The 72,089-nt window shown below is 39.9% G+C and overlaps 2 protein-coding genes across 2 annotated transcripts; one reads left to right on the forward strand and one right to left on the reverse strand.

Moving 5' to 3' along the window:
• Positions 1 to 2,069: 2,069 nt before the first annotated feature.
• myef2 (myelin expression factor 2) lies at positions 2,070 to 30,746 on the forward strand. The gene is made up of 18 exons (XM_060853053.1): positions 2,070 to 2,241; positions 9,843 to 10,048; positions 14,066 to 14,118; positions 14,564 to 14,571; positions 15,511 to 15,604; positions 16,735 to 16,929; positions 17,023 to 17,176; positions 18,431 to 18,480; positions 18,575 to 18,638; positions 18,760 to 18,861; positions 19,294 to 19,344; positions 19,446 to 19,550; positions 19,630 to 19,782; positions 20,433 to 20,546; positions 23,219 to 23,302; positions 29,860 to 30,077; positions 30,164 to 30,215; positions 30,299 to 30,746. The coding sequence occupies exons 1-18, from the start codon at positions 2,159 to 2,161 to the stop codon at positions 30,475 to 30,477; spliced, it is 1,965 nt and encodes a 654-aa protein (XP_060709036.1). The 5' UTR covers positions 2,070 to 2,158; the 3' UTR covers positions 30,478 to 30,746.
• Positions 30,747 to 32,797: 2,051 nt separating this feature from the next.
• slc24a5 (solute carrier family 24 member 5) lies at positions 32,798 to 59,803 on the reverse strand. Its single transcript, XM_060852909.1, has 9 exons — positions 59,644 to 59,803; positions 59,262 to 59,444; positions 56,588 to 56,671; positions 55,888 to 55,991; positions 55,166 to 55,266; positions 49,947 to 50,230; positions 37,104 to 37,310; positions 35,631 to 35,732; positions 32,798 to 33,114 (listed from the first exon to the last, which is right to left on the reverse strand). Exons 1-9 carry the CDS (start codon positions 59,801 to 59,803, stop codon positions 32,798 to 32,800), a joined length of 1,542 nt encoding a protein of 513 aa, XP_060708892.1.
• Between the last annotated feature and the right edge of the window lie 12,286 nt (positions 59,804 to 72,089).

The raw sequence follows: 72,089 nt of genomic DNA on the forward strand, positions 1-72,089 counted from the left end.
ACTCAACATTGAGTTCTCCAATTTCAAATATCCTCCCTTCCAGGCCCCTACCCCTCCCTTCCACTGCTCCCTGCCACCAACTGGATTCATTCTTTCCACTGACAAACCAAGTCATACTCTCTACCTGTCTTCATCTATCTCTACTTCACTGTGTCTCCACCACCCCCTTTATCTGCAGCTCCCCCACACCCACCCAGTCCTGAAGAAGGGTTACACCGAAAACTTCGACTTCTCCACCACCTGTTGCTGCCTGGCCTGCTGTGTTCTTCCAGCCTCCTGCCTGTCTATTTTGGATTCCAGTATCTGCAGTTTTCTTTTTGACCCTAACCAAGCTTAGGTTTATCCAGCAGGTAAATCAGGACTTTGTGTAATCTGAAGAAAATTTTAATTTTTGTGACAATTTGGGAAGTAGTGAGACTTTATTTCTAGTGCATGAACTTAGTGAGGCATGACAATGTCTGAAGGGCTTATGCCCGAAACATCGATTCTCCTGCTCCTCAGATGCTTGCTGACCTGCTGTGCTTTTCCAGCACCACAGTCTCAACTCTGATCTCCAGCATCTGCAGTCCTCACTTTCTACTAGGCATGAAAATGGGTTTGCTTTTGGCCGAATTGACCAATTTTCTGCACCTGTTTGACATCTATGATGGTCCTGTAATACCATTAGTACCACCTTTTAAGGCCCTTGTGGTGCAGTGATAGTGTCCCTACCTCTGAGCCAGGAAGCCTGGGTTCAAGTCTCAGATGCTGTTAGGGTGTATTGTAGCATCTTTGAATACGGTGACTTGAAAATATCTAGGACTATCCTTTGTGTTTTGCTATGAGCCTCGCCACTCTGTTATGTTTACTCCTCCTCCCCAACCTTATTTTGCCCCCTTCATTTCCAGTGAAGAGTCACACCAGACTTGAAACATTAACTCTTTTTTTCTCGCTGTAGATGCTGCTGGTTGAGTTTCTCAAGCAGTCTTTATTTTAGCTATTCTGCATCTGCAGTTCTTTATTTTTAATAACTTGCATTGCCTGATTTAGACTCTACATGACTTATTACCCATGCTGATTGTTCTGTTCCCGCGTCTCAGATCCCCTGTGGAGGGAGTTACCCTGAAATGGATGTTAATTGTAACCTCAAGTGCAAACACCCGCACAAAGTTTATTGACAAATATTCATGTACTCTGATCCCAAGGAGTGTTGAATAAAATTGTAGTTGTAACTCTCCATTTGTCAGTCTCTTTATTTGACATAATTTCCATATAATTCTTAAAATATATGCAGTTGAACAATGGGAGAAATCAGTTATTTTTCTATTTGTGTGGTATTCCTGGATGTCAAACCGTTTATTTGATGGCAAAATTGAAAAGTAATCCTGGAAATGCACAGCATCTGAGAAGCAGTTTTGAATTCAAAAATATAGTGTATTATATAAAAATTATATAAATAAATGATTTGCAACAGCCAGAGTTCTTCCGGTTTTTACATAAATAAATGACGTGACCAAAGTTGACATGTATAAGATGCATAACCAAATCAGTTTATTCCAGTAACGCACAAAAACAGGTGTCTGAAGAAATTCAGCAATCTGATACAACCTGTGGAGAGAAATATGTTTCAAGTCCAGTAACACTTATAGAGTCAGAGAAATGTACAGCATGGAAACAGACCCTTCTCTTAAGAACATACATGTGATCAGGAAAATTCTTCCAGTGGTTAAATTTCACAAATAAAGTGAACATATGGAATTTTCATCCCCTGTCAAGCACACGGAGAGGTTTTACCTTGTTGACAGCCCTAGGGTGTGATACACTGTACTGTGGCTGAGAGCACTTGGATTGTTCAGGTTTGGAGGTGGCGGTGTTAGACCGGGTTGGACAAAGTTTTAAAAAACTCACACACACACACACACACACACACACACCCACCCCACCCCACCCCACCCCACCAGTCTGTGGTCTAACGGGCTGGTTTGCAAGGACGCGCCTGGAAGAGCCCAGTGCTGCTGTGTGAAGCTGAGGCTGGGTGTTTGTGAGGGAGTGTCGGGAGTTATCGCGAGATCACAGAGTGACGTGGGGAGGGGAGGGGCGCGCGCGGCGGCTCCTGCCTCAAAGGCTGTCCACTCGGACGCTCGCTCGCCTTCGCAGCCCCTTTTCAACGAGAACCGCGATGGAGGAGCTCAAAGAGGAGGCGCAGGCAGAGCCGAGCCTGGACAATGCTCCGCACGAAGACAACGAGGCGCCCATTAAAATGTAAATGCGTATTGTCGCATCCAGCCGCGGAGTCCGTTCGCGAGTGTCCCTGGGCCCCCGGTTCTGGGCCTCGGGCCAGGCTGTCTGCTCAGACCGCCACCCTCTCTCTCTCTCTCTCTCTCTCGTTTTAAAAGTATTATTAAGTCGTCTGTCTGTCCGGCTCCTCTCGGAGGCCCGAAGCTTCCTGTCGGTGTAGAAGCCGGTCTCTTTAACACCTCTGTTAGAGCTAGCGCGGTGTAGTATTGGCTTTGTCGTGCAGTTTGATCTGGATCTCTACTGCAACTATCTTTTTCGCCTGAAAATTTGATGTTTTCACCCTGCGGATTTTTTTTCTCTACACTTTATACGCAACGCAAATTCGTGGTTTTTTTTTCTTGTCTTTTCCTGTTTGATGAGAAAGTAGTTACGGTGTGGAAACGTGAATCATATTTGTGGCTGTTACAGTGTGGCGGAAGACAGTTTTACTTGTAGCCTTGGGCAAAGGAATTTGTTCGTCTTTTTGAGAACTATACGCTTGACAAATTCTCCCAGTGTACGTGGGGGAGTTAATGTATGTAGTAGTTTCTAAACTGCACATCACACGACCTGGCTCCAACTCTTTTCCGTTTATTCTCGAAAGATTTTTCTCTTTATTCTTGTACCTTTTTTCCCCGAAATCTGTGGGAATTTCTGCAACTGTTTCATTGTACGTCTAACAAAGAAATACGCACGTGGTTCTCGGTAAACGTTTTATATATTTAAATATAAGCATAGAACAAAATTACCTTTTGGAAATAAAATATTTCTCAGCCTGCAAGAAGACACTTTTAACAGTAACATTGAAGATGAGAGCATTTTCTACGATTGATTGTGAAAAACTATCCTAATGAAAATTGCGATTGCTATGTGTTTTGTACAGTCCTTGCAACGGTACAAGTAGCTTTTATCCAATAGCCAACTTATGAATTTAGCCGATTTATCGTCTCCCTGTTGTTAGTTCCATTGGAACGCTATTTCTGTTTCCAGCTAATAGTACAACCCCGATTTATCAAGCTGCCAGATAATTATCTAATATATTCCATGGCTTACAGATTTTTCCCAGTTAAAAACCACACAACACCAGGTTATAGTCCAACAGGTTTAATTGGAAGCACACTAGCTTTCGGAGCGTCGCTCCTTCAGATGAAAGTGGAGGACTCAATCCTAAAAAACAGAATTTATAGCAAAAATTTGCAGTGTGATGTAACTGAAATTATACATTGGAAAATACCTTGATTGTCTGTTGAGTCTTTCATCTGTTTGAATACCATGATAGTTTCACTTCTTTCATCTGTCAATCACAAAACCCTTTTTAAAAAGCTGCATTCTCACGTTAGCTGTAACGATGGGTGATAGCTACACAAGATGTTGAAGGTGTTAGTCTCCTGTTTTCTGTCTATGTCATGATGTTTAGATTGATTCTGATCTAGAAAGTTTCACATGAATTCATGCAGTTTTGACCAAAGTACAATGTAACTCTGCAAGTACAAATTCACCCCACAAAATGTGTGTGTGGGGGTTTGTCTGTCTGGGTTGGGGATTGTGAGTGTAGAGTGTCAAGTCTGTGAGGGAGAGTGTGGGAATGTGTGTGTGTGTGTGTGTCTGGGGTGGGGGGTTGTGAGTGTCTGAGAGAGAGTATGTGCATGAATGTTGAGTGGTCTAAGTCTCTGAGAGGATGCCTGCGTGTGTGTGTGTGTGTAGTGCAATGATGGTCACCTGTAATGTGACATGAACCCAAGGTCCTGGTTGAGGCCCTCCCTATGGGTACTGAACTTAGCTATCAGCCTCTGCTTGGCCACTTTTTGCTGCTGCCTGTCCCGAAGTCCGCCTTGGAGGATGGTCACCTGAAGGTCCGAGGTCGAATGTCTTGGACCACTGAAGTGTTCCCCCAACTGGGAGGGAACAGTCCTGTCTGTTTCAGCACCATGCCAAAACAACCAATTTAGCATTGTCGACCTGAGCAATATAAGCAGCAGCAACTTGTTTTTGTGAGTCAAATTGCTTTTAATAGTTGAGATGTTAATGATTGGTTACCCCTCCCCTCCCCACAGTCTAAATTACAAGATTCGGTTAATAGCATTATTCCAGGTTAGGTTGTTGGTTCCAGTCCCGTTGCAGGTCAGCACAGTTGAGCTGCAGATGTGCTATATTAGAAGTGCCATATTTGAATGTGAAGTGAAAAAAGGGATCTGTCATGTGTATTTAAGATCCTATCATATAATGTGGAGAGTAGAGTTTGTCGTTTTCCTCACATGAATAACCTCCAGGTAAATTTAATGTCACGAAGATGAGCTGTGAAAATGTAAATTTCATATGAGTAGGGTATTATTGTGTTGCCTTTCTATTTTTCAATATGAAGTGGTGTCCCTGGCAAGGCCAGCATTTGATCCCTCCCTAATTGTTCTATAACAAAGTAATTTTCTGGGACTACTTAGGTAGTTGAGAATTAACCCCAATGCTGATTTGAAGTTGAACGTAGGCCAGACTAGATAAGGATGATGGATTTCTCTCTGACGTTAATGATTCAGATGTAACTTTACAACAATCGACAAGAGTTGTCATTATCACGTTACGTTTATGCCACCATCCTATTATCTGTATCCTCTGTGCAGACAAGATGATGTTTCAGCGGTAATGTCACTGGGCTAGCTATTCAGAGACCCAGGTCAATCCTGTCAGGCCATGATTTCTTCTAAAATGGCTAAGCAAGCCATCCTGTTCAATTATGAATGGCCAATAAATGCTGGCTTTGTCTCTTCATCCCTTGAAAATATAAAGAAGACATGTAAAGGTTGCTGGTCCTGATTGTCTGAACTTCAACTTTCGACTATGTCCTTTCATTTCATTAAACATCTGCTAATTTTTTAAAAAATCAGCCATATAAGGAATTTGGCCTATTGGATTTTAAGTTCCTTAAATTTCCTTTCTAAAACACAATATTCCTATCCTTGCCCATGATTTTGTAAAATCATGACTTCCTTTGATTTTGTTTTGCCTATAGTAGACACCTGCAGCCTACAATTATAGTGTGCTGTCAGTTGCTGGTACAACGTGCAGTTTTCAACTTGCATTTATATAGTGCCTTTAATCCCAAACCACTTCAAACAAAACTTATAAAAAGGTAATGATACTGTAGCATGTAAGGCAATGCCAAAATTTGATCAGAGGTAGTTCTAAAGGAGTGATAAAGGAATAAGGCTGGATAGAAAGTCTACGGTTGAAGACTTTCTACTTCACGCAGAGGGTAGTGGGCATTTAGAACGCATTGCCAGCAGAGGTGGTAGAGGCAGGCACGGTAGATTCATTTAAGATGTGTCTGGATAAATGCATGAGTAGGTGGGGAGTAGAGGGATACAGATGCTTAGGAATTGAGCAACAGGTTTAGTCAGTACATATGGATCGGCTCAGGCTTGGACGGCCCAAGGGCCTATTCCTGGGCTGTAAACTTTCTTTGTTCTGAAGGTATGGCAAAGGTAAGCCATTGCAATGACACAGTTATGACTTGGGAATTAATGAGGCTCTAATTTAAGGAAGGGTTGTGGAATTGGAAGAAGTCTGAGGTTGGTAAGGGCAATGCTATGAAGGAATTGTAAAACAATAAGCATTTTTAAATCCAGGCATTGCTTTGCCCTCACCCAGTGTAAGTCTGCTGTCACAAGGGTGATAGCGAATAGAACTTTATGCAAATTAACACAGACACAGCCGAGTTTTTGATGACCACAAATTGAGAGAGTAGAATATGGGATACCAGCTGAGGGTGTGTGGAGACAGGTGGCTCAGTGGTTAGCACTGACGCCTCTGCGTCAGGGCCACTAGTTTGATTCCAGCCTTGGCCGACTTTGAGTCGCGTTTGCAGTTCTCCCTGTGTCTGCATGGGTTTTCTCCCAGTGCTCCGGTTTTCTTCCGCAATCCAAAGATGTGCAAGTTCGGTGAATTGGCCATGCTAAGTTGTCCAGAGTGTTCAGGGATGTGTAGGTTAGGTGCATTAGTCAGAGATAAATGTAGGGGAGTAGGTCTGAGTGAGTTGCTCTCTGGAGGATTGGTGTGGACTTGTTGCGCCTAATGGCCTGTTTCTACATGAGAAATTCTATGATAATAAGTGCATCAATGAGGGTTTCAGTAGTAGATAAACTAAGATCACAACAAAGTTGGGCAAGATTGCAGAGGTAGACAAAGGCAATCTTGGTCGTAGGAAAATGAAGTCAGAAGTTCATTTCAGAATTAAATGTGACTCAAGTTGTGAGCAAACTAGTTTAATTTCTGATTGTCAGAGAACAAAGTTTTGAGTGAGATCTGTAAACACGTGGTCCACTAGCCAACATTTAATTGGAAGAAATTAGGTGGTATTTTAGATTTTGTTACCATGTGGCTATAGTGTAACAGTGAAGACATACTGCTGTAATTATGTAAGGGACTGGAAGGGCCCAAATTGGAAAAACAATGTATACAGTTTACACTCCCACAAAAGGCAAGGTAAGGAGTGCTATGTGTGTTGACTAGACTGGTACTTGTGATGGCAGAGACTGTTCTTTGACAATGGTAGAATAGACTAGGGTTATGTTTTGTCATTCTGAATAATGGGAAATCTGATTGAAATATGAAATTCTTAAGGGGCTTGACAGGGTGCATACTAGAAAGATGTTTCCTTGGATTGGGGATCTCTAATTTGGTGTCCCCACTTCAAAATAAGGTATTTAACCATTTGCAACTGAAATGACTTTTTTTTAAAGGGTTGTAATTATTGTTTTGGAATTTTCTTGTACAGTGGAGTCATATATGCTCTGTATGCATAAGGCAGATACTTGGATACAATAAGAATCAAAGGATATGGTGTTGGCTGGTGGAGTTGAGCTAATCAATGAACCATAATCGTACAGACCCAAAGTGCAGTATCCTGTTTCTATTTCTTAGTATCCTTCAGGCAGTTCTTTAAAGCTTATTATCATCAACAAGGGAGGATGAAGAGTTGAGAGTTGGGACAAGGACAAACTATTAGCTCATGAATCATAAAACTAGTTCCTGGTCCAGACTTATTCTATTTGTTGTGGAAGGAATTCAGTTCTATCTGGAACATCTTGAAGTGTTTAATATTAAACTTTTTGATGTTGTGTAAAGTGATTTTTTTTTCATATTTAAGAATAATATTATTAGTGATAGGTATAATAAATGCTTGGTAGTACAAAATGTAAACATTGCTAAAAGAAGAGAGTCTAAGCTTTAAGTTGTGCACTTAGTAGAGCGAGTATGTGTGCAATATATTTAGGGAAGACCAAAAGGACACCAATTTATACAGCTTGAGTAGAAAATGATATTGATTCTGCTATCATTGGCATGAAAATGCAGCAAGGGCAGTTAATCTTAATTCTTAGACCAGACTGTGGTCAGGGTGTTGTCATGAGAAAGCAACAGAGATATGTGGTTTCCATGATCCATTTTAATTCCACACCTCAGGAAGGACATACTGGCACTGGAGCGTGTCCAGCGGAGATTCACACGGATGATCCCTGGAATGGTAGGTCTAACATACGAGGAACAGCTGAGGATCCTGGGATTGTATTCATTGGAGTTTAGAAGATTGAGGGGAGATCTAATAGAAACTTACAAGATAATACATGGCTTGGAAAGGGTGGACGCTAGGAAATTGTTTCCGTTAGGCGAGGAGACTAGGACCCGTGGTCACAGCCTTAGAATTAGAGGGGGTAAATTCAGAACAGAAATGCAGAGACATTTCTTCAGTCAGAGAGTGATGGGCCTATGGAATTCATTGCCGCAGAGTGCAGTGGAGGCCGGGATGCTAAATGTCTTCAAGGCAGAGATTGATAAATTCTTGATGTCACAAGGAATTGAGGCTACGGGGAGAATGCTGGGAAGTGGAGTTGAAATGCCCATCAGTCATGATTGAATGGCGGAGTGGACTCGATGGGCCAAATGGCCTTCCTTCCACTCCTATGTCTTATGGTCTTATAATTTGCAGTGTTCTGATTGTGCTCAGCCAGTCTGTGGTTGCTAACCTGATAAAAGTATATCCACCATATGAGATTCTGCGACTGGAAATCCTTCATTAAATAATTAAGGCTGTGCAAAGAATCACACTAGAAACCAATTTAAGATTCAGTGTAGCCGCCTTCTGTACCATATGATTCCAGTAAATCTAAACATTCATTCAGCCTGCCTGATAATTCTGCGAGAAAACACGTCACCAAGCAGGGAAAAAAAAATCCACTCTGTGTAATTCGTTTGCGCATTTGTGATGCTGCACATTTTTAATTCTTCGATGGAATCTCGGTGTTGATGGCTGGTCAGCATTTATTGCCCATTCGTAGCTGCCCTCGAAGGTAGTGATGAGCTACTGCTGCAATCCATATGCTACAAGTAGACTCGCAAAGCTCTTGGGGAGGGCTTTTGACCCAGTGACACTGAAGAAACAGAGTTGTATTTCACGTTAGTATGGTGAATGATGTGGGGGAGCTTGGTGGTGTTCCCATGTGTCTGCTGCCCTCGTCCTTCTAGATGAAAACGATTGTGGCTTGAAATGTGCTTTCTAAGGATCTTGGGTGAATTTCTGTTGGGTATCGTGTAGATCGTAGACACTCCTACTGAGCATCTGGTGGAGGTAATGGATGCTTGTGGATATGATGCCAGTCAACCTGGCTAAGTGGTCCTGGATAATGTTGAGCTTCTTGAATGTTGGAGCTGTATCCATCCAGGCAAATGGTGAGTATTTTCATCACAATGCTGACTTTTATAGCTGATAGCTTTGGGAATTAAGAAGGTGAGTTACTCACTACAGTATTCCTACCCTCTGACCTGCTCTTAGAGTCATACAGCAATACGTCACAGAAACAGACTCTTCCGACTAACTCTTCTACGCTGATCAGATATCCCCATCTGCTCTACTTTCCACTATACTTGTATAGTGAGTCCAGTTGAGTTTCTGGTTAATGCTACCCCCCAGATGTTAGTGGGGGAATTCAGTGATGGTAACACCGTTGACTGTCAAGGGTGGTGGTTAGTTTGTCTGTTGTTGGCAGTGGTTGTTACCTGACATTTTTGTTTGATTTTTTTAAAAAATATTTTTCAAATTCTGCTATCTGCTGTGGCAGGGTTTTAACTTGGATTCCCACAGCATTAGCTGGATTATTCTGGATTAATAGAGATAATACCACTAGGCGGTGGCACACAGGACGCTCTATATGTTGACAAAAAGAATTTGTGTTTGCATCGAGTCTCTTTTTAAGTGAACATAGTGCTACTGCATTCCCATGGAAATACCCGAACCAATCAGAATATACCTGTTTGGTTTGAATTCAGATTGATGGTTGATCTTTCTGCATCTCCATGCAAGGCTGGCCTCATCAATCACCACCTTCCCCTCATGCTGTCTTAACTCTGTTGTATTTTTCAACTCCGCTTGTGAGAACATGATGAAAAGATTTGAATTTTTGTCTAATTTTTGCACCGTTTAATATCTGGTTCTTATTATGTTGAAAGATGTAATATTTTAACATTTGAAACAAATGGCTCCTTTGAGAACACCTGAATAGTTTTTTGTGAAGTTAATGTATTTTTCTTTTAATACCTAGTGAAGAGGATGAGCCACCAAAGGAAGAGACTTTAAGTTTGAAAGAAAAATCCACAGGAAACAAAAAGTCTGATCGATTTCATCCATATTTAAAAGAGAAGGCGATAAATGGAGACAAGAAGGGTCATAACCAGAACAGAGTGTTTATCAGCAACATTCCATATGATACAAAATGGCAAGTGATTAAAGACCTTATGCGCGAAAAAGGTAATTTATGGAAAGTTTTTTTTCCTACATGAATAACAACAATACTTTCCAAAATTAATTTATATTTTTTCATCTACTAAAGTTTGAGATTTCTTTTAATTTTAGTGATGGCATAGCAAGCTGCAAGTATAAATAAAATTGGAGAACTTGGTCAACACTAATGAGACCATACGTTTTTGTGCTTTGAATTTAGCATTAAAACGTTTAGCTTATGTGAAACATCAGGGCAGATGTTAAAGTTGATCTTTGCTTTCAAACAAATATGTAATATTTATCATCTTTTCATCTGTAATTTTAAGATCAATTATGCATAAAAATGAAAATTATCTTGTGGAGTGGAACAAGAAGTACTTTAAGGGCTTGACATCATGCTAATTCATGTGCTTTAATTGCCTGACTTTACAAGTGGGAATGTAGTGAAGCTTTTATGATAATGTTGTCCAGAGAACTCATTCAAAAGTGTCATCAGTTCCATGATGTGCAATCAGGACTTTGCTTAGTGTATTCTGCTTTACAAAAACACATGGCAGAGGAAAATAATCAGACCCTCAATACTGGAAAGCTGCAGTTCTAAGATATTTGTAGGGCAAATATATTCCTTGCGGGATTGAAAAGATACCAACTGAAATGTTTCTCTTTTGGGGATATCGTACAATTGCAAATTTATTTATTGAAATGTCTGTTGAGATGGTGATTCTAAAATCCTTTAATAGCCATCAAAATTCTGCTGGAAACTTTCAAAATTTAGCTCCAAAGCAAACTTGCATTGTGTTCTTTCTTTTCCAAAAGACAAGAGAAATTTTCTTTGGTAAGGAGGATTCTCACTGAGATGCATTAGCAATAAAGAGTGACATCTCTGTTTGCTTGGCATTAATTTGGAATCATCATTTCATTACAGTTGTAAATTCCAGTGGATTACATGTTGAGTCATTTGAAACAAATTCATTTTTGGGTGAGAAAAATTTCTCATGGAATCTGTGCTGCTCCTCAGATTGGTCAAAATCTTTCTTGACCCTGCTTTCCCTATCCCAGATAGGTAAGTCAGTCTCTTGGGATAGTAGGAATCGCTGATTTCCCAAAACAATTTAGACCCTGGAAGTCCATCAACATTTTGCATTTTCAAGCCACACATTTGTACAACTTGGTCACCACTGGATACTTCAAGTCTCGATTATTGTTTAAATGGAATCTATATTTGGTCTAGCAGTCTGGTGATTTGGATATAAATGTATATCTAAAATAATTTAATTGTGCAATTGGATCTAAAGATTCTGGGTTCTTTGAAAATGAGGTTTAAGATGTTAACATGTTGTAGACCATTCTGATGGCATACCCAAGGGGTTAGCTAACTTTAGTTTTGAGCCCTGGCTGTCAGTGAAATTCTAAATTTGACCTTCATGATCTGGTACTTGTGGAAGTAGTGAAGTATGTGAACTTGGATGTACCTCTTTTACTACGATGAGAAGAAATCTTTCTATATACTGAGCTGCATGCTCCTTCTCAATGCCTTGCAGCTGAATATTTTAAGTAAAATCAGTATTCTTTGTGAACAAGCATCTTAAAAAAGGATTTAAGCAATAAAATAGCTAAAAGAAGTAATAACTACTGTTTAGCTATAGGCTATATTCAGTCTAGATGTATGGAGCTTTGATATAATTTGGTGATGCCCCTCACCCCTCAAATAGATTGAAAATTCTAGCGGAAACTTCCTGAAATCTTGACCTGGCATCATCAACACCTATGATACAAAAATTAAATTGTTTTTGTCTGCTGTTAGTGTGGATTACAATCCATATTTTGTACTACTGGGATTGAGAAACAAAGAAAAATAGGACATAATTAGGCTTCTATGGTTCGTAATTTTTTAAATGGATGAAAGAAACCATGTATTATAAGACCATGCATTGACTTATTGTATAATAAGAGTTTATCAAATTGCTTGCTTGGCAGTTAGTTAATTATTTCATCGATTGCCTGTCTTTGCTGGAAGACATGGTTGTAGTTTTTATGCTCCTTGTCAGCTTTCTTGGAATGTAGTTTGACACTTAGTGGTGTCATCATATTAATATTTCAGATCCAGAGTGTTGAGCTTCATTAACAGCCATATCTATTTTATTTTAAAAGATTCCATCAGTTGGCAGTTTGGAAATCTCTGTTTGAGAAATCCTGTTTCAAAAGTCCACATTTGCATTGAAGGGAAGTTGATGTTTGGGCAGTGAGAGAAGTAGGTAGATAGTTAGTTGTGGTTTTTTTTTTTTGCTAATGCTTTCCTTTTTAATGACAATGACAAATTGTCTGGTGTGTATTGCCACCTGGCTGTTAGGGATCTATTAAGAAAGTTTGTGGCAAATCCATCTCAGCTGTTCAGTGCAACAACACATTCTTCTGATGTTGAGTCCTTTCTGAATAACCTTCACGCATTGGGTAATTTTGCAGTTGAGCTGGTTGGCCATCTGCAAATGACTTTCAACAAGTTTCAGTTTTATATTTAAAGGATGAATATTAAATGCCTGATTATAGATGTGGTATTTCTCATTGTTTTGTATTGTTCAGTTCCACGTGCAAAGGTCCTCTCTTTATTTCCCCTCTTCAATTATAACTCGCCAAATCCTTATTTATTCTTAGAATTTTTCACGACTCCAGAATGCACCGAATGTTGAATAAATGGATACAGGTAGAGCACTTGATGACCGCATGATACAAAGCTCTTAAGGGACAGCATTCCTATTTTCTCTTAAAATTTTAACTGTCTTGTTTGTCTGAACTATATTAGAGAGGAATTTCTTTTTTAAAAATTGCAGCTATGGTAGGTTACTAAAATAATGCACTGACATGTTTCACACTTGGCGACAGTGTTGTTGGTAAATGATAGAAGTTTATCATGGATGAGTACAACTTAAAACTGCATAATTTTTAAAATGTGTTATCCAAAACTGCATATTTTGTGCAAACTGATTTTACAAGTGATGAATGACTGAGTAATTTTGAGACTGTCTAGCAGAGCCGTGTGGACATGGGAGACCAGGCATCTAACATTGTAAAGGCCGCCTAAATCAGGATTTGATTTGTTTGCAGCCAATTGTATAATTCTGGGCTTTGTTTAGGCCTCAGGATGGATTATTGAAGTCCTGTAATAGATAGTTGAGCATTGTAACTTCTAAATACATAGACGGTGAAATTTCCATATTGTGCACATGGCAATGTAGGGTTTTTCTGGTGAAAGGAAATTGCATCTGGACGAGAAAAAGTAGAAAATTACTGATGCTTGCCTTTTAAGTTATTGGAGAAAACCTGGAAGTTGATTTACTTCCTTTATCGTCCTTTTTATTAAGTAAGATGGAATTTGGTTCCAAGTATTGTTATTATTAATACCTTTACTATTGAGCCAACTGTTGGAGCTTATATTGATCTTGTGCTAAGTACAATATAATTTTTGATGTTTGCATCTGTTGTAAGGTGACACAAAGTTTTAATTGTGAAGCTCAATGTCTTGGATTTGGATTTAGACTTTTATGCCATGATATGGCTGAATTATTGCTTTTGTGTGTTGTGCAATAAGCATTTTCATTGCAGTATTGTGTTTATGTATTTGTGACTTTACACATCCAGGGTTGTAAGTTTTGTCACCTTAAAACAGTGTATTTTGACTGCCACAAAGTTGGCTTTGATAGGACAATGTAACTTGTTTTAGCAATGTTGGATTGTTTATAAAATGGTAGTAACAATTTGTTATTTGTTCACCAACTATATCATACAGGCCAAATCTGTTTAAATAGCTGTTATATGATAGTAAACGTTGTTTGAATCTGATTTGGATGATGCAGGTGACAAATCTTTGATTTTCATTTCAAAAATTGTATGTATTGTAATTACTAGGAGGTGTGCTGGTCTGGTGTTGATTGTTGGTGAATAATGGGTTGTTCCTCTGTAGTGTTGTGTAAGCGGCAACAGTGAAGTAAGTGTGTGGTCTTTTAAATGCATTGTTTTTGGTATTTCCCCTCTGTATATCTCATGTAGTTGGTGATGTTATATACGTGGAACTCTTTAAGGATGCTGAAGGAAAGTCAAGGGTAAGTGGGAAAATCTGCTTGGGGGTTCATAAGGTCCTCAGCAGTTTTATTTTTTTTAATTTATTGTTTAGTACAGGTAGCTCAATTTTAAGGTGTCTTGTTAGCTAGGATATCCTTGTATTTATTGCCAACTCTGCTTATGCTGGAGTTTGGTTGTGTTGTCTGGCACTAAGAAAGGGATAATCTGCAGGCCTGTAGTGGATATTTTCATGTTTAATTGATTGGACTGGTGTTACTTTAAACAAGTTGTAATGCATTGCTTTTACAGAAAAGTAATCCTAAAATATAGGAGGTAGTTGCAGCAAGGGCCTGTTATACGTAATTACAACAGTTTTGTGAATCCTTTCCTACATATTGTAACATTTTAAAATAAAACATTAAATTATTCATGTGCTAAACTATTTTTTCTTCTTCCTCCTTTGCATTGCCTGTCATCTGAATTTAGGGGTGTGGGTAAGTTACTATATATCTTTGCTAATCAGTTATGGTGTTTCTTTACATTTCATGTGATTGTATATTAAAAATTACACTTATTTCCCCTTTTTAATGTTCCCTGGAGTAATACACTTCAGTGTATCATGTATAAAAATTCTGCATAAAGCTCTAGACTCCATAATTACGTAGATGTTTTAGTATCAGCATTTATTTTGGCATCAGAGGGGTGCATGTGGTGCTGCTTCTTCCCAGGGTACGGACTGCATGAACTTGTGAATTATCTCATTTAAAACTTCTTGGATTCACTACTGAAATTGGTGACCATGAATACCTGTTGGTGATGAATGATCTTATTGGATCAGGCAGATTTACTTGGGGGTTGCTGCTGAATGACCAGTTCCTCACACTTGGCCTGTGTGTGTTTATAGAATAGGTTTCAAACCCAACAGCAAAATTTATCCTTTGCAATTGATGCTGCAATGCTATATTATTTAAGAACTTCATTTTTGCATTACTCAAAAAGCTTGGCCTCCTGTAAAGAACTGTCTCGTATTTTGCTAGCAATTTGGTCTTGTGCATCCTATTGTTAAAAACATTTTGAAAGTCTGTTTGAAACCTATGGAAAAGATAACAGTTGCCACCTATTTGATCACTGTTTTCCGGTGTCCAGAGTATTTGTTTAATAATTTCAAGAAAATGTGGCTTATTTAACATGTGTAAGACAAACCTATTTTTTATATATAAACTTCTTCAGTATTTTTGAAGCACCTAGCTAATTGCTGATTGCTATCAGTGTTGAACTGTATATGTTATCTGATTCTTAGGTTATTGAGATAGTAATCTGTGCAAAATGCATGAAATGATGCCACATTCACTGACCCACTGTTGTACTGTCTAAAAATGGATAAGTTACTCCACTTTTTTAAAAACAATAACTTTTTTTTCATTCACCTACAGAGTTGTTGAGTTCAAAACTGAAGATTTAGTTTCAAAAGCTCTAGATGTTATGAGCAAATACGATCTTGGTGGAAGACCACTTAATATAAAAGAGGTGAGTATTGAGTAATTTCTGTAGTCCTATGTGTTTAAAAAAACTTAATTCACAAGGCATAGTGATCTAATATTGATAAATATAATTGTCTAATGATGTGGACCTGGGATGTTTTAATAGGTTTTAAGTGGACTTAAAAAGATTGGCTCAGTGGTTTTAATGTTATTGATAAATATTGCCTGATGCTGTAATAATAAATGGTAAAAGTAATATGTTATAGATACTCGGGTTTTATTTAAATTCTTGAGTCTTGTGGAGTTTACAAGTTTTTTTAAATAATTTTAAATTATGCGGGCACTATTAATTAAACACCTGGTTATGGTTTGAATCAGTGTATGTTCGATCCCATTTGATGAAATCCAAATTACCCTGTGATCGTGTAATGCATTCCAGTAAGCTCCAAAGTTTTCTGCTCAATCTTTCTTTGATCTTGTTTTCAATTTATTCAGCTGTTGGTTCAGCAGGGGGAAGAAGCTTGCCTGGAATTTTGTGTTACTAAGTCTAAGAAAAATATGTAACCTAAAACCCAAATGTCTTTTAAGCATAAGATTCTGAGCAGGCTGATGGTAGATGTTGCGCATATGTTTCATTAGTGGGAAAACTTCAAAAAAGAGGTTATAGTTGTAGAATATGAGGAAACTCCTTTAAAACTGCAATGCAAAGGAACTTTCTCCTACCCACAGGTAGTAGCGAATATCTGGAATTCTCTACCCCAAAGATTTGTGGAAACTTAATTATTGAAAGCATTTAAATAGCTTTTTGAAATATCGGAGTTGATTGATTAGGTGAGTTGGCACAAAGTGAATTAATACCTGGGGCAGATCAACTGTAATTTTGTTGGATGGCAGGGAAAGGCCGACTTTTGCTCCTCTTTCTTACATTCTTAAGTGCATCGCGTGTAAGAGGAAAGAACATTGCTAACTGTCACCTTGCTATCCCTTGATTCCTTCTATGTTCAGTAGTGTATCACAGTCAAATCACTTTTCAATTTTCCTCTTTTAGAACATATGTACAAAGTTAAGTGTCACAAAAATAGGCATAAATGAGTAGCTTCAATGTTCATCTGAAGCAGTGATAATAATTCTGTCTCTTGGAAAATGCAATTTGTATTGTTTTGTTGCCTTATGTAGGATGCTGATGGACAGCATGCCCGCAGGGCGATGCAGCGTGGAGGTGGTGGATCGTACCTTGGTGGACCTGGGCCAGATATAGGTTCACCAATTGTTACCTTGCCTCCAAATCTTGTCAATAATCCAAATATTCCCCCTGAGGTTCTGACTGCTCTGCAGGCTGGAAGACTTCTACCGACTGTATTTGTTGCTAATGTGAGTACAATATATTTTTTATTTCTTTTACAGAAATTGAAAGACAGTTTTGCTATTTTTTAAATATTTGTTCAATGACCTGTTTGTGTTCAGCTTGACTTTAAAGTAGGTTGGAAGAAGCTGAAAGAAGTATTTTCCATGGCTGGTACAGTAAAACGAACAGATATTAAAGAAAACAAGGATGGCAAGAGTCGTGGAATAGGCACTGTGATTTTTGAACAGCCTCTGGAAGCTGTTCAAGCTATCTGTATCTTTTTCCTCCAAGCTTATTTAAGATCAACACTTCTGCAAATACTGTCCTAAGTAATGTTCAGTACCTGCAGTTTAAAGGAGGAGCCACAATTGTCTTTAAATGTTGACATGAAATCCAAACAGTCAAGAGTGTGGTGCTGGAAAAGCACAGCAGGTCAGGCAGCATCCGAGGAGCAGGAAAATCGACATTTTGGGCAAAAGCCCTTCATCAGGGCTGATGAAGGACTTTTGCCTGAAATGTCAATTTTTTTTCTTCCTGCTCCTTGGATGCTGCCTGACCTGCTGTGCATTTTTCTAGCACCACACTCTTGACTCTAATTTCCAGCATCTGCAGTACTCCCTTTCGCCTATGAAATCCAAACAGGTTAGCAAGGTGTTAGGCTGAGAATTTTCTCAGGTGGGGCATCATAGAGTGCACTGTTTGACCAGAATTATCTGTCTATTATTTTTGTTCACTAAGTTAATGCAATTGTGTATCTGGTTGTCATCGTTGCTATTCGTCATGACATTTGAAAAAGTGATCTCTACAATTGTCTGCTCATAACCTCAGTCTGGTTAATACTGAAAATTGCTTCAGTGAGTTCATTAATTCTGAAAACAAGCCCTTTTTTTCTTATTTTGAAGAGACAAATACCCACGTTTCTGAGAAATGTCAGAGTTTGCATGGCAGTGAGTTGTGTTATCCTCTAGTAGTTTGCTATTTGAACCTTTTCTCAATGTTTGATACTTCATTGCACTGTTTTGTGAAGCCTGCAATATACCAATGAGCAAGATCAGTAGAATGTTTATCGCCCATGTCACCATTACTCATGACTTGATTGGAAAAAGAGACATAATAACAGGCAAAGGGAAAACTTACCTAATGGCAAGAATAAAATCATCAGTTCTGCTGTTTATCTTTGCAATTTTTTAATTTGGTGTGACATTGACAAGGTTTTTTTTTATTAACCATCCTTTAGTGTGCTTCTGTACAATTGGGTAGAAGTCTAGCTAGTATTACATGTTTGAAGTTACTAAGTAAAATTAGCAAAGGGATCAACTTTGGGCAAAGTAACTAATACAGTTCCAGCTCTAAATCAACCAATTACTCTCAATGTTAAAATAAAATTGTACAAATGATGCATCTTTATTGGAATATGTGATGGGCACATCTCTTTGCAATTTTATGTATTTCCTAAACAGCTGAGCTCCCTTTATTCTTTGGCACTGCCAACTTGTTGCTGTTGTAGTTTCCTTGACCCATTTACAGCTATGTTCAATGGACAACTTTTGTTTGACAGACCAATGCATGTGAAAATGGTAAGATTTGATTATGATACATTGCAACAGTGATGTGGAAGAGCTTGGAAGTAGATTGGTTCTCCAGTTACAAACCAAATTCTTTGTTATGCAGGATGATCGATCCGTTCCACATGATGACTTTCGTTCCGTTGAAGACAAAACATCACAGTTACCTCGTATGTCTATTACAAGATACTGCCCTATGAGCCATTTAAGAAATCAGTTTCAGATATGCTTGACATTAAGAAATTTGCTGATTTGCATGATGTCTCAAGTGCTGATTTTCATATGTTTCAGGTGGGCTTGGAGGTATTGGATTGGGTCTTGGACCTGGTGGCCAGCCAATAGCTGCAAATCAAATGAATATGAACAGTGCAATGGGAAATATGGGATCTGGAGGTATGGCATTCAGAAATATTTTCTGAATGAAGATTGCAGACCGTATTTGTAGGTATATTTTAAATTTTTTTGTACAGTACAGGGTGTCTCAGTGGTTAGCACTGCAACCTCACAGCGCCAGGGACCCGGGTTCGATTCCAGCCTCGGGTGACTGTCTTTGTGGAGATTGTATAATCTCCCATTGTCTGCTTGGGTTTCCTCCGGGTGCTTCAGTTTCCTCCCGCAGTCCAAAGATGTGCAGGTCAGGTAGGTTGGCAATGCTAAATTGCCCATAGTGTTAGGTGCAATAGTCAGAGGGAAATGGATCTGGGTGGATTGCTCTTCGGAGGGTCTGTGTGGACTTGTTGGGCCAAAGGGCCTGTTTCCACACTGCAGGTAATCTAATCTACTGGTACTTAACTACTATTGGTATACCTCTTCTTTTTGTCTTAGGCTGGTCCATCCATTCCAATTCCTCTGGAGGAATGAACAGAATGGGAGGAGGTGAGTTGTCTTTAGTGCTGATCCAATTTTTGAAGTGTAAATTTGTTTATTTATCTTTTATTTCAAGTCTCTCTCCCTTTTTCTGTTTTCCCTCCCTGAAGGAATGACTGGTCACAGTAGTTTCAACAGTGGAATAGATCCAATGAACAATATTGGATATGGTAGCGGAAACTTGGGGGGCTTGGGAAATATGGGTCGAATGGCAGGTAATTTTTCTATTTCTTCTGTTTGTCTCGATGCTTTATGTTTTGAGATGTTGGGTGACCTTTTCGTTTCGTCTTGTAGGTATGGGTACTGTGGATGAGTTCAGAGGAAATATGGCTGCAGGAATGGCAAACATGCCAGGAATAGGTGGAAATATGAGAGCAATGGGCAACAACATGAGTGCCATTGGAGGGTTGGGAAGCAGTGTAGCTGGAATGGGAAGCAATGTAGGAGGTAAGATTTCTTTTTTAACGTTTTGTAGTGCAGTGAATGTTTCTGTACTTTTTATATCTCATCAGTTTGTTGATGTATTCATTAAATGAACATCAAGCTAAATCGCATTGTAACTCCCCAAATGCTCAGTGAATTTATACACAGACTCTGAGCTTTAACTAAACCTTTGACGTTCTTAGTTTATGTTTTGTATAGTTAGTATGAGGAGTGTACCAATTGATTTTTGGTGTCCTTCAGTCTCTTGGGCTTTTTTTTTGTTACTTTTGGGAAGAAATGGGTCAGAAGGCCTGTTCCTCATCACTGTCCAGCAACCCCTTTCTGGATAGTACTTCATAGGAATGTTAGAGGAGCTCTGAATCAGATGGTCTAACATTAAAAATTATTAACTTCTGGCCATGTGCATTAAAGATCTATTGTTATGCTGTATAATTCTATGGGACTAGGTACAAAGAGCTGAATTAAACTCCAATTCTCAGAAACTTGAATGAGATATATAACTCTCCATTTCTTGGGGTTTGTTTTAGTAAACAGCAAAGTTTGAATATGTGGGAATACCCTTTTGAAACTTTGGTTCCTGCTGTCACCTCATCAAAATTAACAACTGTTTTGCTTTTCACATCAAGAATACTAATTTTCTGTAATTGTTTCAGATCTGTATCGTGCAGGAATGGGGCCAACAGGCATGGGAGGCAATTTTGATCGAGAATTTGCAAGAAGTGAAATGGGAATGAACCGAGGCTTTGGGGACTCATCTGGAGGAATGGGTAAGAAGCTAAGACCTTTCTGTTCAGTGCAAGCTTTTCCAAAATTAACCCAAGAAAGCATATCAAAGCCAATGTAAGAAGAGAGACACTGGTGCAGCAGAGATGCTTTTTGTTTGTTCATGACATGTCAGCATCTTCGGCTAGGCAATCATATATTGCACAAGCCTGATTGTCCTGGAATGACTGGTACATTAGGAGTACGGCTGTGGATCTGGAGTCCGATGTAGGCCATTCCAGCTAAGTACATCATATTTTTTCCTTTAAACTGCATTAGTGAAAGAGTTGGACATTAGTGTATCCAGATGTTGCCATTAGAGTGTCCAGATTTTTGAGTTCAACCTATCCCTCTGTTAGATTAGAACATTAGTGTGAGGCTCTGGATTACTAGTCCAGTGGCATTACTATGAGGCCACTGCCTTCGCCTTTAACAGCAGGGCTGATGGGAATTGCTAGTCAAAGCATGCTAAATACTTACTTCATTCTGGATGCACAAATGATTTGATCAATTTCCTGAAGATAGAAGTTATCTCTAGTCAGTGGAGAATTTATAGAAATTGATGGAAATAATTTTACTTTCAATATTACCAGTAAGAATTAAGTGCTTAAATTGATCCCTTTATTTAATTTAATTGAAGAAACTATGCTTGTAATTCTTTTTGGAGCTGAAAATTTAGTCTTCTAAGTGACACTTTTTTCTTTGTTTATCTTCCGCTTGAATATTCAACATTTGCTGTTCATGCTACATGTTCACTTCTCAAATGAAATGGTTGCTGCTGAAATCTATTGAGAGGAGACGTCGAATCTATTTTGTTTGAATATTTTGTTCATCTATTTGCAGTGAATTTAGAGGGAAATGCATGACCTTTTTCTCAAAAACTAATAACATGAACTCAACCATGTCGCCTTGAATGCTATCTACCTTTTTAAGATCGGAAATATTAGTGTAGATTGATTGATTGGGGATAGTCAGCATAGCTTTGTGCATGGGAAATCGTGTCTCTCAAACACATGATTGAGTTTTTTTGAACAAGTAACAAAGAGGATTGATGAGGGCAGAGCAGTGGACATGATCCAGAGGGACTTCAGTAAGTCATTCAACAAGGTTCCCCATGGGAGACTTTGTTTGTTTGTTTGTTTAGCAAGGTTAGATCTCATGGAAACAGGGAGAGCTAGCCATATGGATGCAGAACTTTGGACGCAAAACTGGCTCGAAGATAGAGGGTGGTGGTGGAGGGTTGTTTTTCAGACAGGAGGCCTGTGACCAGTGGAGTGCCACGAGGATCACTGCAGGGTCCACCACTTTTTGTCATTTATATAAACAATTTGGATGTGAGCATAAGAAGTATAACTAGTAAGTTTGCAGATGACACCAAAATTGGAGGTGCAGTGGACAGCAAAGTTACTTGAGAGTACAACAGGATCTTGATCAGATGGGCCAATGGGATGAAGAGTGACAGATGGAGTTTAATATAGATAAATGCAAGGTGCTGCATTTTGGAAAGGCAAATCTTAGCAGGGCTTACACACTTAATGGTAAGGTCCTACGGAGTGTTGCTGAAGAAAGAAACCTTGAAGTGCAAGTTCATAGCTCCTTGAAAGTGGAGTCCCAGGTAGTAGGATGATGAAGAAGGCGTTTGGTATGCAGAACAGGACTTCTACACTTAATGGTAAGGTTCTAGTGTGGCTAAACAAAGAGACCTTGGAGGGCACATTCATACTTTCCTTGAAAGTAGAGTCACGGGTAGATAGGATAATGAAGAAAGCATTTGGTATGATCATCTTTATTGGTCAGAGCATTGAACAGAGGCATTGGGAGGTCATGTTGTGGCTGTACAGGACATTGGATGGGCCACTTTTGGGATATTGTTTGCAGTTCTGGTCTTCTTCGTGTCTGAAGGACATGAAACTTGAAAGGGTTCAGAAAAGATTTGCAAGGATATTGCCAGGGTTGGAGGATTTTGAGCTATAGGGAGAGGCTAAATAGGCTGGGGCTGTTTTCCCTGGAGCGTCAGAGGCTGAAGGGTGACCTTTCATCGAGGTTTATAAAATCATGAGCGTCATGGATAGGATATATAGACAAAATCTTTTCCCTGGGTTGGGGGAGTCCAGAACTAGAGGGCGTACGTTGAGAGGGGAAAGAATTAAAAAGAACCTAAAGGGGCAACATTTCCACGCAGAGAGTGGTGGTCTGTATGGAATGAAGTGGTGGAGACTGGAACAATTACAACGCTTAAAAAGCATCTGGATGGTTAGGTGAATAGGAAGGATTTAGAGGGCTATGGGCCACATTCTGGCCAATGAGACTAGATTAGGTTAGGATATCTGGTTGGCATGGGCAAGTTGGACCAAAGGGTCTGTTTCCGTGCTGTACTTCTGAGACTCTGATTCTCTTTTACAAAACTTTGCTATGAGAAAATGAGTTACAAATGTATTTTTTATCTCCTTTGGTGGCTAGGCCATAAACTGCGTTCCCACTAACTTTATTTTGGGCTGTCTAATGTCTGTGCATTGCAGCGTCTTCCAGATCTGGTAAATGGAGCAGCTGCATGTGTGCAGCTTAGACTAACTTGCAGCCAACATTATTTCTAACTGTGTTTTTCACAATCTAGAAATTGTACTTTTGTTTTAAGTGAGCTATTTATAAACATTTTCCATTTGATTTATTCCTTTAGGAGGTGGAATGGTTGCAGGTCTTGGGGGAAACATGGGAGGTGGAATGGGTACTACTGGTATGGGCCCAATGGCATCTGGATTGGGTAAGTTTCAATTCTTAATCTGGAATGGCTTTCCAACCAGGAATTGCCACAAATTACATTAATAACTATGCATCACATCTAATTTTCAAATTTTGTTTGTCCTGGGAGATGACCACCTGTTCATAAAACTACCTTTTGAAGCAGATCCTTGACCTGTAAATACAATAACAATATTACAAGAAGTTTAAAAATTGTGAATTGTTTGGGTGGACAATAAAAACTTTTACATTGGGGTATTTCTGTGATAATTGATGGCTTGGCTGCCAGTATTTATTAACAGCTTATTACGACTCAAAGTACTCTGCAGTTAAATTGTTTGAGATATGAAACCTGGATGAAAATTTAGTCCATGCCAGCTTTCTCTGGCTTTGTAAAAGTTTCAATGCCTTCACAAAACCATCAGTTCTTGTCACACAGTCCATAGGTTTATAGAAAGCTGACTTTTATCACTGATTCAAATCTTATTTCCAGATAAAAATGAGTGTTGAACATTGAAATTCCTGTCCACTACAATAGAAATCTGAAGTTGGAATTAAGGTGGATTTTTCAGCATGTCATAGAACTGTACAACATGGAAACCTGTAACTCTGCTTTCAAGGAACTATGAACGTGCACTCCAAGGTGTCTTTTTTCAGCAACACTCCCCAGGACCTCACTGTTAAGTGTTTAAGTCCTGCTCTGTTTAACCTTACCACAATGCAATGTCTCACATTTTACCAAGTTAAGCTTCATCTGATCAAGTTCCCATTGTACTCTGATGTAGCCTTTTTTGCTGTCCACTACACTGCCAATTTTGGTGTTATCTGCAGGCTTACTAACCATACCTCCCTATGTTCACATGCAAATCATTTATATAAATAACAAAAAGCAGCAGATCTAGCAAGAACCTTTTCTGGTAAACCGCTTGTCACGGGCCTCCAGTCTGAAAAGCAAGCATCCATCACCACCCCCTCGTTTTTTTTTTGTAAATATATTAATTAGCAAATTTTTTTTAACTCTGTATTTTTCAATAATTTTATGTTTATAATCAGTAACAAATACACTCCACTATTAAATAAAAAAAAACACCCATTACAATACAATACAAAATACTAACCTACCCTATGATACAAAACAAACCATAACACTGTGCAAAGCAACACCGAATGTGGGCGGCACGATGGTATGGTGGTTAGCACTGCTGCCTCAGTGCCAGAGACCTGAGTTCAATTCCCGTCGGTGTGGAGTTTGCATGTTCTCCCCGTGTCTGCGTGGGTTTCCTCCAGGTGTTCTGGTTTCCTCCCACGGTCCAAAAATGTGCAGGTTAGGTGAATTGGCCATGCTAAATTGCCTGTAGTGTTAGGTGAAGGGGTAAATGCAGGGGAATGGGTCTGGGTGGGTTGCTGTTCAGAGGATCGATGTGGATTTGTTGGGCCGAAGGGCCTGTTTCGACACTAAGGAATCTAATCTAAAGGAATAAATAAGTAAATAACTAATAGATCAAAATCAAAAAGCAAACAGAAGAGCTATGCTCGGCACAAAACTCCCAAACAGAGGAATGGGAGCATTGTATATATACCGGTATTAACTCAGACCCTCCTTCAGGGCCCAGGGCTTGACCAATATAACTATCCTGGTTAAACAAATGCCCTAGTTAAGAGAGCTCACAAATCAATACCTAAATAACTCAAGTAGGGCTGCTGTGTCTCATAAAAATTGGTCTGTTGTGTGGTGCACTATGTTTTTAAAAAAAAAAGTCCAAGGGAATGTGTTCCATAATTAATTTCTGGCATCCCAGCAGCCCGGCAGGTTCTCAGACGCCCAGTTCATTCAGAATATTTTTCCGTGTACAGTATGCAAGAATATTAATTAGTTTCTTCCCATGCCCATCTAAAGATGGTAAATTCAGTTTTCCTAAAAGGGGAGCTATTGGGTCTAATTTGACTTCAGTCCTCAATACCCTCTCGATCTCTCCTGCCACGCGCTCCTATAAGCACTGAGCCTGTGGCCTGTCCAAAAGCAATGGATAAGAGTACCTACACTTATTTTACATTTGGGGCACACTGAAGATGCCCCTTTTTTTAACTTCGCCAGATGGTCTGGTGCCAGATGAACCCTGTGCAGAACTTTTAACTGCGTAGCGCATGTCCTATTACAGATTGAGATCTTTCAAGCATTCTCCCATGTTTCAGAAGAGATCTCCGCTCCCAGACCTCTCATAACCGATTAATATCCTGCCAGGCCTTGCCACCCAGCAGGTGATAAAAGGCACTAACCAAAAGGGTGCTTGTGGAACGTAGCAACAGCCTCTCTGTTTCGGGCTTAATCTTCTTCTGGATGAAATCCATAACCTGAAAAAAAACTAAAAAGATCTCTGGGTAACCCATATTTGCAGCTCAGTTGCTCAAAAGACATCATAACCTCCTCTTCAAACAAACTCCTCTCGCTGCCCATTGTTTGAACCCTGAGTCCATCATCCCTGGTCGGAACCCTGGCATGCCAACTTTAGGTGTAGGTGGCAAAGTCTTGAATAAGCAACCCTCACTCTGACGCATCACCCTCCGTGCCTTGATAGTACTAATGACGACAAAGGGGTTCCGGCAGTGGTCCGTAACTGTCCTTATCTTATCCATGAACAACAGGTTAATAAGAGGGCACTTTACTTGGGAGGCCTCAATATCCAGCCATATGGAGTTTGGATCGTTACCTACCCAATCGCAGACAAAGGACAGCGGGGAACTCAATTATTACCTCCTGATGGCTGGGAAATCAACTCCTCCACCTCTTTGAGGCAACTGCAATTTAGTAAGTTTGATGAGGGGCCGCACACTATGCCAGACAAAGGAACCAAACTATCCCATAATCTTCCACAGCGTTGAAACATTATAGGGAGTATAAGCATGGGTTAAAGCAAATGAGGAAGAACATTCCTCTTAATGAGAGATATTTGGCCCAGCCATGAAATTAGTAGAGCCTCCCATTTCTGGATATCTCACCTAATATTGTCAAGCAAGTGAGCAAAGTTAGTCCGAAATAACAGATCAAACTTGGGAGTAATGAAAATGCCTAGGTCACCCAGCCCTTGACCACTTAAGAGGGAACTTAGGGCCACCTTCAATTTCTGGCACATCCTTGAGGTTCCCTAAAGGAATAGCCTCCGATTTTGCAGAGTTGATCTTATATCCTGAAATAGCCTCAAATGAATTGATGCATTGTATCAAATGAGGTACAGAGGTCATTGCGTCCGATTAAAAACGGAAGGACGTCATCCGCAGACAATGTAATCTTTTGTGCCTTTGATCCCACTCCCAGAGCAGTTATGTGGACGTTCTGACGAATGGCTTCTGTCACCAACGTAAACAGTGGTGAGAGGGGGCAGCCTTGCTGACTACCCCTACCCATCCTAAAATTCCTAGATTTCACTCTGGTGATGACTGCGGCCAGAGGGTAGCAATATAAAACCTCCATCCACCTAGCAAAAACCCCACCCAACCCAAACTGCTCTAAAACCTAAAAAAGATATGGCCATTCCACCCTGTCAAATGCTTTCTGGGCATCTAAGGAAATTACCAACCCCTGAATCGATTGTTGCTGACAAACTTGGACCATATTCAGCAACCGTCTAATATTATTAGAGGACCTATGGCCCATTATAAAGCCTGTTTAGTCCCTTTTAACAATATATGGGGCAACGCCTTTTCCAATCTCAGCACCACGATCTTGGACAGAATCTTGAAATCTGAATTTAATAGAGAGATAGGCCTGTATGAGGCACAATCCTCAGGAACCTTCCCCTTAAGAATGAAGGAAATATTAGCTTCTCTCAAAGATGGTGGTAGGCATTCATGCATAAAGGAGTGATTGTACATCTCCAACAGTGGCCCTGACAGAATCCTTATAAAACTCACCCGGGAGACCATCAGGGCCCGGTGCTTTCCCACTCTGAAGATGCTTAGTTGCCCCCTTGACAGTACGGGAAATTCAGGAGGCATGAAGGAGAGGTGCCCATTCCAAGGTTACCCCTGGGAGGTCCAGGTTCTTAAGGCCTCCATTTTAGCTCTCCTATCCTTGCAACCTTTAGATCGATACAATTCAGAGTAAAAGCTCCGAAAAGCTTCATTAATCTTTTTTTAATATCGTTTGTAAGGACCCTGGCGCTGTCTCTGATTGAAGTCATGGATTGGGGAGCATGCTTGTTCCTAGGCCAGGGAAATATTTAGCGTACTTGACTATCTCCATATTTGAACTGCCTTTGCCTAGCAAAAGCAAGCCTTTTTTTTTGCGCTTTGTATTAGTATTGAGTTCTAGGCAGCCTGGAGGGTCGTGATCCGCTGTAGTTTAGTCACCAAAGGCCGCGCAAAATGTGCCGCCTCGGCGGCTTTCAATCGTGTCTCATGTAGACGCTGCTGTTCCTCCTTCTGTGTCATTTCTGGCTCACCGAATAGGAATTAGCTAATCCCCTAGTAAAGGCCTTAGTGGTCTCCCATAGCAAAGATTGGACTACTAGCTGTGCCTGAGTTGATAGTCAAGGAGTTTCAAGAATTCTTGACTAAGTATTCCACAAATTTGGATTCCTTAAGGAGAAAAGGGTCCAAACGCCAGTGCTGCAAACCTAGCCCCTCGCTCTTGGCCTTAACCTCCAAATATGCTGCCGTGTGATCAGAGACACCTATATTCATGATTTTACAACCCATAATCGAATCCAGAACGGCCAAGGGAGCCAGAAAGAGGTCAATTCTTGGGTGACATTAATGTGGATTTGAAAGAAAGATGAAGTCTCTGTCGATAGGGTGAAGACATCTCCAAATATCCATCAGCTCTAACTTCTCACATAAGTCAACCACCTGTTTGGCCTACGAAGAAATAGTCGGAGGCCCACAAGGCATCCTGTCCACTGTCTGATCCAAAAGACCCCCCCCCCATAATAATGTGCCGTGTTCCAAAAGCACTCAGCTTAGATACCCTCTGTCTTTACCTTTTGAGCCAGTTCTGTATCTAAATGGCTAGTTGTCCCTGTATTCCATATGGTGACCATAACCTCAGTAGTCATACTAACCCCATTATTGATGGGGTTCAATAAAAGATCTTTATATGGCTCTAATACTATTTACTTCCCTTTTGCATTACAATTCCATTAAGCTGAAGACCGTAGAGTCTCAGATGTACAGCACAGAAGTAGAAGCTTTGGTTTAACTCATCCATGTTCAGTTCAGCTGTTTTAATTTTTAAGTCAGGGTTTTCATGATATGTGCATTGTTTCCCACTTGTTCCTACATGGGTTCTGCTATGTCATGTAGAAAAGGTATAGATATGTCTTGTTGCAGTTCAAACTGAGTCACCTCCTCCTGTTGAACACCATTTGCCATAAGTCTGACAAACTTAATCTGCCTGCCCCATTGCAGATGGAAGCAGAAAGTTGCAGTGCTTAGTATCATCACATTCAGTTATGCACCTTTCTGCCTTCATCCAAGTTCATAATAAATATGAAAAGTTGAGCTCCAAACAGACTTCTGGGGATACCAATTTCAGGCCAGTCATTGTTATTTCAATGTTGTGTCTTGTTTGTAGCATCCAGAAACAAGTAGAGCATTTATCTAATTGTTCCTGACTTGATGAGGTTGAGGCACCAAAAATCTTCTCGTTAAGACAAAATGATTTCTGGAAAGTGTAATGTTGAGAAGTCACATTTGAGAGAGACTCTGTTAATATTCAAAGACTCTGTTCTTTCTTTGAATTGGTAATGCTGGTAATTTTAGGTGCTTAATGTAAAAAGAATTGTTTTTAGAATTTGGCTAAATATCTCAATGTAAACTTAGATGTATGGCAGCATAGTGGCTCAGTGGTTAGCATAGCAGCCTCAATGTGCCCAGCTTTGATTCCACCCTCTGGTGTCAGTCTGTCTGTCTGTGAGGGGTTTGCACATTTTCACCGTCTCTGCTTGGGTTTCCTCTGGATATTCTGGTTTCCTTCCACGGTCCAAAGATGTATAATTTGGATGGTTTGACCGTGCTAAATTGTCCTTCGTGTCTAGGGATGTGCATCCCTAGCCATGGATTAGCCATGGAAAATGTGGGGTTACAGGGATAGAGTCGGGGGCTGTGTCTAGGTGGGATGCTCTTCAGTGGGTAAATAGCTTCTTTCCACGCTGTAGGGATTCTGTGATTCAATTTTAATGTGTGTTTGCACAACGTCTTTTGCAAATGCAAGACATGTCAGCTTTGCAAACATTGAAGCACTTTAAATGTAGTCACTGTCCTACTTTGGAAATGTGGCAACCAAATTGCAAGTGGTAAGTATGACAAACAAAATACTTATGATGTGATAACTTTGTTTTGTGATGTGGTTGAAGGAGGTAGATACTTATCTCTCAAACATCTCTCTTGCCCATCTGATCACATACTGCTGCACTGATTTAACAGCTTATGCACCCCAGATTCTGGAGGGCTTGAATGCACAGCCTTTCAACACAAGCATGAATGCTTTCCTGAACTGAGGCAGAATGTAAGATAATTTGGTATTTTTATTTGAAGTATATCCATGCCTCTTCAATACTTTTTTGGTCTGTTTTGTATGCTTAGGTGGTGGAATGCCTGCTATGAACAATATACCAGGAGGCATGGCGATAGGTATGGAACGTATGGGTTCCAACCTTGACCGAATGGCAACTGGAATGGGTGTAGGAATTGACAGGACTGCGGAAATGGAACGTGGATTTGGAGGCTTGAACAGTGGATCAATGGGAAGTGGAAGAGACCATGGAAGTAGTTTTAGAGGCTGCCAGATTTTTGCAAGAAATGTAAGAGCACATAACCTTGTTCCCCAAACTTTTCCTTTTGAAATTAAAGGCACATGTGCGAATAACTGTAAACTCTTTCCTTTCAGCTTCCATATGATCTAACGTGGCAGAAGCTAAAGGAAACGTTTGGTCAGTGTGGTGAGTGTTTATTCTTGTTTTGACTTAATGCTTTCGTTGTACCCTAATGTTTTTACTCATTAACTTTTTTCATTCTATTTCAGGTCACGTTATGTTTGCTGAAATAAAAATGGAAAATGGCAAATCCAAGGGTTGTGGGACTGTGCGTTTTGATTCCCCAGAAGCTGCAGAGAAAGCATGTAGGATGATGAATGGCACAAAGATTAATGGCAGAGAGATAGATGTACGCATGGATCGCAATGCACGAATGAAAACCATATGATGTACAAGAAAATACAGCATGTCTGATTAGCTTTATTGTTCCACTTTTTGTTTTATACTGAAATTATTTCCAACAGCCTAATGGAAGCTTGCCTGCTGAGAGCTATAAAGTAATTTTAAAGATTGCCAACCTTTGTAAGTGAACATTGAGACTGGTGTATGTTTGTAATTTCTGTTGATGTCTGATTTTTTTATATATATAAACAATACATGGCTGGGCACTTCTGTTTGAATGGATGAACTGTTTCTAATAAAATGTTGTCAGATTAATATTTTTACTGACAGTGACTATAACATCATTCATGTAGCCAATCACTAACAGTCACAAATGTTTTTCTTCCTTCTCCTTCCCTTCCAAAATGAGTGTTTGAGCTAGCTGCAGAACAAAGCTTTGGCAAATCCTCATCGATTTCTAATAACCATTCAGTAAATGTAGCACTTGATGCAATTTTTACTTCAGCTAAATTTGTTCCCAGGGAGGATTTGGAGTTATGAGCATACCTGAAAAGTTCACCTTTCTCTGCTTTTCACAAAGTAAATTTAAATGCTGCATGAAGGATTAAAAGTTTTTGAGCATTTTTTGAAAACTTTTACGATGTATGTAGGCAAATCTAATTAATCTGCTTTGAACCATTTGTGATGCTCTCTTGGGGAATCTCTTGCCAATTCCCCAGACAAAGTAATGAATAATAAAACCGAAAGAACTGTGGATGCCATAAATTAGAATCAAAAACAAATTTGATAAAGCTCAGTAGGTCTGAAAGCATCTGTAAAGAGAAGTCAGAGTTAACATTTTGGGTCCAATGACAATTCCTCAGACCCTTCAGAGGAAGGCTTACCAGACCTGAAATGTTAACTGATTTATCTTCGTAGATTCTGCCAGACCTACTGAGCTTTTCCAGCAATTTGTTTTTATAGTGGAGAATAAATACACCCCTGATGTGCAATGAAGCAGAAAATAGCTGTTTGTAAGTGTGAGGAAATGTTTGTGTTGGATCTTTGAGTGTGCTCCCTTGCATAGGTCAAGAATGTTTTTGCTAACTGCCCTTTTATGCTCCCTTAAAAGCTTATTCTCCCATGTTGATTATCTTTCTTTCAGCTTCACAAAAACTTAATGACCTTTCTGCCCCAAATTGGCTTGGAATATAACTCTAATCCATTGTCTTTTTTTCCTAGATGTCCCTTTGCAAAAAAAGGATTTTTTTGAACAAGCACAAAATGAAATTGCATTAAATAAACACTAATAGTATCCCACGAGGTATTTTGATTTGGTTTTTAAGGTTAAAATCTCTAGGCAATACAGTTTAACACATCATACAAATTCATTATGTCTAGAAAGTTCCCAACTACTCTTAGGAACCCTCTGCCAACATTTGTTGAACCAAATTCTTGTATTCATAGTTTTACATGCAAAAATGGTCCGTGGCAAGTTGTAACCTTTTAATCAACAGCAACTTGTATGTAAATAGAACCATTTACTGTAAAACATCCCAAACATTCAAGAATAATGTAAAAATGGACATGGATCTAGAAGCTGAATTTAGGAGGTCTCCCAAAACTCAGTCAAAACATTGTTTCAGGTTAGAACTAGGAAACTGTTGGGCTAAAGCCATGTTGGTCAAAAATCACAGTATTTGCTGCCTGTATCCTAATGTTATGGATGAACAAATTAAGGAGGGAGGATGTTTGAACAGAGGCAGGAGTGAAATGAAAAGGTAATTATGACTCGGGTAAATGCTAGATCATCAGCTCAGTGGTTTTCTGGCTGCTGTCTCAGATTGAAGGGTCCAGCTTGTGCCTCAGGAAGAACTTTCTAATGATGCCAAATCCTGGTATTTAAAACAAGAAAATTTGGTCCCTCCAGGCATGGATAATAAAAGTCTGACATCATACTAGAAAAGGTGGTGATTACAGTTGTCAGCATAACCATGGTACCAAGGGTCGAGAAAACAAGGTTAAGAATGGTAGACAGTGGAAAAGAGCATTGTGCAGTGATTCTCTAATTATGGCTATAAATAGCCATGTAGCTATACTCCACTGGACAGGTGTTCAAGTGGATGGTGTGATCAACATGGTTGCAGACCAACAGAAAACAATAAGCATGTTGTTTGAGATCTAAGACTCTGGTAGGAAGGATACTTTAGCTTCAAATCAGAGTTGAGAAAACTGGGCGAAGGTTTGGGAGGTAAATGGTAGCCTGAGTGAAAACAGTTTGAGGATAAGTGGTATCAGCTCCCATCTTCAAACTTCAATTTTAAAAAGGATAAAAAGTTAAAAATTTCAGCTTTGGTTATAGCAAAGTGTCAATTGAACTTTTAGTGTTAGTCACATGTTCTTACAAGAACATTGCCTAATATTCCCAGCTCATTTAGAATTGAGATTGTGAGAAAAACCACATAGGCAAGCAGACATGCAGTTCCAAGTTTTTTGTCTAACTTCCATCCGTTAACTTTAATTGCCACAAATATAAAGATAATGGAAAGGAGGAGAGAAGCCGTTGTGTAGGTCATGCCATTGCTGTTCACTTGTACAGGTGATGGGTCCACAAATAGAGTTTTAACAAACCAAGGTACTCCAAGACAGAGCATATCAAATACATTGGAACCAACAATGTTCGACATGGCCATGTCTCCTTTGCCTGTATTAAAAAAAAATTATATTCACTATTAACACTGTCTGAATTCAGACAAGACCGTACAAGAATTGCATCTGAAAGTCGTCAAAAGTGAAGATACTTTCAGAGATCAAAAGGACCGTGTTTAAGAGAAACAGTATCTGGGGTTGAGGGTTAGAGAAGCTTAGAGATGGCAAGGTGGGGCGTTGAAGAGGTTCAACAAGATTATGGTATACAAGCTTCTGTAATATAGATGCTAAGGTGATGTATGATTAAATATGTATAAAAAATTTTGATTAAGTTTCAGGTTTTGAAAAAGACTGGGAGAGTACTGAAATAGTAGTGTTGAGGTTTCTAACAGAATGGGCGATGGGATAGAGATAAAAATGGTGCTTTGTCACAGTATAAAACTTCATTTAGAACTAGAGGAAATGCTGAGGTTGAAAAGTCTAGAGAAGGTGAAACTAGCTGGCAGGAAGACAAAATCCTAGAAAAAAAAAGGACATCCAAAGATTCACAAATAGTCAAATTATTGGTAGGTAACTGAAGGCAACAGCTTCAGCCTTAATGTTTAATAGTTGGAATTTGCAGCTCTGAAGGTCAATAGCAGTGATAACCATTGGAAGAGGTGATTGAAGTTTTTGTTTTTTAAAAACAAATATTTCTATCAGGAAACTTAAACCAATTGACCAAACTCCTTTGAAAATTCTTTAAAATTAAAGAGTCACTATTCTCGAGCAAGGGTGTCTGAATTACAGTCTAACCCTAAGATACCTTTAAATCTAGCCTATGTCCTAGGTGAAACCTGTTCTATTTAAACTTAATTTCTTACCTTGTTTGAATTTGCAGGCAAAAAAATCATAAAAAGCAAAATACCATGGATGCTGGAGAAAACTGAACAGGTCTCACAGCAGAGTTAATGTTGAGTCCAATATAACTTAAACTCCAAGGTGAAGTTGTGAAGAACTGCCATATCAGACCATTCACCCTCTCTCCATGATGCTGCCAGACCTGCTGAGATTTTCCAGCAGTTTGTGCTTTTAGAAAGATGTGTACGGCGTCTCATCACCACCAGATACCTCAAAGCACTTCACAGCCGAAGTGCATGTATTCCAAGTGAGTCAATTTGCACAAGGCAAGCACACTCAAAAACAGATCATCCAGTCATAATATTGGTTTAGAGATAGTTCTTGGGAATAATACTAATGAGGCCACAGAGACCCAGGCTCAGTTCCCACCTCGGGCAATTGTCTGTGTGGAGTTTGCACATTCTCCCAGTGTCTGTGCTGGTTTCCTCCCACCGTCCAAAAATGTGCAGGTTAGGTGAATTGGCCATGCTAAGTTGCCCGTAGTGTTAGGTGATGGGGTAAATGTAGGGGAATGGGTCTGGGTGGGTTGCTCTTCAGAGAGTCGGTGTGGACTTGTTAGGCCGAAGGGCCTGTTTCCACACTAAGTTATCTAATCTAAAATCTCAGCTGAGGAGAGTTAACATCAGCTTCTCAGTACTCCATGTCAGCCTTGCTTTTTTAATGCCAAAGCTGCCATTTGTGCCGTTGTTAGATAAATAGAAATAAGCAGTTCTTGCGTTAAATTAATGGAGAGCCACAATTTTTATAACATGCAGTTGCTAGGTCTTTTCTACCATCACTTGCCTTGTACTCAAGTTATATCTTGTCTGCTGCATAAACTGCTCTTGGTGAAAGTACAAGTAGGGCTATGATCCTCCAAATCATAACAGAACACAAGGATTCTTCTTTGGGTTTTAAAATCATTTCATTTTCTCCATGGGGCAGCACGGTGGCTCAGTGGTTAGCACTGCTGCCTCACAGCGCAAGCGACCAGAGTTTGAATCTAGCCTCTGGCGACTGTGTGTGGAGTTTGCACATTCTCCTCACATCTCGTGATTTCCTCCCACAATCCAAAGATGTGCAGGTCAGGTGAATTGGCTATGCTAAATTGCCCATATAGTGTTAGGTGGATTAGTCGGGTAAATATAGGGTAGGAGAATGGTCTTGGTGGGTTACTCTTCAGAGGGTCGGTGTGAACCTGTTAGGCCAAAGAGCCTGTTTCCATAATGGAGAATCTAATCTAAAGAAGAAATCCTTTTGTTCTGAGTGACTAGGAAATCTCAATCTTTCTGGCTGGATGGTAGGTCCCTGGAATTCACTGTTCGCTTTGATGCATGAGACAGAAATGTTCATTTAAAGAAGGAATTTGCATCTGCATCTGAAGTGCTGCAATCTGCAAGGTACTGATAAGTAGTATTAGATCTATTTTTCTAAATCAGCCTGTTCAGAGATGTTATTACACAGCTCTGGAGTAGGAGGTTATGGACAGCTAGTTTATTCAGATGCAAACATGATGGACTGAACGGCTTCTGTGTGCTATAGTTTTTCTATATTAGAATTTCACATTTAAAAGAATCTTGGTACAAAAATACCTTAAGGCACAAATTCATTATCTTTTAATATGCTGATTCACATTTCTAGTATTGATTACTTGGCTTTTTGGATTAACCTTTTCACAAAGTGTATTCATACCTTCTCTGGCAACAAGTACACTGGCCACCGTGTCTGGAATACTGGTGCCTGCTGCCAACAGTGTGAGACCCATCACTGTGTCAGGAATTTCTAGAGTTTCGCCTGAATAATAAGTAATTAAGTACCGTTAAGTTGTCCGAGTTAGGGAATATCTCTTTCACTGCCTGTATTTATTAATAGTCAAAATCTTTGAAGTGAAACAAGACAAGTTCTTTATAATAAACAAAGTTTGATTATATGATACAGTTGTCTTCTACAATTTCAGCACAATAACGTTATTTCAAATTAGTTGATGTGACCTGTTTTGATAGAGCATACAAATTTTCAGTGTCCAAGGCCCACATTTGATCAGAAAGCTGTAAAATTATGCTTACCCCTTTAGTTATAATCTGAATAATAAAAGTTCTGCAAAAATATTTCAGACTTCAAGTTGTAACAAATGGCCATAATTTAAGACTTAGCTAATGTTTCATGTTGGGCGCTCTCATGTTATTTTTCAAAAAGCTTTTATCAATGTCGTTTTTTTTCATGTAATTTCCATGAACAAAAACCAAGTTCAAAACACAATTGTACAACATGCTATATAAACAAAAAGTGAAACCAACAGTTCTGGCAATTTACAGAAGGTTAAGTTAACATTGTATTTAAATCCACAAAAGGATATGCCTTTTCCTAGTTAGATAATCATTGCTTTACCTGTTTGCAGTTATGTAATATATACGGTTCCTATTTTTAGCAATGGTTTGGAAAGGGAATGCTTTCTTTTTTGCACTACTCAACTGTAATGCACAATGGGGTAAAAATGTGAACACAGTGGTTGGATAATGTTTTACTACTCCAACAAGGAGGTTGATGTGCCATCTTTGGCTAAGGCAGCAAAGGTGAGCCACAACTGGCTTCAAAAGTACATTGAAGAATGGTATAAAGTGGAGTACTTCCTGTGACCTGACCAACTCATCTTCAAAATATAACAATTTGTTAACATTTATTTCAATTAAAGATTAGTGCAGCAGTGTCACCAACATATTTAAATCTACATAACCATGTGTTAAATTTGCCAATTAATGAGGATATTGGAAACCATTTTGTCCATTGATATTCTGCACAAGTTTCTTAAAACATTACACAAAATCCTCTATGGGGTGAAGTGTCCCAATACTTTGCCTCTTGCTTTGTCAATAGGTAACTAAGTAAGTTGTACAATGTGTATTTCCACTTATACAAAGATCAGTGTAAGGTTATTCTACAAAAGTAGAAGTTTTACAACCTAAACATCAATGTGCAAGGTTACATGAGAGAATGTATCGAATGCACATCTTAGTTTCCAATGGTTCATTGTATAATTGATATAATTGGACAAATTGAAGAACAGGAAAAAGGTCATTCATAGCAGTGAGTAAACAACAGCAAGACTCAAATTTATATTTAACTTGCACAAAAAGGACAACAAACTGAATAATAGGTTGTTCTTACCTACAATGGATACCATCCAAACTAACACATATGTAAATCCAGAAATCCACACAGCACTCAGGAAAAAAGTGAGCATGAACCACTTTCTCCATTGATGTCTACGACAATCAGGGGTAGTGATGGACAGCAAAGCAGCAATGGGGAGCGATAGTACCCACATGATTCGCTTTGTATCTGATTCAGGCACTTCAAAAACATGGGATTTGTCTGTATGAAAACAAAATGGCCTGATCGTATGATTCCAATATTGAAAGAACAATGAGATCCATTTATATTATTCAGATCTAGTTCAACTTTTTTCATCCTCTTGGATTTCTGTGAAGAACCTGGTCATGATTTTCTCTGTTAGAAAGATAAAACATTTAAGTTGATGACATTGAAACAAAACAACAGTGGATATGCTGACATTTCAGGTATAGACTCTTAATTGGAATAATTTTGTTAAAATGTCATCAAATGTACAGCAGCTACCCTTTGAACCAATATGACCATCCAATTTGATCATGGCTAATGTATATTTTATCCAAGGAAAGAATTTTCATCCAAAATGTTAGTTTATGATCGAGATGAGAAGAGTGCTCTCTCTCTCTCTGGTCCCACTACTCCACTGGTTTAATGGTTTTACCTAGTTTCTGATATGGCAATTTTGTGCCTTTGTATGCTATTAGACTTAAAATCCATCAAAAGCCCAAATTATTGACTATAAACAAAGAAAACTTAGTGAAGTACAAAACTGGTCAACATTTTGTAGTATAAAATATAAATCTTAACCCTCTAACTAATTTAAAACAAATTCTCACATACAAGGTGAAGGTGATAGGGAAGAACAGATTTTTCTTTGCAATGATTCAATCTGTGGGGTTGGGGAGGACAGGGGTAAGATGACAAAAACAACCAGTATCTCTAGTTCTTGAAGTTAAAGAAAAGCATAGGTTGTGGATAATGCAAATGTCTGCTGGTCTGATGTTCATGGACACAAAGTTGGGCTGTCACCTGGGATCACAACTAACAGAGAGCTTGATAAAGATTGTTCTTCAGGAGGACAAATCAGAGTTCAAACTAGACCTAGGCTTCAGCTACTACTTTGGACCCATAACAAGAGTTAATTCAGGAAAAGGAGAACGGAACTGGGAAACTCTTCCCTCCTCCAGGATATCCAACAGCTGAAAAATCTAAACCAATAAACAACCTCTGAAGCAGAAGGTACAACCCCAGGTAGAGGGCTCACAGTAAACAAACTATTCAAGGTGACTGAAAAAAAAACGTTTCACTTCCCTTTCATTGATCTAAAAAAAAAATCCAGGTATGCACAATCCTTCAAACTCCCAAGAATGCAAGGATGTTTGTTGTCGCAAGGCAGTCTAAAAATGAGAGGTCATAGAATCAAGATAAGGGGTAGCAGATTTAAAAGAGATGGTGAGTCTAAAATGCACTACCCTAGAGTGTGGAGGACACCAGGACATTAAATAAATTTAAAGGAACAAACAGAGATTTTCAATCAATAATATGTTGAAGAGATATGGAGAGCAGGCACAAAGTCGAGATGAGAACAGCCAGAATCGTATTACAAGGTAGACAGGCAGGAGGAACACCCCTTTAAATGGCAGGGCAGGCCGGAAGGCTGAATTGCCTACTACTGCTCCTAGTTTTTATGTTCTTAAACTACTCTCCATTTTAAAATTTGATGTACTTTTCCATTTTATTGTGCTTTCATTTTGAACTTGGTCTTTTAGTTTTGACTAAAACATATCCAAAAAAAAATTATATCCACCCATCCTCAGTGAACTGTTGAGCGTTATCAAAATTTTCTATTTTGAGGTTCTTCTATTCTGGGGATACTTTTAACTTTTGTTTTTTTATTGGAGGTTCTTCAACCCTTCACATGTTCACTTTTTCTTAAAATCACCCACTTTCCAGGCCATTCACAAAGCTTTTTCAGCATTTTGTTCTATTATTTGATGGGAGATGCTGCATTCCTATATCAACTTTACTGAATAAAGATAGATGTTCCACAAACATTACAGCATTTTCTTTAACCTCCCATTTTCTAATTCTATTATTAGACTTGTTTATTTTTCTCAGTACTGAAGGAAGACTAGTTCAAGACATCAACCATTTCCCCACAGATACTGACTGGTAGGATTACACTACACTATTCACAATACAATTTTGTTTCTTTAGGGACAGAGAGATAATTTTAACCATAAATTCTACAACTATTTAATTTTGTTCATAGTGTTCCCCTTATACTGCAATTTCAATAGTTTCTATCCAGCAGAATTCTGCTTAACAGTAATACCATATTAGAGTTCAAATCTGGAGTCAACGTCCAAATGGAGTCATTAATTGAGTGGTCATTGGCTTGTCAAAAGCATTCTGCTCCCTGTAGAGTTCAAGCACCATATGAAAAATAACTCCAGAGCACAGCAGGCTGAATGACCTCCTGTCAATAAGAATAATTTAGCTAATACCCCACACTGACCTTTTTTCCCACCCCCTCTCAAAGCCTTGGGAATATTTTTCTCCTCGGGAATATTCTTCCCCTCTGCTAATTGTCCAATTCCCTTTTGTGGCACAAAATCACATCTGCCAGTACATTACTGTCAAACACTGCATTCCAAATCCTAACCACCTGTTCCAATGAATTTTCTTTTCATAGAGTCAGAGATATACAGCACAGAAACAGATCCTTTGGTCCAACTTATCCATGCCAACCAGACATCCTAAATAAACCTAGTCCCATTTGCCAGCATGTGGCCCATATCATTCTAAACCCTTTCTATTCATATACCCATCCATATGCCAATTAAATGTTGTTATTATACTAGCCTCCACCACTTCCTCTGGCAGCTCATTCCATACACATACCACCCTCTGCATGAAAGAGTTACCTCTTAGATATCTTTTATATCTTTCCCCTCTCACCCTAAACCTATGCCCTCTAGTTCTGGACTCCCCGACCCCAAGGAAAAGACTTTGTCTATTTATCCTATCCAAGCCCCTCCTGATTTTATAAACCTCTAGAAGGTCACTCCTCAGCATTCGACACTCCAGGGAAAAAAAGCCCCAGCCTATTCAGCCTCTCCCTATAGCTCAAACCCTCCAACAACATACTTGTAAATTTTTAAAAAATCCTTTCAAGTTGCACAACATCCTTCCTACAGCAGCAAGGCCAGAATTGCACACAGTATTCCAAAAGTGATCTAATATCCTGTATAGCCATAACATGACCTCCCAACTCCTATACTCAATATACTAGCCAATGTACTGGTAAATGTAAGCGTACCAAATGCTTTCTTCACTATCCTATCTACCTATGACTCCACTTTCATGGAACTATGAACCTGTACTCCAAGATCTCTTTGTTCAGCAATACTTTCCAAGATTTTACCGTTAAGTGTATAAGTCCTGCCCTGATTTAGAGTCATAGGGACGTACAGCACGGAAACAGACCCTTCGGTCCAACTCATGCATGCCGACCAGATATCCCAACCCAATCTAGTCCCACCTGCTAGCACCCAACCCATATCCCTCCAAACCCTTCCTATTCATATACCCATCCAAATGCCTTTTAGATGTTGCAATTGTAACAGCCTCCACCATTTCCTCTGGCAGCTCATTCCATACACGTACCACCCTCTGCGTGAAAAAGTTACCCCTTAGGTCTCTTTTATATCTTTTCCCTCTCACCCTAAACCTACGCCCTCTACTTCTGGACTCCCCGACCCCAGGGAAAAGATTTTGTCTATTTATCCTATCCATGCCCCTCATGATTTTATAAACCTCTGTAAGGTCACCCCTCAGCCTCCGCGCTCCAGAGAAAACAGCCCAAGCCTATTCAACCTCTTCCTAAAGCTCAAATCCTCCAACACTGGAAACATCCTTATAAATCTTTTTTAAGCCCTTTCACGTTTCACAACATCATTCTAATAGGAAGGAGACAAGAATTGCATGCAATATTCCAACAGTAGCTTAACCGATGTCCTGTACAGCCGCAACATGACCTCCCAATTCCTGTACACAATGCATTGGCCAATAAACGCAAAACATACCAAGTGCCTTCTTCACTATCCTATCTACCTGCGACTCCACTTTCAAAGAGCTATGAACCCGCACTCCAAGGTATCTTTGTTCAGCAACACCCTCTAGAACTCTACCATTAAGTGTATAAGTCCTACTAAGATTTGCTTTCCCAAAATGCAGCACCTCGCATTTATCTGAATTAAACTCTATCTGCCACTTAGATTAGATTAGATTACTTACAGTGTGGAAACAGCCCAACAAGTCCACACCAGCCCGCCGAAGCGCAACCCACCCACACCCCTACATTTACCCCTTACTTAACACTACGGACAATTTAGCATGGCCAATTCACCTGACCCGCACATCTTTTGAGTGTGTGAGGAAACCGGAGCACCTGGAGGAAACCCATGCAGACACGGGGAGAATGTGCAAACTCCACACAGTCAGTCGCTTGAGGTGGGAATTGAACCCAGGTTGCTGGCGCTGTGAGGCAGCAGTGCTAACCACTGTGCCACCGTACCGCCCACTTCTCAGCCCATTGAGCCCATCTGATCAAGATCCTGTTGTACTCTGAAGTAACCTTCTTCACTGTCCACTACCCCTCCAATTTTGGTGTTATCTGCAAACTTACTAACATACGTCCTGTGTTCACATCCCAAAAAAGCAGGTGGACCAAGCCTAATCCTCTTGGCACATGACTGGTCACAGGCCTCCAGTCTGAAAAGATACCCTCTACTACTACCCTGTCTTCTACCTTCCAGCCAGACCGGTCTCCAAATGGCTAGTTCACTCTTTATTCCATGTATCCATTACCTTATTTCGTTTCTTATGCTGTTGCCAAATCAATTTAAAACTAATGTCCACTGGCCCAATTTCAAATGTTAGAGAGAGAATGCATAAACACCTAGAAATCTAAATTTTTGTTTGTTACAAATGCACACTTTAGATTGGTAGCTCCATATTGAATTGTGACAGCAGAACAAGTGGACACAAGATTATTTAATAATAAATGGGACGGAGGATTGATATGATGGTCAATATCTGACAGACCAGAGTATGTCACAAAATTTCCGAAATCTACATAGCACAGAAACTGAAAGGAACACACTGGTTGGCTTAATAGTAATTGGTATCATTATCCTGTGAAATGCATATTTGGTTTTTATTTAAGAAGAGCAGTTTCAACTCCATTTAGTTACCATTGAATTTTTAAAAATGTACATTCTTTCATGAGATGTAGATCAGGGTGATTAAATGGGACAGCACAGTGGCTCAATGTCAGGCACCTGGGTTTGATTCCACCCTCAGGCAATTGTCTATGTGGTTTGCACAGTCTCCCTCTATTTGCATGGGTTTTCTCCGGATGCTTTGCTTTCCTCCCACAGTGCGAAGGTGTCCAGGTTAAGGGATTGGCCATGGAAAATGCAGGGTTACAGGTGTAGAGTAGAGGGCTGGGTCCAGGTAAAATCCTCTTCACAGGATTAGTGTGATTTGATAGTCCAAATGGCTAGCTACCACACAGAATCGCTTCAATGACTCTACCAAGGGCCAACATTTAAATGCTGTGGAGGTGATGCTAAGCGGTCTTCCTGCACCTTTGCAATCCTTACACTATAGTTATTCCCACAGTGCTGCTTGGAAAGAAGTTCCAGGATATTGATCCTATGCCCATAAAGCAATACTGACAGTTTCAAGAGAGAATGGGTATTGCTTAGAGATGGTGTTCCCTTTGCATCAGTTGCCCTTGTCCTGCTAGTCAGCAAATGTCTCGGGCTTGGAAGGTGCTATTTCAAGGTGTCTTACTGAGTTGCTGTTGTGGTTTTGTTATCAGTGCCTACTACTGTCACTATGTAGCAATTTAGGGAATAAATATTTAAGGTGTTGGATGAGGTGCAAGCTAGGTAGTCTGCTTTGTTCTAGCAAGTGCTGAACTTTGAAAATTCATGGCTCTACATTCATCCAGGTAAGTGGAGAGAATTCTTTCACACTCCTGATTTGTGCCTTGTGGATGCTGAACAGACATGTTGATGTAGGGAAGGGAAGTAGGGAAACACCAACAGGTTACACCCACAGCATTCCCACCCTGACCCAATCTTGTTGGCAGTATTTTTAGAACTAGATCAGTTCAGTCTCTGGTCAATAATAACACCCTGGATGTTGATTGGAGGTTACAGCAGTGGTAATACCATTGAATGTTAAGGGATGATGGTTATTACCTATCCCCTTTTGGCAAGTAACATTTACACCACAAATCAGTCCAATCCTGAAGTTACCCAGATACCTGTAATCGCCACAGATGTACACAGCAGCCTTAGTACATGAGGAGAGAAATTTGTTTGCAAATGGCGCTGAACATTGTGTAATTACGACTTGTGACCTAAACTGAGGTGTTCTTCAGAGGGTCAGTGTGAACTTGACAGACTAAATGACCCGCTTCCCCATTGTAGGGATTTTGTGATGATGGAAAGCAACTATTTAAAATAACCCGAAACGATCATAAGTCAGGTCTTTCAAAAATTAAAATCGTGTTTTGTATTCATACAAATACTTTAAGTTATACATTCATAAATTATAAAAGGACCCTGTGTCCATTGTTCTAGGCCTGGAATTTCACGAGGGCCAGACCAGATAAGGATAACAAAATTTCCTTCTGTTTAAAAGAAAACAAATCCGTTTTTTCTGCCAATAGTTACATAATCAATTTCTAATTAAAGCTAGTCTAATAGTGAGCAACCAAGTTCAAATTTCACCATCTGTGAAGTTGAAACTCATGGCCCCAGAGCATTTTAGACTGGGGCTCTGGATTACTTATCTGATTTTGCTGCCATCTTCTTTCCATGTGTAAAAAATGGTTTAAATTGTACTTCCCGAGAAGACCATTGTTAATACCTTGTGGTAGTTACAACCCCTATGGATATGCAATAGTGGGCAAGGGTGGTTTGAATTAGCTTGGAGCCGTGAATCTATTTTAGGCCTAGTAATGGTGATGGGGATACCCCACTGTCTAGTACCTTGAGAAGACACTTCTTTACAATGGAAGGTTTCTTGCACAAGTGATGTGAGAAGTCCAACTGTGTTTTGTCATGTATGATTACTAGGTCATAAACAGTTGATAGAGGTACATCTACTCTCTCCAAAAGCTAGAGTAGAACTTTGACTCTACCCATAGGCTGTAGGTGAAATCTGTAGAATGGTTGAAGTCAATATGACAATGAACATTAATCTTTTTCAGAGCTATTGCCTTATATAATTATTTACCTTCTAGAATTAAACAGCTCAATACATTTTTGAAAATACAGATACGTGGCCATCATTTCAAAATCCTTCAACTGATTAAAATATTGGGGTGAGGAAACATGCTTTGTACAAAGTTGCATCAGTGGCTTGAAGTTATAGCTGTTATGAACACAAGTTATTTCCAAAAAGGTGTTTTTGATGCTCCACACACATTAGCACACTAATTAATTCTCTTGATATTTTTCATTAATTAGAAAATACTACATAGATAATTCCATTGACTCCTTCAGTTCTGAACACTCTAGAAAACACTTGCACATTCACCAGCCCATTTTAATCATCCTTTAATGTTGTATGTGTTAAACAGTCTCCACCTCACTGGAGTAGGTTACCTCCCATCCTTAAAAAAAAAGGTGGAATGTACTGGGCCTGTTTGCTCTCAGGAGAGTACTTCTTACTGGTTTAACTGGAACATGCTCTTCTAGTGGAATTAATTTGTTGCATGTTGGCAGATAATTATGGATTACATGTGATTACGTGCTATCGTAAGGACAGACCGATGGGCAGTGGGGGTGGGGTGGCCTTGTTGGTAAGGGAGGATATTCAGTCCCTTGTGCGGGGGGACCTAGAGTCAGGGGATGTAGAGTCAGTGTGGATAGAGCTGCGAAATACTAAGGGTAAAAAGACCCTCTTGGGAGTTATCTATAGGCCCCCAAACAGTAGTCTGGATGTCGGATGTAAGTTGAATCAGGAGCTGAAATTGGCCTGTGGTAAAGATGTTACTACTGTTGTTATGGGGGATTTCAACATGCAGGTAGACTGGGAGAATCAGGATGGTATTGGACCTCAAGAAAGAGACTTTGTGGAGTGCCTCCGAGATGGATTCTTAGTGCTGGAGCTGACCAGGGAGAAGGCAATTCTGGATCTGGTACTGTGTAGCGAACCAGAATTGGTCAGAGACCTAGAAGTGAAGGAGCCATTGGGAAGTAGTGACCATAATACATTAAGCTTCAATCTGCAATTTGAGAGGGAGAGGGTACAGTCGGAAGTGACAGTACTTCTGTTGAATAAAGGGAACTATGGAGCTATGAGGGAGGAGCTGGCCAAAATTCAATGGTGCAATACCTTAGCAGGGATGACCGTGGAGGAACAATTGCGGATATTTCTGTGTATAATGCAGAAGTTGCAGGATCAGTTCATTCCTAAAAGGAAGAAAGATCCCAGGAGGAGGCATGGGTGGCCGTGGCTGACGAGGGAAGTTAAGAAACAAAGTTAAAAGAGAAAAAAAGTATAACATAGCAAGGATAAGTGGGAAAACAGAGGACTGGGAAGCTTTTAAAGAACAGAGGATTACTAAGAAGGAAATACGCAGAGGAAAAATGAGGTACGAAGGTAAACTAGCCAATAATATAAAGGAGGATAGTAAAAGCTTTTTTAAGTATGTGCAAGGCAAAAAAAATGGTTAGGACTAAAATTGGGCCCTTGAAGACAGAAACAGGGGAATATATTCCAGGGAACAAAGAAATGGCAGAAGAATTAAATGGGTACTTCAGATCTGTGTTCACTGGGGAAGACAAGCAATCTTCCTGAGGTAACGGTGGCTGAAGGACCTGAACTGAAGGGAATTTATATTTGCCAGGATTTGGTGCTGGAGAGACTATTAGGTCTGAAGGTTGATAAGTCTCTGGGGCCTGTTAGTCTGCATCCCAGGGTACTGAAGGAGGTGGCTTGAGAAATCGTGGCTGCGTTGGTGATTATTTTCCAGAGTTCGATAGATTCGGGATCGGTTCCTGAGGATTGGAGGGTGGCTAATGTTATACCACTTTTTAAGAAAGGTGGGAGAGAGAAAACAGGAAATTATAGACCAGTTAGTCTGACCTCAGTGGTGGGAAAGATGCTGGAGTCTATTATAAAGGATGAAATTACGGCACATCTGGATAGTAGTAACAGGACAGGACAGAGTCAGCATGGATTTATGAAGAGGAAATCATGCTTGACTAATCTTCTGGAATTTTTTGAGGATGTAACTCTGAAGATGGACGAGGGAGATCCAGTAGATGTAGTGTACCTGGACTTTCAGAAAGCTTTTGATAAAGTCCCACATAGGAGGTTAGTGAGTAAACTTAGGGTGCATGGTATTGAGGGCAAAGTACTAGACTGGATTGAAAATTGGTTGGCTGACAGGAAACAAAGGGTAGTGATAAACGGCTCCATTTCGGAATGGCAGGCAGTGACCAGTGGGGAACCGTAGGGATCCGTGCTGGGACCACAGCTTTTTACAATCTATGTTAATTATATAGAAGATGGTATCAGCAATAATATTAGCAAATTTGCTGATGATACAAAGCTGGGTGTCAGGGTGAAACGTGAGGTGGATGTTAGGAGACTACAGGGTGATCTGGACAAGTTAGGCGAGTGGGCAGATGCATTACAGATGCAGTTTAATGTGGATAAATGTATGGTTATCCACTTGGTGGTAAGAACAGGAAGTCAGATTACTACCTCAATGGAATTAATTTAGGTAAAGGGGCAGTACTGAGAGATCTGGGTGTTCTTGTACACCAGTCAATGAAGGTAAGCATGCAGCTACAGCAGGTAGTGAAGGCGGCTAATAGCATGCTGGCCTTCATAACAAGAGGGATTGAGTATAGAAGCAAAGAGGTGCTTCTGCAGCTGTACAGGGCCCTGGTGAGATCACACCTGGAGTACTGTGTACAGTTCTGGTCTCCAAATTTGAGGAAAGACATTCTGGCTATCGAGGGAGTGCAGCGTAGGTTCACGAGGTCAATTCCTGGAATGGAGGGATTACCTTACACTGAAAGACTGAAGCGACTGGGCTTGTATACCCTTGAGTTTGGAAGGGTGAGAGGGGATCTGATTGAGACATATAAGATTATGAAAGGATTGGACACTCTGGCAGCAGGAAACATGTTTCTGCTGATGGGCGAGTGCTGAACCAGAGGACACAGCTTAAAAATACGGGGTAGACCATTTAGGACAGAGATGAGGAGAAACTTCTTCACCCAGAGAGTGGTGGCTGTGTGGAATGCTCTGCCCCAGAGGGCAGTGGAGGCCCAGTCTCTGGATTCATTTAAGAAAGAGTTGGGTAGAGCTCTCAAGGATAGTGGAATCAAGGGTTATGGAGATAAGGCAAGAAGCGGATACGGATTAGGAATGATCAGCCATGATCATATTGAATGGCGGTGCAGGCTCGAAGGGCTGAATGGCTTACTCCTGCACCTATTGTCTATTGATTGTTACAGAGACTAAGAGAAAGACCTAGTGACTATTTGAAATCCTAAAACTATACACCCATATCATGTTATATCATGAGCAATGTTCAAAACAGTATTAACCCTTACAGGACGTTTGCTCACCACTGGTGACACTTTCAAGCTGCTGATCTCATGCAGCCTTCCAAAATAATATCAAGCTAATATACCACACTGAATCATTCTTTCTATCTATCATACCTGTGGCCAGTTCAGAATTATCCAAGACCCACTCAGCTACTCCATCCTGTTATGGACACAAGAATTCGAAGCTGGAATAGGCTATTCTGCTATGTGGGACAAATTGTGGTTGACCTCGTCTCAGTCTCAACTTTTCTTTCCTGCCGACATTCCATAACTCTAACCCGATGCTCAATAAAAAAAATCTGTATCTCCTCAAATTTACTCAATGTCCCTGCACTCATGCTGTGGGATAGTAAATCACCACCATTTAAGGAAAAGTTATTTCTCCCCACCCGTTTTAAATCTGCGATCCTTTACTCAAAAATATATAACCGTTCATTCTAGATTGCGCCATGAGAAAAATATCCTTTGTCTACTTTGTCATTCCCCTTTAGCATCTTGTATGCTTCAGTTGGATCTCATTCTCCTAAACTGCTCACTTTCATCAGACAAAACCCTTATCTCTGGTATTACGAACCCGAGCTCCTTCAAATATACTAAGGAGATAGCCTAGACCCTAACTTTTATCTTACTTAAAGCCAAGTATAAAAAGGATGGTATTTTCTAACTAACTTAATTGGTCACACCACTAGACTTTAAGCAAAGCACTTTATTCTTCTACCCAGTTAAGATACAAACAAGAATTGGTATGACTAACTTTTTTGGAAAACTTAACAGATTAATTTAATTACTAAACAGCAACTGTTCCAATGTTAGTAACATTTCATAAAGAGACTAGGCAAAGGCAAATTAAAGAAAATAGATTGCCTCATAGGCAATGGTTTCTCCAGATAAAGGTGGAAAGAACAAGAGGAAACAAAATCTGGGGTAGATGAATGAGTGACTGATCACCATACACTGTACTGAAGCTTTTAATGAGCTAAGAGATGTATGGCAGCTTACACCACAACTTCAAAACAACAAACAACTAAAACCCTATTTCTGGGTGGAGTCAGGCTCCCATGTTCATGATGGTTCTATTGTTCCAAAACCTTTAAAAGCCAAGGGCCTCAAAAGCGGTTTACTTTTTGGCTTGGAAAAAATAACTTAATTGCCTGTCTTAACTTCTCTACATATTTAAAAATAACTTTGAAAGCTATATAGTGTCACCACACTGGAATTAATCTAGGAAATCTCCTCTGAACTGCTTCCTGTACAACTACATCCCTCCTCAACTTTGTATGCAACACTCCAGGTGCAGTCTTAGATTTGTTTGTGGATGTAGGTTTGCTCGCGGAGCTGGAAGGTTCATTTCCAGACATTTTGTCACCCTACTAGGTAATATCTTCAGTAGGCCCCTGGCGAAGCACTACTGATAATTCCTGCTCTCTATTTATGTGTTTGGGTTTCTTTGGGTCGGTGATGCCATTTCCTGTGGTGATGCCACTTCATGTGGTGACATCACTTTCCATTCTTTTTCCTCAGGGGATGGTAGATGGGGTCTAACTCGATGTGTTAAACTCAGAAAAACAGGAAGTGACTTCACAGGAAATGACATCACTAACCCAAACATATGAATAGAAAGCAGGAATTATTGGCAGTGCTTCACCGGAGGCTCACTGAAGATGTTACCTAATAGGGTGACGAAACGTCCGGAAATTAACCTTCCAGCTCAGCGAGCAAACCTCCATCCAGTACCTCAACCTGAGCTACAAACCTTCTCAAAACTCGCTTAGATTTGTTTCTCTTTAAATTGAGACCAAAGACAATGCTACACAAAATATCACCACTTGACAGAAACATACTTTTAAAAATTTTAAAGTGATTATACATATGAAAGCCTAAAGAAACAATATCAGATGAAAAACAAATACGGCCTTTCGTGTGGTGAAGTCTATAACACAAAGTTTAATAAATAGCTAAGTTTTACTTAAATATGACTTGGGACAAAAAAAAATACAGAAAAAAAATTAGGTAGAGGCTAACAAATTGTTTTAAATAGATACCTTAAGGTATATGTAGTGGCTTGTTTATTTAGACACATTCTGAAGAACACAAAATGGATAATTTTGTAGTGTTTAAATCCCTGACTTTGGCCAAAGTCCTCAAAATTCTATGTATCCATAAAGGAGATGAATTCACATGGTAACTGTTCCCTGTAAAACAAAATGGCTACTATTTTTGTTACCTTCAATCTTTTCAGAGAGCCCATGTAAACTGAGAGAGAGTTGGGAATAATCAGAATCCTCTTGAAAAATCCCACTGTCTGATCGAGAATGGCGATGTACCAGTGGCCCAGTTTTCTCTTGCCAATCTATTAGTGGCTGCTGTTCATTGTCTTCTTCCATTGCTCGTGTTAAACAGGTGCAGCATGGGCTAAACCTCTCCATTAGGTATTGATTTATTTGAATGTCAAAGCACAGAACCACAATGTACAGTGCATAGATCAACAACAACAAAGCAGACTCATACCTAAAAGATAGAACAGGCAAAATCATAAAATTAAGCTAATTTAGTCATATAGTGGCCATTACTTAATTTTAAGCATTACAATACTGAAAATAAAAGTCAACCCATATCCTAGGTTTTGGATAGGAACAAATTACTGCAGATGCTGGAATCTGTACTGAAAATAAGAGTGTTGGAAATCACAGCAGGTCAGGCAGCATCTGTGGAGAGAGGTACAGATGTTGCTTGCGGTGATTTCCAGCATTTTTTGTTTTCAGTCCTAAGGACCTGAAATTTTAAGTTAGGAGGTATGGGATTCAGGGAAATTTGGCTGCCTGGACACAGAATTGGCTAGCTGAAAGAAGACAGCCAGTGGTAGTGGATGGAAAGTATTCCGCCTGGAGGTCAGTGAACAGTGGTGTCCTGCAGGGATCCGTTCTTGGGCCCCTGCTCTTTGTAGTTTATATAAATGACTTGGATGAAGTGGAAGGGTGGATTAGTAAGTTTGCCAATGACAAATGGTGGTGTTGTAGATAGTATTGAGGGCTGTTGCAGGCTACTTCATGACATTGACAGGATGCAGAGGTGGGCTGAGAAGTGGCAGATGAAGTTCAACTTGGATAAATGCAAAGTGATTCATTTTGGAAGGTCAAATGTGAATGCTGAATACAAGGTTAAAGACAGGATTCTTGGCAGAGTTGAGGAACAGCAGGGTCTTAGACTCCACATAAATTGATCCCTCAAAGTTGCCACCCAAATCGATAGGATTGTTAAGGCGCATGGTGTTTTGGCTTTTGTTCATAGGGGGATTAATTGAAGAGAGAAAGGTTTTGCTACAGCTCTATAAAACCCTGGTTCGACCACATTTGGAATATTGTGTCCAGTTCTGGTCACCTCATTATAGGAAGGGTGTAGCTGCTTTAGAGAAGGTGCAGAGGAGATTTACCAGGAAGGTGCCTAGATTGCAGAACTTGTCTTATGAAGTTGAGCGAGCTCTGGCTTTTCACACTGGAGAAAATGAGGAAGAGAGGTGACTTGATAGAGGTGTACAAGGTAATGAGAGGCACAGAGTAGATAGCCAGAGACGTTTTCCCAGGGCAGAAATGGCTGTCGTGAGGGAGTCATAATTTTAAGGTGATTGGAGGAAAGTATAAGGGAGATGTCAGAGACAGGTTTGTTACGCAGACAGTGGTGGGTGTGTAGAATGCACTGCCAGCGGCGGTAGTAGAGTCAGAGACATTAGGGACATTTAAGCGACAGCTGGATAGGCAAATTAAGATAAATGCTCAGCACAACATTGTGGGCCGAAGGGTCTGTACTGTTCTATTTATCATTGCAGGTATCAAGAATGTCATCACATGCGCAAACAAGCAGAAAAACAGTTTATTTTTCTGAAAAGAAAAATCTTAAAAAGCTAAAATAGCAGATTTATTTTCTATGCAAGAGCTAAAAAATGTTATGATCATATTAAATCCTGGGCTTCCTGTACATAGATACCAGACCAAGAGGTTCATGGTAGAGTTCCACGGTCAATTCAGATTCACAATCACCTGTCTTGAGGTACAGTTTGACTCCTCGGTAAATTATGAGGAAAGGTGGGAGAATACTTGCATGTTATCCTGCTTACTATTGAAAGCATTTTACCCATTTAAAACTTCGATATTCATGCAATTAAATCCTCTATTTGTATTGGCTCCTTTTGCTCTAAGCTAGGCAACATTCTGAGACTGGTAACATTTATGGAACAAATAGGTCCAAGAGTTTCTGGGTAGCAGCATCAATTCTGTCCTGCAAGAGAGGAGCAGCTTCTTGCAAAGTTTTCAAAGGGTCATTCAAAACAGTTAGGGATCATTGAAGAGGGAATATTGTAAACTGTCCTGATGAATTCACAACACAAAAGGCATCTTCTTCAACACTTCAGTTCTATATCAAATTATCCATTCACTACATTTTTAATCAATGACCTGATTAGATTTTTTTTTTGAGAAATGTTACTAACAAAATTGGCAAAAAGGGGAGTTGGTAAAAACACTTCAACCCCAGGGCATCAATGTGGACTTCACTAGTTTCCTCATTTCCCCTTCCCCCACCTCAACCCAGTTCCAAACTTCTAGCTCAGCACCGTCCCCATGACCTGTCCTATCTTCTTTTCCACCTATCCACTTCACCCTCCTCTCTGACCCATCACCTTAATCCCACCCCCATCCACCCATTGTACTCTTTGCTACTTTCCCCCACCCTCCTCCCTGACCTATCACCTTCATCCCCACCCCTACTCACCTATTGTACTCTATGTTTCTTTCTCCCACCCCCACCCTCCTCTCATTTATCTCTCCACCCTTCAGGCACTCTGCCTGTATTCCTGATGAGGGGCTTTTGCCCGAAATGTCGATTTTCCTGCTCCTCGGATGCTGCCTGAACTGCTGTGCTTTTCCAGCACCATTACTCCAACAAGGGGAGTTGACAAGACTTAGTACATCAGGGTTCGCATGACGCCTTTGGTCCCCCAGCGAAGTTGGTTAACAAAAGTAAAGCACATTGGATAAAGATGTAACATACCAGAATGGATTAATCACTGGCTAAAAGTGAAATAAACTAGCAATAAACTGGTTATTCTTGCCTAGGCAGACTGTGACTAATGTGTTTTTTAAAAAAGATTTAACTGGTTCAGAAATGTTATTACACACCCCTGGAGCAAGTGGGACTTGAACCCGTGCCTCTTGGTTCAGGGCTATGGACACTACCACTGAGCCACAAGAGGGCCCCTAATTAATAGGGGTAATACAAGAATCAGTACTTGGACCCCAAATGTTCACAATATACATCAGTGATTTGGAGGTGGGGATCAAAAATGTATGTGATATTCAAAGTTAGCTTTATGTTTTATAAATATGATGTAAAGAGGTTTCAAGGGGATTTGGACAGGCTTAGTGAGTGGGCAAGAACATAGTAAATGGAATTTAATGGAGAAAAATGTGAGGGTGTCCATGTTGGTAGGAGGTAGGATTGGGCAGTGTATTTCTTAAATTGGTAAGAGAGACATTGGTGTCCTCATCAATAGATAACCAAGTGTCTAACATACAAGAGCAGCAAATCATTAGTAAGGCTAAGTGAACGTTAGCCTTTATCATAAGAGGATTTAAATACAGCATAGTAAAGTTTTGTTTCAATTGTACTAAACCAGGACTGCTTTGTGCAGCTTTGGTCCTCTGGTCCTTATGCCTCAGCAAGGATATTACTGCCTTAGAGCGCATTATTCTAGGCAGTAGAACAATGCCTAGAAGCTTGTTCTAGGATGGCAGGACTATCCTGAGTGCCCGGGTAAACTGGAACTGAATTCTGTGGTTAAGAACAAAATAGTAACCTTATTGAAATCTACAGTTCAGAGATAGTTCACAGAAGCGACAGAATAGATACAGGCAAGATGTTTCCTCTGACAGAGAGTCAAAAGCCAGATGTATGGCCTACTGTTGCTCCTCAGCCATCAGAGCCTGTTCCACCTTCCAATAAGATCACAGCTGGCATGGTTTCAACCTCAAAACAAGGGTGATGACACTTAGGGATGGACAAAAATTTGTTTTGCATCCCAAGAATTCTCTACTCCAGGAGCTGTGAACACCTACCTTGAGTACATTTAAAGGCAGAGTAAATAGTATTGAAGTTATGTGACGTGTGGTTAAAGGGCAAAGTGTTCAATAGGCCACAAAGTTTAAGAGGTGGAAAGAAAAAAAAAGTGAGGACTGTAGATGCTGGAGATCAGAGTCAAAGAGTGTAGTGCTGGAAAAGCACAGCTGCTCAGACAGGGTCTGCAAGAACAGAATTCTCCTGTTCCTCAGATGCTGCCTGAGCAGTTGTGCTTTCCCAGCACCACACTCTAACGGGTTAAATGGTCTACTTATATTCCTATGTTTCTATCAACTAACTATTTGGCATCTTGCATTAGCCAAAAAGCCTTTCCATGTAGGCCAGTTAAATGCAGATTAAAACTCCTTCCACTTAGCCCCAGGTTTTAAAGGAGACTTTTAAAAAAATACATGCAGCGCTGAATCTTTCACTTTTCCACAATCAATCATCCGGTGACTGCTGAGTAAATTTGATAGCATGCGTGGCCGCAAGATTGAAACCACCCTAACCTTATTTTACAAGGCTCCAGAGAACGGATCTGACTTTCACACTAATCATAGTCAGATTTAAAAATAGGTTCTAGGATGTAAATGATTGACAACCCACCGTTTTGGATTTGATTAGATTAGATTAAATTACTTACAGTGTGGAAACAGGCCCTTCGGCCCAACATGTTTCCACCGACCCGCCGATGCGAAACCCACCCATACCCCTAGATTTGCCCCTTACCTAACACTACAGGCAATTTAGCATGGCCAATTCACCCGAGCTGCACATCTTTGGGCTGTGGGAGGAAACCGGAGCACCCGGAGGAAACCCACGCAGACACGGGGAGAACGTGAAAACTCCACACAGTCAGTCGCCTGAGGCAGGAATTGAACCTGGGTCTCTGGCGTTGAGGCAGCAGTGCTAAACACTGTGCCACCGTGCCGCCCATAAAGATGGCACACAGTCACATAGCTATTTTCTTTTAAAGTTTCAATAGCTGGATGAAGTAACATTAGATTAACTGTAGCACAGCCCGCAAAAGATACATTAGGGATTTTGATATATGAAACCCACCATGATCCCTCTGATGAAGCAACTACAGCTTTGAACGGAAGGCTTTAATGTTCTGAATTAGCCAAAATAGGGTGCCCATTGACAATTCCAAGGGCAAAATCTCCCTCCTTAGGATTATGCTAAAACTCAGAAGTGAGTATTGAGTAAACTAAAAATGACAGTTTGGGGATTTTTCTGGAACATACAGTCTATTTCACTGTTTTACTCAATTAGGTGGTGAAGAATATTAGTTTCTTTAAAAAGCCATGTTTTAATAATTGACAGATTTCTTACCAGTAGATTGCATTGTCAAAGATAACAAGAACTAGTGCTGCAACACTGATCGCATAAGCTGCACAATCTCTGAACAGTGGCCAGCAAGTCAACCTGCAAACCTGGAAAAGATGTTTTAAAATTCTCATGACAGGAATTTAACCACTTTTCAGTTCTGAAGAGGCATTTTCCAATACATGACATTTAACAAAATAAAGTTCCAAATTACTTTAAAAAAAAGTTTTATACCACAGGTATACCTCCAATCCAGAATACTTCAATAATTATGAAACTGTGCTTCACTTCAATAAATTCTAAAATGGAGTTAAAATGAATTTGAACTGGTCAGATTTGAGTGATAGAGCTGAAAATGTGTTGCTGAAAAAGCGCAGGTCAGGCAGCATCCAAGGAGCAGGAGAATCGACGTTTCGGGCATGAGTTCTTCTTCAGGAATATTCAGAAGCATCCCTGAAGAAGGGCTCATGCCCGAAACGTCGATTCTCCTGCTCCTTGGATGCTGCCTGACCTGCTGTGCTTTTCCAGCATCACATTTTCAGCTCTGACCTCCAGCATCTGCAGTCCTCACTTTCTCCTACCAGATTTGAGTGATATAAATGGTTAGCTATTCTTGCACTCAGAAATTGCAAAGATCTTCAACTTGGTCACCAAGTACCAAACCAAGATACTGGTATGATCTTTTCTGACCTCTTGATCATGTCAGCACTGAGATTCTCCTTACTTACCATGGTAGTTAATAATCCACACGCAGCACAGATTCCAAGCAAATTGTAAACTGCTGACCCAACTATTGTACTGACTCCAATATCTCCCTTTGTCACAAACACCCCTGCATACAAGAAAGATAACAGACAAAAAAAAAAATCCTGGAATGAAGATTCCCAAAATATATAGTTAAACAATGAACTCTGCATGTCTAAAAAGTTCCCATGACTGTCTCATGTAATATAAGTTTTACAGAGCTAAAATGCAAATATTCAATATTGTTTTGAAGGATACACCTTAAATCAGAAGCTCAAAATGTAATTTTATGTATTTGCACCTTGTACAGTTATAAACTAGCACAGGTCATTTGAAATATTTAGGTATTTTTAAATAATGGAATCAAAACACATTAAAAGCATTTTTCCCCATGTTCTATATGGAAAATTTTAAAAGCAAATTTTATTACTTGACATTTTAGATGAAGTAAAAAAATGCTGAATTAAAACCTATAACAGATGCAAGTGATCACCGAATATTAACTGGAATGTGCTGTGCACATTTATTACCCAACGACTTGCGGTAATGTCCCTGCCTCTAGACCAAGGGACCAAATTTCAATTCCCATCTCCTCCAGAGATTCATAATAACATTTGAATCATACTAGTTAGAAAACATCTACCCTTTTACATAAAAAAAGGGAAGGAAGATTTCACACTTTACCTAGAAAAGCTGTGACCAGTTCAGGTGCAGAACTTCCTGCAGCCATAAATGTTGCTCCAGCAACATCTTGGGAGAGACCAAGGCCTAACAATCAATTACAAGATGTAATTATTCCAACACTGAAATTCTCTGAATGAATTAAGTACACACTTAAACTGAAATCAGCTAGAAACGTAACAACTCGACAGAATGTTTGACATTCAGCAGTCCCAGATTTACATTCAAACTTGGCTTCAGACTGCAGTGGAATTGTGTGCACTACAGAATAACAAACACAAGTCTGAGAGACGGTCAGCCTGCTGGGTCTCACATGGTTTGACTCAAATGCATGAGAGAGTGAGATAACAACTGCATAGTTATACTGTATGACCACTTTGTACAATCAGTTACAACTCAAACCTTAAAGCTACTGACTCTGTGCCAGGCCTAGTAATAGGCACAATGTATGCCATCGGTAGAGAACAAAAACAAAGTTAAAGCATTTTCTTAGCAAAGACAGCACATGTTCAAATAGCCTGAAGAAAATAACTTCGGGGAGACTGCTCCACTGCAGTAGAGTTGAGTTTTCTGGTCAAAAGTACAATGAATTCTTCCTTCATTAAATGCAAAGCTTATCTCCTGAAGTCAAGACTAAAAATGTGCACTACATGAAACTAAAATGGTTTTAATTTTTTTTTAAAAGACAAAATAATTTAAAACTAAACTTCAATAGATGTAGAATGCACACATTAATTTGAATGTGACACTTAGTTTTAAAAAGGTGATCCTAAATGCACATAATTTCAGAGTGAGGAATGATCAACAATTTGAAATGCCTTGGAGCTTTAGAACTTTTCCCAAGGTGCTTCGTAGAAACATGGAGAAACAAAATTATGACTTTGAATCAGATGACAAGAAAAGGGTTTTAAAGAGCATCTGCATGAGGAGGAAAGCGAGGTAGAGGGGGAAAAAAGTGTAGGGACAGTTTCATAGAGCCATAGGGGTTCTTGTGGAGGTATCCCTACCTCTGGTCAAGGGATTTGAGTCCAAATACCACCTCTCCAGAGATGTGTCATAACAGTGCTGAACAAGTTGATTAGATGAGTCACCAGTGGCTTAGTTAGTAGGACCCATGACAAGGTATTGGTTAAAGTCCCACAGCAGGGCTTGAACAGGTCAAACCAGACCTGACACTGACAGTGCTGATTCATGAACTCCCTCAGTACTGAGGCACATCTTTCAGATGAGACAAGACATCAAACTTGGGTCCCATCTGCCTATTCTGGTGCACACAACAGGTCCCATGGCAATATTTCTAAGAGCAGGGGAGTTTTCACCAGGGCTCTCTCTCTCTCTCTCAACCAGTATCACTACAAAAAAAAGAACTGTGTGATCACTTGTTAACCACATTTATAAATGTTAGTGGAATACAGAAGTTAATGCATGATGCATGCACAACTAAAGCAGATTTTAAAAAATAAAAGTTTAAGGAGTTTTACCAGACTCAGGCATTAACTCTGTTTCTCTTTCCGCAGATGGTACCAGATGTGCTGTGCTTTTTCCAGCATGGTCTTATTTTTGAAAGAAACACTCTTATTGAGCACTTGAGAGTCGATGAGAAGAACAAAAAGGTGAATGGGACTTTGAGTTAAGGCATGGAGAGTGTTTGGATAATCAAGTCTACAGAGCATAGCATATTGAGATATCAGTTAGGAATTATTGAGTCCAGAGGTAAGGAAGGCATAACTGAGGGTTTTAGCAGCAGCAAAATGAACTGAGCCAAGGACAAAGCTGCAGGAGGTGTAAATAAACAGCATTAACACAGCCATTCAGCTCAGGATCACGTGTGAACTAACACTTAAGGCTTGTTTGATCTCAATCGATGGAATTAGTACCCTGAGAATATGTGTTGGTCTTCACCTAAACTCTAGTTTGTCTTCAATATTTAGTTGGGAACAATTATGATCAAACTTGTTCCTTGACATCATTCAAATCCATTTTCAAAAGGACAGAACATATAATCCTTAGAAGAAAAAAAAATTGCTGCTATCAGATTTTGCGAAGGATATTAACTTCACACCTGTATTCTCCACTTTATTGGTAGTACAGATTTGACTGAATTGACAGAATTCTCAACTCTTACTTTATCCAAAAGTCTGAAATTATTACTTAATTACAAAGAGGTACACCTCCTATGCTATTACACAACTAGGAGGAAGTGAGGACAAATGCATCGGAGGGGCAGGGGATTGGATCAGGGATTGCAAATTTTAAAAAACATTTTTTATATAATGTTTTGATATTTAATACAGAAGTCAAATGAAAGTTAGGTAGCAGAGAGAAAAAAGTTAGAATTTAAGTTTTCAAAATATACTGCAGCACTACGATTTATCTAAATTGTTTTAGAACCAATGCCCTTTAGGAAAGGAACTCTGGCCTTTATCGGACTCCAAAGCCATATTGATGCAGCCTACTCTGAACTCTCCTCTAGACAATTATAGATAGAAGATAAAGTCTGGCCTGGCTAGTGTCACCCACATTCATGAACAAATAAACTATGTAAACTTATTTTTTTTTAAAAAGTGAAAACAGGAATATATAACAACAATTAAAAAGTATGATGACGCCTGGCAAAACTTTAATCTCGAGTGCAAATACAAGATTATATACAAATTAGCATTTAAGAAAAACTTACACTCGCTGATGACCTCTAGAGAAGGCAGGAAGTATTCTTCACACACGACATCTATAGCCAACAACATGTAGAGGATGATGATAAAATGAATAATGATCCCTCCCTGCTTTCTCTCTTCCAGTGTGAAGAATCCTTCAGGAAATTCAGATGAAGGAGCCTGTACGCACTTGGTTATATTATCCGCTTAAAGTGAGGGAGGGGGAGAAAAGAAAAAGTGCTTTCGAATTAGCTTGTGAGCACAAACAACACACAAATCAGATACACAAACTTGCTGATCGTAAATATTAAACGCTGGCAAGAATTTCTCAAACCACCAGCCTGACAACCGAGGACAACACTCTCTTTAAATAACCCATTTCGACTTTAACAGAAAATCAAATACCCGAAATATCTCGACGAGTTCTTGAAGCAGTACCCAATCCAGAGGCGGCTAGTTCGTGGAGAAGATGTGCTATTCCATACAGGACCACACTAACTCCCACCACAAGAAAAATCACATCTGTTCTCCTTTTCCTAGCTCTCAGGGCCACTGTAGTCCTCATTGCTCTTGATGAAATGCCCACAATATTTATTTTTCTTTGAAACACTGCTCTATATTCCTAAACAGCTGTCATTCGCTGGTAAATCACCGGAACGTTTCAGTTTTGACGTGGAAACACGGGGATACATTGAAACTTTCATCCCTGACTGTACCAGTGCCTGGATGAGAGCTCAGATGACGAGGATCACGGGTTGCAGTAACTTATTATCTAAGCAAGCGGCTTTTCCCGCGAGGGCCAATTAACTTTTCCATCAGGGAACAAGCAGCCTCCCCTGACTGGGAGGGGGTGGGAGTGACTTCTGAAGGACTGCATTTATCAGATGGTGCATTGTATTGAAGGTATTCATTTACATCTTTAGCAAGTTAGAATTAGCATGGTGCAGCAAAATCAATATTTATTATAGGTATTAGATTGGAATGGAAGTACACTTTTGGATGCATTACTCCTGTTTCTGGTAACTTTGCCAAAAACCAGTTACCGCAACATTTTTGGATCATCTGCTTTCCTTACAGCTATTTTCTCGTGACTACGAAAATAATGGGGCTTTCACGTTCAAATCCTCCTGTACATTTGTAAAACCCGCTCCTCAAGGGGTTGACTTTTTAACTGGTTTCTTTCATTATCTACTTCGTCGGAGAAGATTGTGCGGTGGCTGTCGGAGGGATGTAGTCCCTTTGGAGAGGGCACTCAGTTTCACATATCTACAGGGGTTGTGGTCAATAATTAGCCGGAGCGGCCTAGTCTCTCTCTCTCTCTCTCTCTCACACACACACACCATTTTTTTCTTTGCAGATGACTACACACGGGAAAATATATTTCAGCAGGGAATATAATATTTGTGTCCTATGCCTATTTTGTCGCAGCTAGTTTCAAAAAGGGGGAAGGGTTGAGAAAAGTCTTGTCATTGCAAGACTGCCATAGTTTAAACTTTTGATGTGGTGATGATGCTATGGCTTTAAACTGGTGATTTGACTATTGACATTGCTTCCGGAATGCAACTCTTTAGACTTACTAACATTTTCTTATTTTAAAGGTATCTTCTTAATAAATTTTGAGGGGGTTTGGTCTGGTCCGTAACAATGTGTACTGTTTAACATGCCTTGGTGTAGGTTATGAATAGATGCCCTCATTGATCTTATTCCCACATTTCATGTTTTTAACATACCTCCCACAACAGAAAACCATCATTTAAAAGCCACAAGCCAAATGGTTTGCAGCTCGTGATAGATCAGGCTTTTAATAGTAGTGTTAGAAACCATGTGTGCAAGTCATGCCCAGTATGATGTGGGTAGACTGTAGGGTCATTCGGATCTAACAACGACCTTGCTTTCTAGTATTGCACACAGTAGTATGTTTATTCCAAGTGGGATATGCAAGTCCATTGGTAATGACATGGAATTTTGGTTTCCTGAGGGTGCAGTAAATTCCACTGTCCTCTTGCTGAGTTGAAATGATTGAATCTAGTAGGTTAAGTACTTTTTTAATATACAAGTGAAGTCTTTATTTAAAAAGCCAACAGATGTAGGGGTCAGTGCTACACTTTTTAAAATATACATTCGTGACATGGATGAGTAAATTGAATGTACTATAATCAGGTTTGTGGATGAGAAGATAGGAAGGAAGAGTGATGAGAATGACAGAGTCTGCAGAGTGATACAGACCGGTTAAACGAGTGGGCAAAGACTTGACAGAGGGAATATAATGTGGGAATTATGCCCTTTGGCAAAAAAAGTAGAGGAGTTCTATGTGGATGCACCACAGCTTGGTATGGCAACTGCTCTGCCCGGGACCTTAAGAAACCGCAGGGGGTTGTGAACGCAGCCCAATCCATCACACAAGCCAACCTTCCGTCCATTGACTCCATGTATACTCCTTCTTGCCTCAGAAAGGCAGCCAATATAATCAAAGACACTCCCATCCAGGTTATAACCTCTTCCAAACTCTTCAGTCGGGCAGAAGGTACAAAAGCTTAGACATGTACTAACAGGGTCAAGAGCAGCTTCTTCCCTGCTGTTATTAGACTTCTGAATGGATCTCTCAAATTTTTAATTTAATGCTGATCTCACTGTTTTTTCCTCTCTCTGCAGCTGTTACATTTGATTCTTTACTCTGTCCTATTACAGAATGTGTTTTTATATGGTATGATCTGCCTATACCGCACATGAAACAAACTTTTAACTGTACCTAGGTACATGTGATAATAAAAATCAAATTAAAACTGACGTTGTTTAAGTGAAGAAAAAGTGCAAAAAGCTACAGAACAGAGGGATTCGGGAGTCCTCACCCCTGAATCACACAGAGCTAGCATCCAAAGTTAGCAGGTAGTAGGGAAGGCAAATGGAATTTTGGCCTTTATTTTAAAGGGAGTGGAATATAAAAGTAGCAAGGTTTTGTTAAAACTATACAAGACACGAGACAGATCACAGCTGAAATACACCGAACAGTTTTGATTCTCTTATGGAGCGAAAGATGTACTGGTATTGGAGCCAGTCTAGAGAAGGTTTACTAGGAAGAGACCAGCGATGGAGGGGCTACCTTATCAGGAGCAGTTGAGTAGTTTGGGCTTGTCGTGATTAGAATATAGGAGAATGACCAGTAACCTTATTGAAACAAAATTTTTAGAGCACAGGACAGAGTAGATGTGGAAAGGTTGTTTCCTGTTGTGGGAGAGTCTAGGACCAGAGGACAGAGGACATAATCACTGGATAGTGAGTCGCACATTTAATACAGAGATGAGGAGGGATTTCTTCTAAGGGTAATGGATCTGTGTAATTCTTCACCACAGAGGGTTGCACAGGTTGGGTTATTAAGTATGTTCAAGGGAGAGTTAGATTTTTAATCAGTAAAGCAATTCAGAGTTACAGGGAAAAGTCTGGAAAGTGGAGTTGTGGATTATCAGATCATCCATGATCTCAGTGAAGGGCAGAGCAGACTTGATGGGCTGAATGGCCTTGTCTTATGGCCTTTTGCTCCATAGCCTTTAGAGAGGGAGTCTGCCACCTTCTGACTTATATACATGAAATGTGACACCAGCCCTACACTATGTGGCTGCCCCTTGGTGTCACAGCAACTTAATAAAATTATTTGAAAATAAATCTCAATGTTAGTAAGGCATTAAAGAAACGGCAATAAATATGGGAGCATAATCCCATATTCCAGGAATAGACAAAAAGAAACTGACATTTTCTGTCTCATGAGAGGCAAGTATCAAATTGGTATGATCTAAAACAGCTAATTAAATCTTTTATACTGGAGTAATTCTCAAATGTAACACACTGGATAAATATTATCAATGAACTACACTATATAGAAATTGAGAAATAATTTAGTTATCCTAACACAATGAACTTCAGGTCTCTTTCAGTAGACACAGATAGATTAATGTGCCCTATTCCAAAATGTCTTTTGATTCTGTGAAATAGCCTTTTTTCAAATGAGAACTTTGTAACACAGTCTTTTGCAAGTTTCTTCTGATCTACTTAGAATGAGAAAGGACACAGTGGTGGCTCAGTGGTTCGTACTGCTGCCTCACAGCACCGGGACCCAGGTTTAGTTCCACCCTTGGATGAGTGGGTGTCTGGGTGGTTTCCTCCGGGTGCTCTGGTTTTCTCCCACAGTCCAACGATGTGCAGGTCAGGTGGATCGGCCATGCTAAATTGCCTTGTAATGTTCAGGGATGTGTAGGCTAGGTGGATTAACTGTGGTCAATGTGTGCTTATGGTTTGGGGAGGTGTGTGGTTGGTTTGGTTGGGATGCTCTTCGAAGGGTCAGTCCTGACTTGATGGAACAAATGGCCTCTATTTGCATTGTTGGAATTCTGTGAACTGAGGCTATTCAACTTTAAATGACATTTTGTGCTTTTGCTGGGCCCTTCCTGATATCTGAAGCCTGACCATTGCTTAAATTCTGCCATTAATTTGAAACAGGTAGGAGCACAAGGATAGTGATTTGGAAGAGTGCATAATGAATATGATAAGTTGGTTTCAAGTGTCATCTCAGTGTGGAATATTAGAACAGAAGTGTCTTTTGTATTGAGAACGTTAGTAACATTTAATATAAATATATTGTTTGCAGTGCTGATTATCTGCCATGTTCAGTAATTTGTCTATTGATTTGTAGCCTAAGGAGGAAAGTGACAGAATATATATGTTCCTTTTGAAGATAAATTATGTAGGTAAACGCTTGACTTTGGTATAAAATCAGAACATAAACATAAATTTCCAGAGACATAGATGTAATTAATATTTCCTGTCATCCCAATTACTTAGAGTGCATTTCAGGTTTTTGACCTGTTGCCACTGAAGGAACATGATAGATGTTTGGTTTGGAGAGAAACATGTGAATGGTGGTGGCATTCCCATGCATCTGCTGCCTTTTTCTCCTGGGTGTTAGAGATTGCAGGGATAGAAGGTGGTATTAAAAGAGTCTTGGTGAGCTGCTGCAGTATATCTTGCAGACGGTACACACTGCTGTCACTGAGTGCTGGTGGTGAAGAGATTAAATAAATCATATAACTATTGACTTTAATGTCTGCTCCTTTGTATTTGGCTTGTTTAATGCCAAACTGGAGAAACCCATTGTGATCCAAGGTATTTGTGTAATTGTAGTGTCTGGTCATTGCTCCTTAGGAAGTTTATAAATGGTCATTTGTCTATTTTAAAATTCCTGAAGAGAACATCTTATGGAGTGCAACATTCCATTTGATGCCCAAAAGATGGGAGCACAGGTCAGTCTGTGTTATTTAGCATGACACAGAAATTGTCAAAATAGCATTATGTCTTAGAGATGAAAGAACTATTTGTTTTATTGTTCAGGACTTCGATGGGATGGCGATTTTTCAACGTCACTTTTCAATTAATACAAATTGCATCTGGTTAGAGGTTTTACATTCATAATAACTATTTCCACCTTTTCTGGTTTCCTCGTTTCATATCAGGACTTTGGGGCAACACAATAGCTCTGTGGTTAGCACTCCTGCCTCGCAGTGTCAGGGACCTGGGTTCAATTTCAGCCTTGGGCAACTGTCTGCGTGGAGTTTGCACATTCCCCCTGTGTCTGCGTGGGTTTCCTCTGGGTGCTCTGGTTTCCTCCCACAGTCCAAAGATGTGCAGGTTAGGCGGGTTGGCTGTGCTAAATTGCCCATTATGTTTCGGGATATGTAGATTAGGTGCATTTGTCAGGGGTAAATATAGGGTAGGGGGAATGGGTTTGGGTGGGTTACTCCAAGGAGGGGCAGTGTGGACTTGTTGGGCTGAAGGGCCTGTTTCCAAACTGTAAGGAATCTATGATTATCCAGTGACAAAGAATGGAAAGTTCTCCCATCTTTTAAACATCACAGTTCTCTGGAACAAAGTCAACAAGTTAAAATTGTGATTGGTTCACTTGCAGCAAAGATATGGTCGTGACTTCAAGATTCATTGAAATATTGGACAGTTTTGCCATAATATTTTACATCAGCAGTGTACAAGTTTGGCAGCAATTTAAACTTCAGGTTAAAATAGTAAAAAATATTTGGCACTATTTCAAAATCTACCTCATAAAGAAGGAATATTGGACAAATAAATGAAGGAAGTAAAACTTTGACCACAAGATTGAGGAAAGGTTATACAATTGGCAGTTAGGTATATTGGATTCATACAAATGGAAGCTCATGAATTGGGAAAATAGGCAAACGATGTAGCAAAATATGAATGTTTTGGAGAATCTGTTTTTCAACCCCTGGAATTAATAATGAAAAATTCTGACCAGGTTCCTCATGATTCTTGCTTTCTTGACTAGCTTTATTTTCATCCCTCAAGAGGTGAGGGCTATGACAGCATTTATTGCCCTATCTAATCGCTGTGGGGATGCTTATGGTGATTTGTCACCTTGAATCACCATGCTGTTAAGGAGGGAGTTTTGAGTTTTTGACACATGATGTATTTCCAAGTCAGGATAGTGTGTGTCTTGGACTGGTGGTGGCCCTGTTTGACCTAATGCATGAGACTTAATGGCGTCTGGAGTCAATTTTGAGGAACCTAAGAGCAATTTGCTTCTTGGTGTACACCGGTGTGCTGCCATTTATTGCTGGTTTGGGTTGGAAGTGGGAAAGGCAATTGGGGTGACTGGGACATAATCACTCGGAATCCTACCTTACAGACAATGCCTGTAGTCTGTGGGACAGCTCTCCCAGTTCTTGGATGTTAGAAAGGATGATTTTGCTGTTGCTGTTACTGTTGCTTAGGTTCATGCCACGTGGCCTGTACGGTTTCATTCCTTACTTTAGACTTTTGACTTTCTGATACCACTGAGTGCTTGCCAGGCTACTTAAGTTTGGGCAGTTAAATGTCAACCACATTGCTATGGGGCTGGATGGATCACATCAGGACAGTAAATTTTCTTCTTTAAAGAAGAAGTGGGAAGCAGATGGGTTTTTACGACAATCAACAATTGTTACATAGTCTCAATTAGATGAGTATTTTAATTCCAGATTTTAGTGAATTCAGATTTCACCATCTGACACTAGGATTCATGCCTGTGTGCCCAGGACATCAGCTTGGGGCTGTAAACTATTAGTCAGTGTCATTATTACTGTGTTATTTCTCCCTTAGTGTCTGATTTACTATGGTTTGATAATAAGAATTTGTTATGGATCTTGTTTACATTACACATTAAGAAAGTTCATGGTTTGAAATGACCAAGAAAATGCATGAAGGAATTTATGAGTGCCATGTCTGCAGGAAATATTCATAATAGTATAACACAGAATGAAGTGGCCAGGATATGGCCTTTAAATCACAGTCCTCCCACATTTCTGCCAATGCTTACATTCCTTATTGGTGGGTTTGCCCTGTTTGAGGTTTGTGGGCCAGCAAGTGTGAAAAGGGGTGTTTATGTTATTAAAATCCTGCTGCTGTATTACAGGCCAGGTCTTTATTCATTTTGACAGATCACCCATTGCTGGGATTGAAAAAAATTTGAATTGGATGTTCATAAAATGGTCGAGATTGGTTGCAGAAAATGACCATGAGGATCCGTCCTCTTTCAACAAGAGGTGAAACCTCTTCATTTTCATAACTTTTATGATTTTATTCATCTTGTAGAGTCCTTAAATGAAGGCCAGTAATCCTAATGTATGATTAAGTATGAGGTGGGCAATAAAATGTTTCTAAGTATTTATTTAGAAAACATGTTATATGTCATCACTTCTCTATTTGCTTTATTATGACTATACACTTGTAAGAAACTCATAGTAACGAGGAGCAGAAAGAGGCCATTTGGCCCATCCAAAGCCAAATTGCAGCTTATTCAATTTGATTATAGTTGATTCCCTGACTCAATATTCCTGATGTCTCCCTATATTCCTTGATGCCTTAAATCTAAAAATTGATCTTTCTCTTTCTTCAATATATTCAGTGACTTGGCCTCTACAGCCTTCAATTGTGGGGAATTCCACAAGTTCAATATTACTTGAGTCAAGATACCTTTCCAAATCTCAGTCCTAAATGATCTACCCATTATCCTGAGATGATGTCTGCTGGTTCTGGAATCCCCAATCAGGGAACCAATCCTTCCGGCATTTAGTCTGTCCAACCCATTAGAATTTTATACATTTCAGTCAGATTCCCTCTCATCCTTCTAAACTCTAGTAAATTCAGGCCCAGTTGAACAAGCCTTATAAGAAAGTCCTGCCATTCCTGGTATCAGCTTAGTGAGCCTCCATGCATTTCCTCAATGGAAAATATGTCCTTAAGTATATACTGGAGTCCAAAACTGCACACATTATTCTAGGCATGACCTAACACAGGCCCAATATAACTGCAACTCAATAAAACTGTTGGAAACAAATGAATTTGTACCACAGCTATCTCAAATTTACTCAGACAGTGTATTTTATTTACGCTTACATCAAATGGTACCAGCTGCAGGACTGGCTAGCGTTCTAAATAACTGAGCCTCTGTCATCATCAGGATTAACTGAGACACAGATAGGTAAACCTCATCTCGATTATTGGGTGCTTGGTGTATTTGAGGAATTGGCAATATGCTCATTCATCTTGATTGGCAAACCTCACTGGGGAAAGATTTTAAAAATATTTTTCAGAGTTGTGATTGAATATTGAGATACCTTGAGGATTGGATCTTACATCGCCAGTAAGGACCAGTAACTTTTATTGTGTATAAACATCACTGCAGGTTGCTGATGATGTGAGAAGAAAGCTTACTTAATTTTACAATATTTATGATACATTTTGTCTTTATCTCTCTCCTGTCTCTCCAAGTCTTTAACTTGATTCTACTGCATCAATAGGTGGTTAAAGAAAGTCCATAATAAGATAACATATGAGGTAAAATTGGTGATGTTTGTTTTATTGGACCCATTAGATCAGAGATTTAAGCAATCAAACAGCCTGACCACTCACCTGAACATTTTGTACAAACTAATGTACCTGACAGAGGTCGTAGGCCTTCCTGGCACTCCACTGGAGCTGTCTATCTGTGTTCTTTTTGGGGTAGGTGTCCCACAGTGATATCATAACTGGACAGACTGGAGCAATGCGATAAATTATGGTGGTTGTGATGAATAGGGCTTTAGATGTATCTAGAAGGTACCATCGAAGCTGTACAGGCCATCACTCCCAATCAGTACCCTTCCTATGAAGTTGAAAATCACACAACACTAGGTTATAATCCAACAGGTTTATTTGGAAGCATGAGCTTTTGAAGCGCTGCTTCTTCAGGTGGTTGTCTGAAGGAGCAGCACTCTGAAAGCTAGTGCTTCCAATTAAACCTGATGGACTATAACTTGGTGTTGTGTGATTTTATAATTTTGTACACCCCAGTCCAACACCGGCACCTCCAAATCATGCCTTCCTATGAAGATCCCTTATTAAGATTGGTTGATCATTTCCAACATAAGTAAGTGATTTGGTGCACATTATAATTCTGAGCTTGTCTACTTCAGGAGTGGTATTCCTTCTGGGAAACGATCTGATTGTTTATTTATTGCCTCTTGGAACCAAGTTACTTGGCAATGTGAGGAGTTGCGTTTTTTTAAAATCTGCACCCCATCAGCAGCTCTGATGGGTACAGCCCTGGGGAGGGCAGAGTGGAGTTGTAGATGATCAGAGCAGTAACAAAATTTTGGAATTTCTCCAAATGTTTCATTGTCTGAGCCACCTGTTGCCCCCTCCATTGGATTGAGGATATCTAGGCAAACTGGTGAAATGTTGACTGCCTACTGTCTTTGGAAATGCTTCGAACATCTCAATGAATTGTGGACCATTGTCAGAAATAACCATATCTGGAATACCATTGGTGGCAAATATCTCCTTTTCAGCTCTTCAACCATTCTGATGGTCGTTGGTGTCAGTTTGTTCACCTTGGACCACTTTGAGTAGGAATCAGCCATGATGAGGTAAGAATGATCATCATTGACAAACTGATTCCATTCTTTGCTGAACTGGTAAAACCAGGAACTCTTTATAAAATTACTTTGAAAATTGACACCACATTTACAAGGATGTTGCCAGGGCTAGAGGATTTGAGCTATAGGGAGAGGTTGAATAGGCTGGGGCTGTTTTCCCTGGAGCATCGGATGCTGAGAGGTGGGCGGCATGGTGGCACAGTGGTTAGCACTGCTGCCTCACAGCGCCAGAGACCAAGGTTCAATTCCCGCCTCAGGCGACTGACTGTGTGGAGTTTGCACGTTGTCCCCGTGTCTGCGTGGGTTTCCTCTAGGTGCTCCGGTTTCCTCCCACAGTCCAAAGATGTGCAGGTCAGGTGAATTGGCCATGCTAAATTGCCCGTAGTGTTAGGTAAGGGGAAAATGTAGGGGTATGGGTGGGTTGTGCTTTGGCAGGTCGGTGTGGACTTGTTGGGCCGAAGGGCCTGTTTCTACACTGTAATATAATGTAATCTAACCTTTTATAGAGGTTTATAAAATCAGGAGGGGCATGGATAGGATAAATAGACAAAGGTCATTTCCCTGGGGTGAAGGAGTCTAGAAATAGAGGGCATAAGTTTAGGGTGAGAGGAGAAAGATATAAAAGAGACATTGGGGCGACTTTTTTCGTGCAGATGGTGGTACGTGTACGGAATGAGTTGCTAGAGAAAGTGGTGGAGACTGGTACAATTGCAGTGTTTAAAAGGCAGCTGGTATATGAATAGGAAGGGTTTAGAGGGATATATGCAAATGCTGGCAAGTGGGACTAGATTGGGTTGGGCTATCTGGTTGGCATGGACGAGTTGGACCAAAGGGTCTGTTTCTTTGCTGTACATCTCTATGACTCTAACTGATATGCCTCTTTACACCTGAAGAAATCCCTCAATCACTCAGGAAAGGCAAAGGAACAATTAGAGGACATGACCAACATGGGCATTGCCTCTCTGGTGAAACTGAGAGAATGACACTCAATTACAGTCGCTGCTTCTAAGTCCTTTGGCTCCACACAAATTTGTTAATTTCACACCGTTCTAAAAAGAGTTGGTAGAGAAATTCATGGCATATTCTCAGTTGATGAAAATTTGGCTAGAACAGTCCATGCTGACTATGTTCCCAGCTTCTGTAGAATCCATAGAATCCCAATAGTGTGGAAACAGGCCATTCAGCCCAATGAGTCCACATCGTCCCTCTGAAGAGCATGCCACCCAGACTTATTCTCTTACTCTATCCCTGTAACCCTGCGTTTTACATGGCCAATCCACCTGACCTACACATCCCTGAACATTGTGGGTAATTTAGCATGGCCAAGCCTAGGTCTGTGCTTGGCCCATGTCCTTCCAACCCTTTCCTATTCATGAACTTATCCAAATGTCTTTTAAACGTTGTAACTGTATCTGCATCCAAACACTTCCCCAGGCAGTTCATTCCACACACAATCCACTTCCTGTATAAAAAAAGTTAACCCTCATTTCGTTTTTAATAATATATTTTTATTAAGAAAAAATAGATTTTTAAATATTACAACAAATACAAAATAATGCAATTCAAAACAGTACAAAAATAGTACAAAACTAAACCCAAATGATAAAACAATTCCCCAACCCACCCTCCTATACGAATGTCTAAACATATATAGAGTGTAAAATAAAAAAAACTAAACTAGCAATTTAACTAACTAAATACCTAACAACAAACAAATAAATAGTAATAACTCAGCCCAGCCAAACAAAACACTCATACATTCACAGTTCCTCCTCCATGGATATTGGACTCATGAAACACAATTGTTACGCCTATATAAAAGCCCTTGTTAGTGTGGCAGATAAATCTGTGTCCCGGTATTTCAAAAAGGGTTGCCATGTCTTGTAAAAATTCTCAGTTTTGTGGTGTACCATATTTGTGAGAAAATCCAGAGGAATATGCTCCATAACAATCTTCCGCCAACCCGACAGGCCTGGGGGGGGGTTTTCTGATATCCAGCCTAGCAAGATATTCTTCCTTGCACAGAATGTAAGAATATTGAATGTTTTGCCTTATGCGAGTCTGCAGGAAATACAATGGGTAGGCCCAAAAGGAGCGAAATAGGGTCCTTCATCACCCCTACACCTAAAATCCTCTCCATTGCACCCACTACAGCACTCCAATATGTTTGAAGCCTGTCACAAGATCAAAGACAATGGATAAGAGTACCCGTACAGACCTTGCACTTGGGGCATGCTGAAGATACCCCTGGTTTAAATTTTGACAAACAGTCTGGGGCTAAGTGGACCCTGTGGAGAATCTTCAACTGTAAAGCATGGGTCCTATTGCAAATTGATATCTTCCTTGCATTCTCCCAAATATCCTCCCATGCCTCTGAAGAAACTTCCACACCCAGCTCTCTTTCCCACATCTTGCAGAGTCGATCAGACTCATCTGAGGTGGCACCCCCCAATTGGTGATATAAAGAACTGACAGAGAGTATACTCTTAGCCCTTAGTACCCCTCTTTCTATGTCAGATTTGTAGGGATCAGTCAAAAGTGTGGTCGTTTTTTGAATAAAATCCCTAACTTGAAAAAAACGAAAGAGGTCTCTATTAGGTAACTCGATCTTCCATACTAACTGATCGAAGGACATCATTACATCTCTCTCAAATAAAGCACCCATGCAAGATATACCCCTAACGTTTAAATCCTGAATCTATCATACCTGGTTGAAAACTCGGCATACCCACTAAAGGTGTAAACAAAGATGTTTTGCCAATATTACCTTCCCTCTGCCGAATTGTCCTCCATGCTTTAACAATATTGATGACTATTGGGTTATGGCAATATTCCCTAACTGTCCTCACCTTGTCCAAAAACAGCAAACTGGTAAGGGGG

The sequence above is a fragment of the Hemiscyllium ocellatum genome, chromosome 39 (genome assembly GCF_020745735.1).
Source record: "Hemiscyllium ocellatum isolate sHemOce1 chromosome 39, sHemOce1.pat.X.cur, whole genome shotgun sequence".
Taxonomy (NCBI): domain Eukaryota; kingdom Metazoa; phylum Chordata; class Chondrichthyes; order Orectolobiformes; family Hemiscylliidae; genus Hemiscyllium; species Hemiscyllium ocellatum.

Coding starts and splice junctions, on each gene's coding strand:
- myef2 (XM_060853053.1), top strand. CDS start 2,159: ATGGAGGAGCTCAAAGAGGAGGCGCAGGCAGAGCCGAGCCTGGACAAT. Junction 2,242..9,842: donor AACGAGGCGCCCATTAAAAT/GTAAATGCGTAT, acceptor TTTAATACCTAG/TGAAGAGGATGAGCCACCAA. Junction 30,078..30,163: donor GCCAGATTTTTGCAAGAAAT/GTAAGAGCACAT, acceptor CTTTCCTTTCAG/CTTCCATATGATCTAACGTG.
- slc24a5 (XM_060852909.1), bottom strand. CDS start 59,803: ATGAGGACTACAGTGGCCCTGAGAGCTAGGAAAAGGAGAACAGATGTG. Junction 50,231..55,165: donor TTTGACAATGCAATCTACTG/GTAAGAAATCTG, acceptor TCTATCTTTTAG/GTATGAGTCTGCTTTGTTGT. Junction 33,115..35,630: donor TGTACTTGTTGCCAGAGAAG/GTATGAATACAC, acceptor TTTTTAATACAG/GCAAAGGAGACATGGCCATG.